Source organism: Callospermophilus lateralis, unplaced genomic scaffold, assembly GCF_048772815.1.
Source record: "Callospermophilus lateralis isolate mCalLat2 unplaced genomic scaffold, mCalLat2.hap1 Scaffold_161, whole genome shotgun sequence".
In the NCBI taxonomy this organism is placed as follows: Eukaryota; Metazoa; Chordata; class Mammalia; order Rodentia; family Sciuridae; genus Callospermophilus; species Callospermophilus lateralis.
The window spans coordinates 2,621,839-2,693,927 of record NW_027512709.1 but is presented as its reverse complement, the minus strand read 5'-3'; positions in this window follow the sequence as shown (position 1 = coordinate 2,693,927).

Here is a 72,089-nt window from a genome sequence, read left to right as displayed (position 1 = left end):
TTCTGTCCTGATACTGAATGATAGAGTAGTAAAAACACTGTTCTCTTTCTATAAACTTACAGCCACTCATCAGATGCAAAATTTAGAATTTTCATTTTTCTTCATAAACCTTAATGGTCTCCTTTTTATTTAAAAAATATTTTAACATTAGGTAAAACATTCTGATGGTTTCAAATTAAAATCTGCAACATGAGATATAGCTCTAGAATCTATTACTACTCCCTGCATTCTATTCTCATCCATGTATAAGCATCTTCCCATGTTTTATCTTCCTACTATTTTTTGTTCCTTTGTTTGTGAGATTTTTATTTGTGGTTGAGGGATTTGATTTTAGGAAGTCACACACACTAGGTAAGTGTTCTTCCACTGAACTGCATTTCAGCCCCTTTCATTTTATTTTTGGTCTGAGTTGGTCCTGCTAAGTTGCAGGATTTTAACAAGAATGGAAATTTTATTCAATCATTAACTGTAATAATAGAATTGTGGGAATGAGGCTGGCCTCAAACTTTTTATTCCTCCTGCCTTAGCCCCATGAGTATTAGAATTCAATATATAATATGTATAATAGGCATAAACACACACACACACACACACACACACACACACACACACACATATACTTATGTACTTAGTACACAGACATTTAAGATTTTAAAGTTCTCTTGATGAATTTTGAAGTTGTTTATCTCTGATGATAATTATTATTCTAAAAACTATTTTGATCAATATTGATACAGTAGGTAAATCTACTTTGTTATTCATATATACTGATTTATGTATAATATTTTGTAAGGATTAATCATATATGCAATCAATGCTTAATATATGCAATCAATGCTTAATATTTAATACTTTTATACACACACATACATATATAACTTTCTAGGATATAATATAGAATATAGGAGCATATTATAAAAATTTCACTTATTATACTAGGGGCTCAGACCCAGGATCCAATGAAGTAGAGAGGAACAAGTTAAATGATACTACAAAAAAGAAAATGCAGAGCATTTAACATGTCAGCTGGTTTGGTTTAGTCAACAAGCCAGTGACATAACTAAAATGGCACAAAAGGAGAACTATCCTGAGTTTGAGACTGAAGAAACACAATTTAAAAATTGTAATGTGTGGGCTCAATTTAGATCTTGATTCTAAGACCAACTATATAAATACACTGTTGAGGGAATTGAAAAAACTTTAACAAGAATGGCAATTTTATTCAAATCATTAACTGCAATAATAGAATTGTGGGAATGAGAAGCTATTCATTATTTCTAGATATCTGTCTTTAACATCAAGTGCATAGGAATGAAGGGATATGAAGTCCAGAATTGGTTTCAAAAATTTTTGGTAAAAATATCAAAGAATAAACTAAGGCACTTCATTAGTTACTTATGGCTACAGTAACAAATTGCTACAGACAGTGGTTTAAAACAGCATACATTAATTACCTTACTGTTTCATAAGTTAGAACTGTAATATGGGTCTTCATTGGCTAAAACAATGTGTAGGCAAGGTATCTTCACTCCTGGAGGCTCTAGAGAAAAAATACACTTCATTAAATTTCTGAATTCTAGAGGCTGCCCACTATCTTTGGCTCATGGTCTTCCTGCTTCTTCAAAGCAGAATTGTTACCCATCTCTGACCATTGTTCATAGTCATATTGCCCTCTAAATTGATTCTTCTTCCTCCTCCTGTTTTTATGAATCTTTGTGATTTCGATGGGAATTATTGTATTAACCAATTTTCCATCACTATATTAAATACCTGAGACAATCAACTTACAAAGAGAAAAGGTTTATTTTGGATCTCAGTTTTGGAGGTTCCAGTCCATGGTCAGTTGGCCCCCACTGCTTTGGGCCTGTGTCATGGAAGCAGGGTCACATGGTGAAGCAAAATCACCTACTTCATTACCAGGAAGTCAAAAGAGAGAACAGAGAAGATGTGCTGGGGGCATCTTCCAATCCCTTTGGGGGCGCACCCTCAAAGAACTAATTTCTACTAGAACGCAGCTTTCAAAGGTTTCACCATCTCCCAGTCCCACTTCTGAAGAGATAAAGCCTTTAACACATAGACCATTGGGAGACATACGATCCACACTGTAGAAGCACCCAATTACATGATCCAGGATTATCTATCTTGAGCTAAAATGATCAGTGTCTCACATAAATATCCATAAATTTGGGTGAGACTTGGATATTTTGGGATGTCACTAGCCTTCTTACTAAAAAAGAAGAAAATAAAGAAGTGAGAAAAGAAAGAAGGGAAGAAGGGAGGGAGAAAAGAAAAGTGGGAAGGAGGGAAGAAAGGAAAGAAAGAGGGAAGGAGAAAGAGGGAGGAAAGGAAGACATGAAGAAGAGAAGGAAGAATGGAAGGAAGAAAAGATAATAAAATCTGGATAAATTTGCAAACTTGGTGATGATATTTAAGATTTTACTTTTGTTAACCATTGAAAATTAAGAAAAACCTATAAACAGTGATGACTTAGATAAGAATAAATTGCACCTGTATTCACATATATGACTTCAATAGTATCACACACATCCTCTTTCCCACCATATATTTTTATGATGGAAATAATTCCTTCTGTCTCCATATGTCAGTAGGTTGGGGGTGTTACTGGGGATTGAACCCAGTTGCGCTTCACCACTCTACCTCATCCCCAGCCCTTTTAAATATTTTTATTTTGAGGCAGGGCTTCACTAAATTGCTCAGGGCCTTGCTAGTTTGCTGAGGCTGGCTATGAACTTGCAATCCTTCTGCCTCAACCTCCTGAGCCGCTGGGATTACAGGTATGCACCACTGTGCCCAGCTGTCAAATTTTTTTATCTGTAATTTTCTTACATTGATCATTTGTTTTATTTTTTTTTTAACTTAGGGTATGTAAGATGGAGAGCACCCACCAATATTTAGAAGGAAAACAAGATGTTCTGCAGTCTCTGGCTGGGCACAAATCACTGGCCACCACACAGCTTGTAGATTCAAACAGCAATTCTTTATTCCCGAACTCACACCGGACATCTACAAACACGCTCTGGGGGAATCCACGTTCTCTGCCCAAATCTACTCTCTGCCCAAATCCACACTCATATCTTTGCTGATGGTGTCACCAGTGATAGATTCCTCCACTTTGAACTGCTTACAGAACTTGCCTAGACTATGTAACTATCATTTGGTACAGCGAATTGTGGTAATGCTGGCATATCTTCGCTGATGGTGTCACCAGTGATCTTTGCTGATGGTGTCACCAATGATGCAATTTTTCGAAAGGAACTGTCAATTGACTTGGTGTCGTGGCATTTCTGTATCCTCCTCCCTTCTGCTAGTGATGGTCTAAATTTGGGAGCCAATGGCTATATGCTGGACCGGTAGTCAGTGACGGGTATGATCCAATTGCAGTGATATCAACCTAAGACAGGAGGCTGACGCCTAAAGGTCAGTTGCCTAAAGGTCAGTTTTCCAATGACAGGTAAGAACCATATGTTGAATTGGACAACCTACCAGGCATGGTCCTTAAGCCACATTAACCTCACTCCCCCACTGCCACCAAGGCCAAATTTGGGGGCCAACAGAGGTGAGGCAAAGAACCTCACCCCCCCACTGGTGCATAGACCTATCCACAAGTATGGCTGTATGCTGGACCGGTAGTCAGTGACGGGTATGATCCAGTTGCAGTGGTATCAACCTATGACAGGAGGCTGACGCCTAAAGGTCAGTTTTCCAATGACGGGTAAGAACCATATGTTGAACTAGACAACCTACCAGGCATGGTCCTTAAGCCACATTACTTGTTGTTTAATTAATCAGAAGGGGGGAGATGCTGGGAGCCATCAGCCAAGTAGGTATGACAATTTCCTTGCCAGCGTACCCCCATGTTTCTTTAGTGGAAGGACTCATGGAAATAGGACATTTTGCAGGACATTGCATGTAAGGTGACCTTGCTCAAGGACCAGGGCGGATCCGTGTTTAGGGTGTTCCCCCTTTAGAATAGGGCTGTTTAGCATAATAGGAGATTAGGGTGTTCCCCCTTTAGAATAGGGCGGTTTAGCATAATAGGAGATTAGGGTGTTCCCCCTTTAGAATAGGGCGGTTTAGCATAATAGGAGATTAGGGTGTTCCCCCTTTAGAATAGGGCATATCCTGCTGCCTGGTTTCCTCTTGAGTTCTGAGGGTCAGACAATATATTTGGGCAGAGTGTGGATTTGGGCAGAGAGTGGATTTGGGCAGAGAACGTGGATTCCCCCAGAACGTGTTTGTAGACGTCCGGTGTGAGTTCGGGAATAAAGAATTGCTGTTTGAATCTACAAGCTGTGTGGAGACTTGTGATTTGTGCCCAGCCAGAGACTGCGGCAAAGATGTAAATAGTTTGTTACTTACAGGTCTTTGAGTGAGGACACAGCATGCCTAGAGGCACACATCAGAGGGCGAGTGGACAGAGAAGAAGGCTCCATGAGCTAAGTTCTTATTGGGATTCAAGTTTTATTCAAACATGTTTCCCACCGTGAGTCTTATTTATTTATTTATTTATTTATTTATTTATTTATTTATTTATTTATTTATTTGTTTTAAAAAGAGAGAGAGAGAGAATTTTTAAATCTTTATTTACCAGTTTTCAGTGGACACAACATCTTTGTTTGTATGTGGTGCTGAGGATGGAACCCTGGCCCCATGCATGCCAGGCGAGCACGCTAGCTACCGCTTGAGCCACATCCCCAGACCCCACCGTGAGTTTTAATTGGTGAATTTAAAGCAAGTGGAAAAGAGTTCCAAGAGGTCACAGAGCGATTAAGAGGAGGTCGGAAGGGCATGTTCACACAGCCCGTGCAGGGAGTGTGGCCAGCAGAGCTGAGTAACTTGCATCCAGCTGTCCCACAGGAGGGTATTTTCTAACAGGAAGTTGACTTAAGCAGGTATCTGGATCACCCACACTGAAGAACTTAAATGAGATACAGAAGAGGAAAGTGGGTCAAGCATGACTGAGCCCTGCTGCTGGCATGAGTCCAACGTATATTTAAAATGAGTGACAATGCCACATAAAATTATCAGAATTCACTACAATTTTGAAAGGAGCATTACGTCCTACACTATATTTATGTACATGTACATGTGCTTGTCCTATCCGTAATGTACTCTGCTCAATGATATGGTAAATGTACTGGTTTTCTTGAACTGCTCTCAAAATTTACCACTGTGCTGCACACATAATTAGCCCCACACCAGGGGGGTCATTAACAAGAAATGTATGGCTCTAACAAGTCATATTTGCTGTACATATTTACTTTGAGGCACCCAGTGCGGCCTTTGCCTCAAAAAGTAGCTCATAGAAAATCCTTTACAATTGAATCTGGTTCAGACTTGACACCCCCTCCCCCCAGAATATGGGAGGAACATATGCTACATAGAATACCTAACATAAAAAAACTACCAGTTTTCCAAATGTACAAATTCAGTTTCATTGCTATCCAGTTTGGAGATAATTTAAAAAATTTTAGATTCAAGGCCATCGAAACACACTGATTATTCAAATTTACTATGACATTTCAGTTTCCTTGTCTTTCAGTGCCTCACCTGAGACTAAATATGGGAAGGCTTCATGGCCATCAATCTAATAAAAACATTTTGATTCACTTCTTCTCAGAAAAGGCAAACAAGCTAATATTCGATTGCTTGGCCTCATGGAAATTTTAATTTCATATACTTAGACGATATTATTTTAGGTGAAAAGAACTGCATTTTGTGCCAATATTTACTCAAGAGAGGTCTTAACTTTTCCTCTTTTATGGTACATGGTAGCTTCACTTCACACAGCTCTCCTTCGTTCTATTGTGTTAAAACAGCAAACTTGTCAAGAATGGAGACATTGCAGTGATAGTCACAGTGTATGGGAGACATTTTCTATGGGTTAAAGTAAGCAGTTGGATCTAAGTCAGGACATAGATGCTACAGCTGGTCTGGGAAAAAAATGGCAATTAAGAGGGAAAAAAAGAACAGAAAGAGAGAATCACAGACAGTCTTTTTTTAGGTGGCAACAACAGAACCAGACTGCTTGAAACTGGTAACTGACTCCAAATGTCACATTTTTCGCTGAATGCTAAATAATATTGCTATTTTATAACTGTTACTTGGTTATGCTGGTGGCCATATTAACTTATTTCATAACAAACTTGTTACATATATTTTTTGTAGCTATATGTGTTATATTTTTCCATGTTTCTTTGTCTCAACAATACTTAGGGGATTGAAGGAAAGCAATTTAAAAATAAAGGAACAATTCTTTTGAATGGTTTTCAGTCCAACAAAAGCTGACAGGTTCACTGTGATCTATTCAGGCACTCTGTCCCATTTAACATGCAGTACTCATGACCCCCCCAAAATATTTTAAATGAAATAAGGCAACAAGACCATTTCTGAAAGGTAGTTGCTTTTAATAAAAACAAAATGAAACAGACTACAATTCCCATTTTGAGACCATTGGGATCCAAGAATTGTGCATGGAACCTAGTGCATTGTAAAGATTCATAGATGTTACTTCCCATCTTTTGGAATTCCCTAGCTATTTGAGTTTGGCTAAGTCAGTTAATCATTCTGACCTCAGTTGTTTCATTGTTAAAAATTATGTTCTTTATGAAATTAGAAATAAAATTAAATATATGGAATCTATAATGCTAGGTGATGGATGGAACACAAACCTTAATAATCAAGACTAATGTCTTGAATAAACAGTTGAGAGAGCCACCTGCTTCATGATCTTGTGAGAGGCCCAGGGTCACAGTGTTCCTGTATGTAACCTGGGTCTGAAGTCTGTTCCAGTGTTTTTCCATAACATATGTTCTTCTTCTAGTTCAGATATTTCCTACGTTATCATCTACTGATTACCCAATAAATGCTAGGTGTGTAAGATTCTTCATCTCGTGACCTCATAATAATTCTGCACTTTCCTAATTAAAAAAATAGAAGTTCACAGATTTTTGGCAGAGTGCCCTGGTCATATCCTTAGTAAATGGAACCAAAATTAGAACCCAAGAATGTCTGACTTCAAACTGACTGTTCCTGATGTCACAGGTTTGAAGCCTGAGTATAGGGTCAGCAGCCCTGAGAGCCCAGCTAGAGTGACCTCTTCAGACTCACCTTGCCCAAACATCCTCCTTAGAGCATCCTGGAAATCCCCTCCTATAGACATCTCCACCCAAAACCTGCTGTGGGAGAGGGACCCTTGCCTTCTTTGACTGGCTCTTTCACCTGAATGTCCCACAAGTGTAATTGTGACTCCAGGTGGCCAGGCAGTATCATGATTATTTTCCCACTAGGAAACACACATAAGATGGTATTCCAGGCCCCGGGCGGTGCAAGACCATCACAAGTATCCTGTAATTTTAGCTGCCTAAGAATTATCTCTTCGAAATACCTTTTTCTAAAGCCTATATCCTTCACCAAATTATAGAAAGCTAGAATTATGAATAGACTTTGAGACCTAACACATTTTCCAGAAAGGAGTGTGTATGATGAGGTTTGCTCTTCCAACAAAATTTATTGTGTCCTACTAGGTGCCAAATGCTGGTCTTGTCCCAGAGTGTGCCAATATGAATAATAGATGCCCTTTGATTTCAGAAAGCTCACAGTTCAGTGGCAAAGACAGATACCAATATATGTTATGATACAAAACTGGCAACTTTATATGAGTGGTATCGGAAAATGGACTTTTTGTGACTGGAAATCTGAAGGCGAGACATTACTCAGGAGCATTGCTCCCTGACTCAGCGTTCTCCCTTCTTGAGGACATGCTACCCAGGGGCTGTTTGGTTTGTGAACCAGAAGAGCCTGCTCATAGCTAGATGGTGATGTCAGCCCAAGTATAGGATGACGACCATGTGGCAAGATGGCAGCTTCTTTCTGGAATACAACTCCCCGAGAGGATGTAGCATCAGGATATAGCTGTACAACCTGTGGGAAGTCAGCAACAAGGGAGAACTGTTTGAGAATATGCTGAATGGGTTCCTTTTCTGTGTATCCACTTCCGTTAAGTTCTGTATTTAGCCATTACCTAATACTTTGAGAAATTAATGGTGTGTGTGGTGGTAGGGCTCAACCCACGGATCCAGAGCCTTTCCTGTTGGGAATGAGGACAGAGGGCTATGGGGGATGTTCTTTGCATGACTTGATAGAATAAATAACATCTCATCCAGGCCTCGATGAAATAGTTTGTAGTTGTAGAAGTCGGAGGGGAGAATTCTAGGCAGTGGAACCAAAAGAGAGTGATAAAAAGGCCCAACACACCCATTGTGCCTGGGAGAGATTGTGTGGAATATAGGTTAGAATCAGATGATGAAGGCCAGAGAAGAAAATTGTACCAATAAGGAGCCAATGAATAGTTTTAGGCAGAAGAGAATGAGATGAGATTTGACTGTTAGAGGGATTGAAGGCAGCAATGCAGAGGATGGATTGGGGAGGAAGAGAATAGCATGGGAAGAAAACAGACAGGTCTAAGCTATGGCAGAGAGGGCAGGCTGGGTCAAAAACTCTGTCTGATCTGGAGGTCGAGGAAAGAGTTGAGAGTGATCCCATGGATTCTAGCTGGGCTGTCAGTCATTACGTTGGATGAAAAATGTAGGAGACTGAGTGGATTTGGGATTTGGCGGTGGAGGGTAATATGCAAATAATGTGAAGAATTTTGCAGGTGCTTAGTCTGAGGTGTTTATAGGATTTTGGATGAAGATAGAAACAAATGGAACTGTAGCCCACAGGATGGAGATTTGGCAGTCATTGGCTCACAGAGTGGCAGCTGAAACTTGGGAGCAAGGTCATCCATCAAGAAGACGAGAAGTAAAAAGAGAATAACTGAAGAGGGAACATCAAAGTTTAAAGTAATATAGAAGAAAAGCCAGCAGTGGAGATGTTGGTGTTGAACTCCAAGAGAAGTAGAGGACAATGCTCTCCTAGAAACTGAGAAAGAATTGATGTATTTAATAATAGTCATGGCTTGACATCTTAACTTCTGTTTCACACAGAGCAGAAAACTAAAGTAAAATCGGGAGAAAGAAACATATGTAATCATTACTTTTTTTTGGTACTGGGGATTGATCCCAGGGGTGCTTAACCATTTTGCCATATCCCCAGCCACCCCTGCCCTTTTAAATGTCTTATTTAGAGATAGGATCTTTCTGAGTTTCTTAGAGCCTCACTAAGTTGCTGAGGCTGACTTTGAACTTGTGATCCTCCTACCTCGGCCTCGTGAGCTGCTGGGATTACAGGCATGTGCCACTGCGCCCAGCTGTAAGTTACACTTTGGAGTTCTAGCTACATGTTCCGAAATTTCTCATGTTTTCTCAGGGAGTTCTTATATTAGTTTCAAGAATTAGGTGTTATTGTCCTCATTCTTGATAAAGAAATAAAAACTCAGAGAGGTAGTAAGTGTTTCCCCAACGAAGAAGAGAGGCTGATAGAGTGACAAAGGCCTTCTAAATCCATGTCCAGAGCTCTGTCTGTTGAGCCACCTCTTTGCTCCTAAAGTAAATCAAGAAATGACCAAGAAAATAAGTTTCAGAAAAGATAAGGAAGAAGCTTCCCTTAACTTTCTGCTCATTATTTATACTTTCTTGAGTGTTAATTAGCATGGATCAGAAATTAAAATTGCTCCCCAGCAATAAGTTTTTATTTCATGCTATGAAATCATTCCCTGTACATCTGTTTTGGTCTGTAACTCTTCCCATGTCTGAAAGATGGGGAAGGGAAGTCCATGTACCGGTTCACCTTTGATTTAGTTAAATTTCCATAGCTTGGCTTTGACGTTCCCATTTTTACAAACTAATAAAGAATAAATTCATTAGAGAAGAACTAGAAAGTATAAATAAAAATTTAAACATACAAAAGCAATCCATACTACCCCTACTAGGAGAGGATTAAAAATTCCAGATTTTTCTTTTAGGCACCGTAACATTTAAGATGAAGTCACTATATGCAGTTTTGTAAAGTTGTCAACCCTCTGGGTCAGTAAACTTAGATTTATATCTTTCTTTCTAATGACTGTAGACTTTTCCATTTTATGATTCTAAATATAGAATCATAAATATAGAATCATATGTTTTTTTTTTCTCACCCAGCATTTATTAGGTGTTCCTGAACTTTGTTTTATACAAAACGCCAAGTAGACTTTGTTTTGTCTTTTGCGATCCTGCATATTTGACCTTATTTGCCTTCCAAGTGGTAGCAGATTTGGATTCATGATTTCATAACTACCAACTACCTTAGTATTGAGCTGACCTGATAGAAATTGCTGGAATAGTCCAGAGAGAAGTAAATAGTTGTGTAATACTTATTTCCAGCACGATGCCCTACAGTGAAGCACCGGATAAGGAGTGATTAAAGTACAGATCAAAGTGTCTCTGAGTGAAAAGCATGGGTCATTGGTTTATTGCTTTTCATATAAAAGTGGAAATAAAAAGGAAAGAAACTCATGGATAAAGTGTAAATGAATTTGACTCACTAACCCTTGAGAAATTTGGGATTTGAGAACTGAATCTTAAACACCTTCAGAGACACATTGAGTTCAAAATTTAATAGATCAAACGAGGACATGGGAAGATAAAATCAAAAGCATCCTCAGGCCTCCCTGTGCAATGGATATCTCTTTTGAAAATTTCAGGGCATCCGTGGGAAAATTTGCAGGTCTGTTAGTAGCTGGAAATTACTTATTCTGAGCAAAAGAGAAGGATGAATCCAGGGTAATGATAATCACTGTTCTTACTTACATTTCTTAAGCACATTTAAGAGAGGTAGTCCTTGATGTGGGAGAAAGGAAGCAATGTAATAGAAGACCAATTAAATTAGTAACCAGGGGAGCTGGGTTGATCCTTTCTCTGACTTGTACGGGTCACGTATCCTCTTGGTATTTCAGTATCTTCATGTATAAATTGGAAATGATGCTAACCCTGGCTTGACCTACATTATGGACAAATGTTGAGAATCAAATGACATGATGCTATAAGGGGTTTGGAAAGACTTTGAGAGCTCTGCAGATGAGGCGGTTGTGAAAAATAACAATAACCTTCTTTTGTTTCCATTCAATCCAATAAATGCCAGGGTCTCTTGTTCACCAAATTCAATATTTAAACACCAGAAACTGTTTTCCATGCTGGAGCTCTGCAATTGAAGATCTGCCAGCCCAAATGGTAAATATCTCCAGATTTAGTTATTAGTTTAAAAAATGGATTTTCAGTGTTTTTTTAAAAATATAGTTTCATGTCTAGAAAATTTATAGCATCAAGGTATTTACAGTAAAACATAAGACCATTTCATTCAAAAATGGTCTCAAAAATGGAAAGAATGTAGTTAGCTAAAACATAAAAAAAAATCAGCAAGAAGTAAATGAACATTCTGCTCAGCTAGTCCAAAGACTAGATTATTTCCATAAACAAAGGCTACATATTTTAAAATAGGTGGAAAATATTTTAGAGGCGGTTGACATTTTTATGAACTAAACGTGTGTGAGTGTGTGTGACTGTGTGTGTATAATGCACATGTGTCTGTGTGTGAATAATGCACATGATTTCTTTAATATTTCTGTGTCATGTATATTAACCAAGAAGTTAAACACTTTTTCCAGCCCCTCCTCCTCTAGTTCAGCCTCTTCTTTTCCAAAGTAACTCCAGACCGGGTGACGTACCTTCATCAGGTGGTTTAGTTTGATAGGGGTCTTATTAATCTTTATGATGGTCATTTAATATATTTCTAAAATGTAAGGTATTATAAAATGCAAACAGCAGTTTACAATGACTAGTGACAGTTGGTGTCTTGGTCACTGAGGGCTGTTCCTTAAGAATGGTGAGATCACATGAACACGTACACTTGCATCAAAACTAAATTTTTTAAAAATCATCTTTCTTAAACTGTGGGAAATTACACTTAGAATTTAAAGGCACTTTCATTTCGTGAGCATCTAGGCTCATTTCCTCTTTCTTTTTGCACCAGGGGTTTGTACTATAGGTGACATAGGGTGCGACAGAGAATATAAAAGCCTTGATTCTGCCTTTGAGATCTCTGCATGGTACCTCACTCACTCAAAAGACTTAATGCCCTTCCCCAATGTGAGTAATTTTCTCTTTATTCATTGGTAGTATCTGTCCTAGATCAAAAAGTTCAAGGTATAACAAGGAAAGCTAGGCCTTGAATTCAGATATTTAGTTCCTCGATTTAAATCAGGGACGTCTCCCCATCTCCACCCAAGAAATTCAGCTTATAAAATTTCCAACAAGAATCAACAGATGAAGTTGGATCTGGAAAAGTACATTTATCATTTTTTAATAGTAGCTTTTATACAAGGATGACCTTTAATGTTTGTGTGTGTGTGTGTGTATATATATATATATATATATATATATATATATATATATATATATTACTTTGAAAACATCCATATTCCACATATCTAAAGAAAATTTAGAGAAGGAAAATATGTTTTGTATGTTACCTTAGCTTTGGGGGAGGTGTTTGAATCTTGAAGTAGTTTTCAGTGGCTTTTTCCCATCCTCCCACCCTAAATCAAGGTCATGATGACCTTTTTCCCCCCGGATCCTGATCCAGGAATGGGGGTAGATTTAATTGTCCCACATGAAGAGAGACTACTGACTCCATGTTGTTTTCAGAGTGGCACATCTTCCAAACCAGCCTTTCATGTCTTCTCTTAGTTATTGGCCCCTTTTCAGCATTCTTCCTTTTTAATCAGCTTTACTAAAATATATCTTCTTCATCAGTGATGAGGACCAGAAGGAAATAAGTGGATGTGAGGCTGGAAGACCTCATCCTGCTGCGTACATTAGCTATTGGAACTCTGCAGGTTGGTGTTCAGTTGCTTGATAAGAAGATTCACCCAGATCCTGTGGGATAGCAAGAACCATAACAGTCTTACAATGACTTGAGTTCATGGTAAACATCAACCACTTCCTAGGAAACATCAGTAACTATTAGTGTCTGAAAACACACATCGTTCTCAGTTTATTGAGTAGTCAGGTGGAGGGAATGAGAAGACGTTTCAAGTTCACTCTTCTCTTTCTCCAGATGTTTCTACTCATGCTGCTCATGGGCCTTTTACTTCCTGCCCCCTTTTGTTTCTTCCTTTCACCATCAGACCCCCAAGTTTAGCTTCTTTTTACCCAAAGTAACTCCAGACTAGCTAAGGTGACTTCATGAAGTGTGTTCACTTGACATGGGTCTCATCCATCTTTATGTGGGTCACTTAAGGTGTTCTCCATGAAGCACAGCCAATTTTAAGCAAAAAAAAAAAAATCATGGAGGAAAAATTATAAAGTAAAAAGAAGGAGGAGTAGGCACTAAAAACAAACATCTCAGTACCTTCCAGTGCCTGTTTTCACAATTTCTTTTCACTATTTTAGGAGCCATTAGAAGTTTCATCCATTCTTGATGCATGCTAACATTTTTTATTGGAAGGGACCAGGTACACTAGCTCATACTAAAGTGTAAATGAACAATGGATAGCTCCACTGGTCCTCTCCCCCAGCATTTGCATATGTCCAGAGCCATATGTTTGAACAGAAACATGTTGTTGCTTCTAGAAATGTTATGTTTCATCCACCAAGCAGATTTTATGTTCTTAGCACTCCAGTTCCATATGTAAGTTTCCTTAAGCAGATTGGCTCTCGGTCTGCTTGGAGTGCATTCTGATTTGTTGTATTTACTAGAATTATTGACAGAGTCTAAGGCAAATTTGAACTGGAGTTAATTATGGAAAGATCTATTGGTCTCAAGTTAGAAATAAAATATACAACCAGGGGTAATACTCACATACGTCTCTTCAGGACAGCTGCGGTTTTCTGTTTGCTTATGCCTTTCCTCCCATCTACCTACCTACATACATTCATATTTTAAATAATTCCCATTGTAATATTTATACCACATGGTGACCTACTTTTTCCTTAAGATTGTTATACATCCTCCAGGATTTCTTGCAAGTAAATTTTAATGAATGAATAACAACCTAGGCCAACGTATTTAGTTGTTTTTTTTGCCTGTGTCCCACACTGAATATATATGAATATATATATATATATATATATATATATATATATATATATATATATATATATATATATATATATATATTTATATTGTACTTGGTTTTATAATTTAGAATTTTCCCTCCATGATTTTGCTTAAAATTGGCTGTGCTTCATGGAGAACACCTTAAGTGACCCACATAAAGATGGATGAGACCCATGTCAAGTGAACACACTTCATGGAGTCACCTTAGCTAGTCTGAGTTACTTTGGGTAAGAAGAAGCTAAACTTGGGGGGTTTGACAGTGAAAGGAAGAAACAAAAGGGGGCAGGAGGTAACAGTCCCATGAACATGAATAGAAACATCTGGAGAAAGAGAAGAGTGAACTTGAGATGTCTTCTCATTCCCTCCAGCCCACTATTCCATAAAGTGAGAACAATGTGTGTTATTAGACACGAAGAGTTATTGATATTTACCCACAAAGTTGTTGATGTATACATGCACAGGTGTATATACAAAAAGAGAGGATTCTTGAGATAATTCTTACCTCACAAGGTGTGATGCACTTTGATTATTTTCTCTTCTGCTTTTTTTTTCCTATTTTATACTATTTTCTTTTGTGAAGAAAAAAAACCCTTCTGACTTTGACCCACCGTAATATTTTCACCTCTTATGAATAATAACTTGTGGCTTGGAGAATACTGTTCCATCTTTTCCTATACTGAAGTCCATCCCCTCTTGTTGGGCATTTGGGTTATTTCCAGCAGTTGTTTCTTCTTCCTTTCATCCCATTCCTGGCCTTCCCAGTGTGTTCCTGGCTCTTCTTTTTGTTATTACAGGACATAGTGCTACAAATGTTACACCAAATATCTCATTATTGTTTGTTTAAGTAATCCTAAGAATAGAATTACTAGGTTGAAGATTTTTTTTTCAAGTATGGGCCTTGTATTTGTGCAGTTGAGTAGAGAGTATTTCTTCCATGAGAGGGCTGAATGGCTAATCACAGAATGCAAGCACTTCATATGGGTGGGTAGGAGTCAGGTAGATTTTCAATACAGAAAGACCTATTTTTACAGACATCTACCAGATACTTCATAATTGCTGGCTGGGCAGGATAGTGTTATGTGAGAAGGATCAGAGTCAGAGCCCTCGGTGTCAATCTCAACTTTGACATTTGCTGGTTTTGCATCCTTGGGCAGCTCCATGAACCTCAACGATAGCTCCCTCCCTGGGCTGCTGTGAGTAGTAAATAAAGTAATAACCCACTGAAAAATGTTAGATATTGCTTTATTATTACTGCCTCTATCCTTAAGGCTAAGTCTGGACACCGCTCTCCTAAGGAAAATTCTCTTCCCCATGTAGTCCTTGGGGCAGCAGAGAAAAATTGAGCAAATCATAGCTCCTTTGCAGCTTTCTCCATGTTCACAGACTGGGAATGATTCCCAACTCCTCAGGCATTGGCTTATGCTGGTGGTCCTAAGGTCATGCTCTTTTGTTCCCCCCACTGGGATGCCAAGCTAAGAACTGAAAGAAGAATGAACTGAAGAAATAACTCATCAGAAAGCAAAAGAAAACTCATAAAGCCCCTCTAAGTAATATTGACCTTCTTTCTGAATGCATTGGAGGGACATGTGTGTATTTTTTTAAAAATATTTTGCATTTGTCCTAAAACTATCATTTTCTGGGAAAATGTAGCATTATTGTTGGGATTCTAATACATGTGGCCCATGTTTACCTAGGGTAATTTTGATTTACTTCACTGTTTTGAGTTATTGAGGGTTTCTGATGCAAGTTGACATCTATGGTCAATGGTGGAAAAGAAATTTTTGCTTCAGATCAGGAAACTCTCATTGTGAGGACAAATTAATGTTAAAAGTTCAAGTACAGTCAATATCTGATCTTTCCTGGGATTGACTAGTTTGTGGGTTAGCTAGCTTTTACTTTTTCCACATATTACATCTCACTTGTTATTTATTTATTTATCATTGGCTTTACTTTGTGTTTACAATGGAGAAGATGATTTTGTAAAAGAATTCACTGCAAACATTTGGAATTTCCTACCTGATTTTTCTGATAAAAATGGAAATTGTAGTGGATTAGTGACTATTATTTATAATAAGGCATCAGTGAATTTCAGTTATCTCATGAAGGGTAGAGATGAGGATTGAATGAAATAATAATTGTAAGGGTCCAAGTTTACCACCTGATAAAGAGATATTCTGATCCTTTGGTTGAAAAAAAAATATTACTGCAAACACAAATACCCTTATCTTCTGTTCTTTGTCCTTTTATCTTCTGGGGAACTAATATCTTCTAATTACTTTTTAAATCCCATTTTGATGCCTAAGAGTACAGCACCTCAAAATCAAGATTTCTAAACTTATTTTGTACCTTTTGGTACAACAATGACTCAAGAACTCTGGAGAAATTTTCCTGAGGAAACTTATTTCAAGGAGGTTCACTGAATTTTTAATATTTTTTTCCTAGTAGACGGACATAATGCCTTTATTTTTATTTTTTTGTGGTGCCAACAATTGAACTCAGTGCCTCACATGTGCCAGGCAAGTGCTCTGCTAATTGAGCCACAATGCCAGCTTGTGAAGTATTGTTTTTTGAAGTGAAAAATCAGTCTGTGGAAGAGCAAGGAAAACATGACACTCATATTGGATTATTGCATAACTGTTAAAAGAAAAGAAATAAATGTATATGTTCACTTGACCAGAGCTCTAACACACAATTTTAAATGAAAATCTCAAGTTTTCAAATTACAGAAATAGTAATTTACCCATATATTAATCTAATGAATAAGTTTTTATAATCATATTATTATGAGTAATAATATTGAACTAGCATACATGTATTTATATAAAGAATTAAAAGACTTTAAGGATAGGGCTGGGGATGTGGCTCAAGTGGTAGCGTGCCCATGCCTCGCATGCGTGCGGCCCGGGTTCGATTCTCAGCACTACGTACAAACAAAGATGTTGTGTCCGCCGATAACTAAAAAATAAATATTAAAAAATTCTCTCTCTCTCTCTCTCTCTCTCTCTCTCTCTCTCTCTCTCTCTCTCACACACTCCCTCTTTAAAAAAAAAGACTTTAAGGATATATGTTAAATTCATGATAGATGTTTCTTTGGTAAAAGAGGTGGGTAGAATAGAACTAGAATATGGAGAGGGGATCCAAGATGGCGGGCCAGAGGGAGGCAGCATTCTGTGTCCCTCCATGACCTGGGACTCAAGTAGTGAGACTATTGCTTCTCTGCAAGTGATATTCCTGCTCTCACACAGGAATTACAGCCACTGTGCCTATGCATGGCTCTAGGCCTCAGCATCAGAGTAGGTCTCCCAACTACTCGCCCATGCAGCACTACTGGGTGCCCAAGCAGGACCATCAGCATCAGCACTCATGCAGAGCTGTTGGCCACCCACCTGAGCAAAAATCCCAGATGCTGCTTCCACGCAGGACACACAGCAGCTACCCACATTCAGGAACTCTGGCCCCACTCCTGTGTGGACCTCCATCTACCAACGTGGGGCTACCCTTGTTGCCTCCATCTTGGGACTCTGCAGCAACAAAGATAGTCCCCTATGGGTGTTAGCCTGCCTTAATCTGGGAACTTCACACAGGCTCTGAAGACAGCCAAAACCACACACTGCATGCCACAGAGTTGTCTCTGAACACATCATCCACATCCAACACCATCACCTGGCTCCCTCCACCTGACCCAACACCCCACCACTGAAAGCAGACACCTCCATCTTGGGCCACCTTCATCACCATCTTTAGTGGGGCAATTCCCAATTTGGAATTCTGGCTGGCCAGGTACCCAGTTTTTAACTCCTGCCTTTCCCCAGTAGCCACTAACCCAGCACAGTGACACCCTGATTACCTTCACCATCCAGAGGGCAGAGATAGCAGCTAATAACAGACAATCCCATCTATTGAATGAGAAGGGAAGCAGGAAAGATACTGTTCTCCAACCAAAACAATCCTTGTTTCATGATTTTTTTCTTCTTCTCCTTCCCTATTCTCCCACACCTACATCCCCAACATATGCAAAACTAAGTACTTTGCATGAATTAGGATTTTGAGAACTGGGACACAAAAGGGATTACACAAAAATGGGATTATAGTTATGTTGTATATTCTTTTTTTCCCCTCCAATTTTTGCTATTTTAACATTTTTTATTTTTCTTAATATACATGTGTGTTTGTTTTATGTACTCTACTGCCCTCCCATTTGCCTGTCTACCCAAAATACTTCCTCTCTATTCTCCTGCTACTAACCTTCTTCTTTAGATTTCTCTTCCACACTTCCTAAGATATAATAACTCTATATCCTCACCTCCTACCCGCTCAGCATATCATCCTATACCTTACTCTTGGTTCTTTGTCCACCATCAGAAACTATAAACCCTTTTATAGTTTACTAATTATATTGTAAATAATAATTAAATTCACCATTGCTTTATATTGTGACCAAAGTGTAAACATCTTAATAGCAACTAATTGTTTTTAAGGTTGTATATTGTTTATGTTGGGATCTTTTAACATTGTCCTTACCCTCAAAGGAGAGGTAGTGGAACCCTACAGGGACTCTATAAGTCTACAGGGTAAAAACAGAATCCTTGGATCCACAGTGCTAGAAGGGAAGACATATAAGCAACATGAAAGACAAGGGAGAAAAGTGACCCAAACAAATCAAGACATCACATTATTAGAATCATTGGCCAGAGCAGCAGAAGAAATTGCAGAGAAGGAGGTCAAGATGTAGATAATTAAAATGTTCTGTGACTTAAAGGATGATGTAAGAGAGCAAATACAGGCAGCAAAAGATTGTTTCAACAAAGCTATGTAAACAAATATAGGAAGCAAAAGATGACTTCAATAGGGAGGTGACAGTTTAAAAAAAAAACAGAAATCCTTGAAATGAAAGAAACAATAAACCAATTTAAAAGTTCAATTGAATGCACCACCAACAGATTAGACCACTGTGAAGACAGGATATCAGACAATAAAGACAAAATATATTATCTTGAAAAGAATGTAGATCACACAGTGAAAATGCTAAGAAACCATGAGATGAATATTCAAGAAATATGGGAGAGCATAAAAAGACCAAATAAAAAAATTATTGAGATAGAGGAAGGCATAGAGTTCCAAACCAAAGGAATGACATTTTATTCAATGAAATAATGTCAGATAATTTTCCCAACACAAAGAATGAATGGGAAAACCAACTTTAAGAGGCTTACAGGATACCAAATGTACAAAATCACAACAGATTCACACCAAGGCACATTATAATGAAAATGCCTAATATACAGAATAAGGAGAGAATATTAAAAGCCACATGGGAAAGGAATCAGATTGCATATATGGGGAAACAAATTAGGATATATGCAGATTTTTCAAACCAGGCCCTGAAAGCTAGAAGATCCTAGATCAACATGTATCAAGCTCTGAAAGAAAATGGATGCCAACCAAGAATCTTGTATCCAGCAAAATTAAGCTTTAGATTTGATAATGAAATAAAAACATTCTATAGAACTAGAATGTGGATATTTCAATTATTTTCTGCATTATTATATTTCTTTTTAACAGAAGAATTGTAGTTCTGAAACAAACATTCAAATGAAAAGACAAATAGTCACAGTATCCTAGAAATTACTAACCCCCATTGAAAATGCCACTATTGCTGAAAATATCATCATTTTTCAGATTATCTAGGCTTGAAAATCTCAGAATGACTTTTAAAAAAAATGTTATTCTCTTTTCTATGTCAGCCTTTACTCTTGGTGTGTCACATCTTTTAAAATGTGTCCCAAATCTGTAAATTAATATTTCAATTCCTATATCATCACCCATAGCAGTCAGGGTCCCTACAAAAACGATGGCACACTTAAGTTGTGTAATTGAGGAAGGATAATAAAGGGATTTTTTTTAAAGAAGTACACCTTACCTTGTTATAAACTATAGTGATTGTGCTATGCAACAGGATCTCAAAAACTTATTCCTACTAGTAGAAGCTTTGTACCCTTTGATCCCCTCCACCCCCATCTCTATTAATCACCATCTTACCCTCTGCTTCTATGAGTTTGACTGTTTTGAATTGTACACACAATTAAGATGGTGCCAAATTTGTCTGTCTGTGTCTGGCTTATTTCACCCAGCATAATGACTTCCATGTAGTCACAAATAATTGTATTTCCTTTCGTTCTTAAAGCTGAATGATCCATCGTGTATGTGGGCCACATTTTCTTTATCCATTTATCCATCTGGTGGATTCTTAGGTGGTTTCCATATCTTGCCTTTTGCAGCCTGCCACAGTGAACATGGGTGTAGGGATCTCTTTGGTATACTCATTTCACTTCCTTTGGATGTTTACACAGAAGTGGGATTGCTGGATCGTAATGGTATTAATGGACTCTTAGCAAACATTTGAGCATTGAAAAAGCAGGGAGACATGGGAGACAGGGAGTAAGGCCATGTTGGGAGGGAGAAAGAGAGCTGTATATACGTAGAGAGACTTACTAGCAGAATTCTGTAGCTTAGTAGAGGATGCCCCGGGACCTGGGGAATGCACATCCTGGCCTCTCTTTTGTCCAATCCTCTGTCCATGCATTCTATTGGATGATACAACAAGAAGCCAAAAGCAGGTACAGAGCTGCACTTTCCATAGGTCAGGTGCTGGGGTACAGAGCAACACAAAGAGTGGAGAGTGGATCTGGAGGCCTTAATGGAAATACTGGCGCCCTCTCTCATCTTCTCATCACTGGAATGAAAAAATGTGTGAGGACAGTGGAGGATCTGGTTCTGTTTTTTCAGATTTTCCAAGCCTCAGGGGTTTATTCTTACATCCGCTGTTTCCAGTGATGTGATCTGGAGCAAAGTACTTAGCCTCTCTGTTCAATTTTCTTACCTGTAGAGTAGACATGATCATCGTGGTTTGTCTACGGATGAGATTACATTATTCTTGTTCAACCCCAGCACAGAACATAACATGTCATAAGCATATCCATTAAAAGTTAGAGTGTATTCTCTATCATGTTGAAAGTTATTCTTCAAGTCCAGGAAAACCAAGCCGCAGTTATCATGCTTTTCATTTATAGCACATGAATTAACAGTCATTAATTATTAATGTCTTATACAAGAGGTGAGATAGAGAGTCAAGGAGCATTGTAGGACTTGACATTCTCCACTTCTTTCAAGTTTGGCAAAAAAATTATCTTCTTTTTATAAAGTCTTCTTTGAGTTTTGCAGCCCCATAGACCTTCATCTTCACTCCTCTTAGAGACCAGACACTAGACTGTGTGATTATATATCACCTTGTATGAGGCTCCTGTTATAGAGACATATTACTCTTTACTCAACTAGGTCACGTACTTTCAGAGGACAGACAAAATTTTCTGAAAAATTCTTAGAATTGCATGTTAATCCATTTTTCCTTCTGTCCCTTCCTCCCTCCATTCCTCCCATTCTGCTTTCTTTCCTTCCTTGCTGTCTTCTTCTCCCCTACTTCCTTTCTTTACTGTATCAGTTAAGCCACATTAATTTATTGAGGATTTACCAGATCCTGTGCTGAGTGCACATGGATGGACAGCACGTGAACTCTAACCTCCTAGAGCAAAGGTCGGGCAGATAAACATGCTAACCATAATGGTAAGTACTCCATCAATGATGCTACACAATAGACAACATAGTGAGAACTATTAGAAAACCATAGTTTAAGTCCTCTTCTTATTTAGACTTGAGTGAGATGAACTTTGAAGAAGGAGCAAGACCTTATCAAGGAGGACTTTGATGAATGACTAGAAATTAAGAATTCACCCTCACTTCTTGCTATGGTGGGAGTGGGCCACATAGGCAAAGGGAAGGCTGGACTCTGCTATTACCACTGTAGGGTTTCCATAACCTGCAAAAGGTCAGTCTGGAGAATCTTACTTCAGTTAAGGGTTTCTTGAAGACATCTCCGCCCTGAGCTGTTTATCACAGCTTTCCAGATCAACACCTACAAGTATGAAGCTCTTTCTAACATAATTCATTGATGTTTCTGACAAGCACCTGGTCTTTCAGAATCAAGTTTGGAATGACAGCCTGGCACCAGTGAATGTCATTGCATAGATTTAATGACATTAAGATGCACAGACCAGAAATGATGATATGCAAGACACATCTTAAGTAAAACTCAATTTTCCAGAAAAACCCATATTTTTCCACTTCTTTTTTTTTTTGGTACTGGGGATTGAATTCAGGGGCACTTGACCACTGAGCCACATCCCCAGCCCTATTTTGTATTTTATTTAGAGACAGGGTCTCACTGAGTTGCTTAGCACCTCATTTTGGCTAAGGCTGGCTTTGAATTCATGATCCTCCTGCCTCAGCCTCCCAAGCTGCTGGGATTACTAGCTTGTGCCATCACACCTGGCCATATTTTCCACTTCTCTCTGAAAAAAAATCTGTATCAAAGTTCTAGGATTCAAAAAAGATGGGAGAGAGTCATGTGGTTGGTTATGTGTTGAACAGGACTGATATGGTTATTATAGGTAGAAAATAATTAGCCAATGAAGCAGTATCAAAGGAAATCAGAGAACAGGAGAAAACAGCAGTCGACACTTTCTGGAAAATATCCTGAGGCCTACTTGAAAAATGGCATGTAATACTCAGCATAAAACATGTCTGCAACCATGAATGGAGGAAGGGTGGATCCTGTGTTGTTGTCCATAATTTATAAAGTGGTTTCTTTCTGCCTATGAGTGATATCAGTCGTCAACATTTATGCACTGTCTGTGTGTTGACTCACACACGTAATGGCCTCTAGTTGATTATTGAGACAGTTCCACCTTAAGTAGCAGTTGGTTGAGAAATGACGACAAGTTATGAATATGAGCAACTCCTGAGAAGTTTGGCTGGGAGTGAAAGAAAAGACAGTAGAAGAAGATTAAAGTGTGTAAGATGCACTTTCTTTTACTTCTGACCTGTGCAACACAGGCACAGGTTGTTCACGTGACCCAAGAAGTATCTAACAGGTTCACTAAAGGATTTAATGTCCGTTTATTGGCTTCTAGGACAATATTGATATTCTCTCAAATCAGAAAAATGTGGACAGGAGGCTCCTGGTTAGACTTTTGAGAGAAGGCTGCAGAAGAGAGCTAGATTGTTCCTAGGAGCCTGGAAGAGCATTTGAACCTCAGTAACCCTCCGTTAACACACACAATAACAAAAACATTTGCAGGGCACTTACTACATGTTAGATGCTAATTGTACACCATCTTGTTTTATCTTTATAACAATCTTACAAAGTGTGTAATATTATGTTCCTTCTAAAGGTGAAAAAAATTTAAGCCCAGAGAAGTAAAGTAACTCCCCCCATATGATATCAGTACAGAATCTAGTCTTTGACTCCAAATCACAGATTAGCATCCCCTACCACCTCTTACAATTATCTTACTGGGGGAAGGGGTGGGGAAATGTATAATAAGGAGGTGTTTAAGGTCTTCGATTATCTGTTTTCATCTATCTCCTGATTGGGAAGCAGAAATTCTAGTCACTATTACCTGGATACTATATCAGGACAGATTCTCCTCTCTTCTTACATTGCCTCCAGACTCCTAGAGAATAGGCTCGATTTTCTTTTTGCCCAAGTCTGCAATGGCTGAAGTCTGCTTCATTGTCACAAATGGGTTAAAAAAATCTATTTTCTCGAATTCTAGTACATCAGATGTGAAGTGAATGCTACAAATCTGCTTAATGAGTCTTGAATGTGAACAGTGTATTGGCATATTTAAGACAAATTGCAATTGTCAGAAATTCCTTTGTGGTTTCCCCTCTAGCCTGTGAATGGAGGTAAGTTAACTCTGTTTTTCTGGCACTTTTAATCTCTAATATATAATTTTGTTTTCTTTTGGTTTGAAACCATGAAGGATAAATTATCTGCTCAATGCTCTTGGCACATAGAGGGGAAGCATCCCAAAGGTCTCAAAGTAAAAACTCTGTACCAACATATAGCTAGCATGATCATGCAACTTCCAAGGGTAAAGAATACTGTGCATTAAAATAATAATAATAATAAAAAATAAGGGCCCAGAAAGCTTTCCTAGGAGACAGGTTTCTTTGCTTTTGGGATTCATCAGTCATTGCCACACAAAGGGCATTTCTGGTGTTAGGAGATAGAGAATAACAAGGGGAATATTTTAAAGAATCTGCTCTGAAGTAGAAGACTGAAAAGCAAAGTTTAAGTGGAGCAGACAAATAATATTTCAGCCGGGCCATATTTTAATGTAGCATGTTGTGTGTTCATGTATGTCTGTTGCCTTGACATGTGTCTGTATGCTGGCCCATAATTTACCTTGTTAGAGGCATCAGCTGATTTAGGAGTGACAGGGCTTTTAAGTATTTAGGATATTTCCTAATTCTCTTGCTCCTCTGACCAGAGGACTCCAAGTGTGGCTTGGTAAGGGCCATCCCTCAGCACCTGCCATGAGGGACACTGTTGGGGGGTGGGGGGAGCCTCACCTTCCATCTGAAGCTCTCCCACTGAGTTATTCTAAAGTCCACTTCCTGGCAAACATCAGCATTAAAGATCAAAGTGGTGTGAGGCCATGTGAGAGAAAGGAAGTTTTGTAATCTGAACCCTGGGGCTAAGAGGAGTTATTCTTCCAGACTTTTTTTGGCAGAGGCATTGTTTTGAAAGGCAAGAGGCCAGCCAAGGGCTGAAAAATCATGGCCATTGTTTCTGAAAACAGCCGGGGTGTTGATCAGATAAAGCAAGGCCAGCAGGGTGCATTTTGAGTGAGCCCTGAGAATGCTTGGGAATGTGTCTGTCTTTGTGTATGCCACATCAGCCCCTGGGCCTTGGCTGTTGTCACTCTGATGGATAGCTGGAGCTAATGCTGTAGGTGCAAAGACAGCTGGAGGTGGGGAAGGGTGGCATTTTTGAGAGAATTCTGGTTTAATCTAGGGCTGTTTTTTCTGAAAACAGAGGTTTGGGTAGCCATAAAATAAATGTGGCACATTTTTCTTAGTAGTCAATTTTACTAGAAGATTTGGGGTGAAAACGGTCTTTCTTGAAGCTAAAAGGATCAACAAAGGCATTGTGAAATAGAAGGCAAAAACTGTGTGAACTTTAAATATAAATTCAGGTATTTTAAAAAAAGAATACATTTCTAGTAGATAGATTCCTGCTGCCTCCCCTATCCCCCCATCCCAGTGAACAGGTAAAAGCTGTAGTGTGCATTTATCAGCCCTGCATTGGACATTTTTGAGCAATTAGATATAATCCAGCATGAACCCAAAAGGGATTAAGGACATTTTGTTGATTAAAACAGAAGCTTTAAACTGAAACTTGAAGTTGAAAATTGTCAGTCCACAGGCTGAGTCTGACGCACAGGCCAGATTTAATCAACAGCACGTTTAGTGTGGTCTATGCTGTGTTAATTTTTTAAAAGTTAGTTGCTAATATTTGTAAATCAAATTCCTCCTAATAATCTAGTTTCTCTTTAAAAAAAAAAATGGTGGGGAAGGTTTGGCAGCAGGAAGCCCGGGATCTTGCATGGCAACACTTAGCTGGAGCTGCTTGGTTCACTGTGAGTGACAAGCCAGGCTGCTTCTCTCACTAGCTTAGCTGCCTAATCTCTGTAGACACTTCCTACCTGTGATCCCTCCCTCAGCTGAGATACCTCCAGAGTTTTTCCTGTGGTCTAATCTTTATAGCATTTACCCCTCTTTCTCATGTGGCCATGTGGCTTCCTGATGACCTTGGCTCTCATGGTAACCTAATATCTGGATTCTTTGTATTCTGAGGCCTAGTTCTTGGGTCTTGATCTAACAGTACACAGACAAGCTGCATGTATCTGACTGTGTGAAGACTCAGCCCAGACACTGGTGTTTGCTACTTTGGTATCAGAGACCTACAAAAAGCTGCCCATCTCTACTTTCACCCAGTGTTGGATGAGGTGAAGATAATCCTTTAAATATTATTCATTTTAGAACTTATTATGACAGAGGCAGGCAGCAATTTTGGTACTGGGGAGAAAGTGTAGAGAACTCGGTTGCTTGGCGGCTTTCGTGTTGGAGAAAGACTCTGATGGGGAATTAGGGGCCCTGAGTGGCCATCCTGACTGCACCTGCTGTACATTCTCAGGCTTGGGATTGAGTTGGTCATGCATGGCTTCTTCTCTGATGTGGCTCTTGTCTCCTGAGCCTTGACTACCTCACAAGCTTTCTGAGAAGCTCCAATGTAATAATGTCAATTAATTCTCTTAGAAGATCATAAGAACATTACAAATCTAAGATAACACGTTCCCATGAAAGGTGGGCTGTGCCTTTGCAATGTGAACAATAGAATCCCCAATACATTTATATGCTTAGCAGTGGTAGTTGCTGATGGTGAGGTAGTTTCCCCTTTTAAAGACTGAAAATTCTGTTACCACAAAAGATATCTGTATTGGCAAGTCGAGCCTTAAAATGATAAAAGAATATCTTGCTATCTTTTTGTTCAGTGAATACCAGAGTCACCTACTACCAGCTCCACTAAGAAATAATGGTTATATAAAAATGTGTTTGATTTTTATAGGCTCAGAGGTAACTGGGATCCAGTTTTATATTCATTATTTGCTAACACTATTTTCCTTTCATGTGCTATGGATTTGTGAGGGTCTTTTTTTTTCCATCCAGTCAGGAATATGAATTTGTTTTTTATTGATCTGCTTATGGCAGTTGGTATAACAGCATGTTTTAGCAGACGTTCTGCTAGTCATATCTCATTTTACCTTTTGTAAAAATTTTAGTGTTTCTTGTTGGTGGCAAAAGAAAAAAAAATCAGTGTTTCTCCTTGAACAATTCTGAACATGTCGTTTGATGTTTTCTGGCTTAGCTCTTAAATCTTGTATGGTGTGACTTTAAAAAGAGAGAGAGAGAGAGAGAGAGAGAGAGAGAGAGAGAGAGAGAGAGAGAGAGAGACATTAGAGATTCTATCATCAATCTCATTCTTCAGAGCATTCAAAAGAAAACTTTCAAAGGCACTAGGTTTTCTATAGCTGCTGAGATTTCTGGCATTTACATTCATAGACACGGGTTGGACAATAATCTTTTTCAACCAGAAAGCAGAACACTATTTGTTCCATTACTTATGGTATCCCATGGTCAGGATTTTTAAGCCATTGTAGAGTTTTAAATGTAGAGTTTAGGACCGTGGATACACTAGAGGCTGTATAAAATCTTACAGTTTTGATTCCATACCTATTTCATCGAGGAACCAAGAAAGTATTAAGACTTGCTTTTTAGACAGATTTAGCTCACATAAGTACTTTACATGGTGGGTGATACAGAATTAACCTAGACCCTGTTATACATAGAACCACCTAACTAATGATCAATACCTCATCACACACATGTGCACACACACACGTACACACCCCAACTGTCAGTTGGTTATGAGGTCCTGTGTTTCTTGAAGTGTGTTCTGTAGACCATTGGTTCTACGGATGCTTTCTCAAAGTAGGGTTCTGGGTTGAAATGAGCATTAACCCAGCTTGGAGTCAGCTCACAACTTGATCTCTCTTTGAATCTAGTTCCCTATCCTACAGGAGAACAGAGAAATCGTAGATAACAGGACCAAGAAGAGCAGTGCCATTATCTCCCTAGCTGTAGACAATATGTTGCTAACAGACTTTTGAGTTTAGTTTTCAACCTGATTGACATTTATTAGGAGCACAGGCTGGTACCCCTTAACTATGCCTAGGGCAACCACATAATCTATTATTTAAACTAACCACAATTTAGAGAGTGAAAAGGGGGGGGGGGGTGCTTTTGATCATTATGCTTGACAAAAGGCATAATTGGGACTGCGTTGGATAAAGTAGGGTATAGAGTCACCCCAAGTCTGATGAACCTCAGAGCCCAGCTTACATCATAACTTTTCCATAATGCCTTTCTGATTTTCCCAATTGGAAGCCATTTTTTTCACAACATGGAAATCTCTTTTATTAAATGTATAATGTTCTACTTTGTCTTAATAATTACTTAGGTACCTCCTGTATCCCCCCTATTAGGCTCCAAGTTCAGACTCATGATCTGCATTTATGCCTTCTGTCTCTCTGTCTATAGCACCCTTTCATATTAGCCTGTCATGGTGAGTACAAATGAATACTGTTGTTTGAGTGAATGGATGAATAAAAATCTCAGCACCAAAAGTCTGGTGCCCTTCTCAACTCTACTGCTTTTTCCCCCTTAACAAATGGTCTACCCTCAATGTGATCTCATAATCACACATCTTTCATAAACCTTATGTCCTACAGGCAATTTTCTCTCTTTCTTATTTATTTTCAATATCAGATCTGTTCAGGTGTCTATTGGATTTGTGTCTTCTTCATTCCCGTGGTCACAATTCAGGCCCAAGGCTTTACTCTGTTCTTCTTGGATGTACACTAGCTTCATAGCTCTTTGCCTTGTTTTGAATTTCTTCTCAATTCCCATTTTGAACCTATACCTGCCCACTTTACCTGCAGTGGAATTTCAATGTTTTTCCCCTATTTTAGAGCCAAGTAACCTTTGCAATAGCCCCTGTGTTGAAATTCAAACTCCTTGAACTGGCATCGAAGGCCACTTAATTAACAGAATATAATTTATAATTTATAAATTCAAACTTTTGAATTTTTTTCCTCTTTTTTAGAATTAATTGTCTTCATCTGATTCTCTTATGTGAAAAACCAAGTTCTTTAGGGTAGAGATATAGCTCAGTGGCAGAGCACTTACTACTTGCTAAGCATGTTTTAGGCTGTGAGTTTAATCACCAGTACAGCAAAGGGGGAAAAAAGAAGATGAAGGACCGAGGAAGAGGAGGAGGAGAAGGAGGAGGAGGAGGAGGAGGAGGAGGAGGAGGAGGAGGAGGAGGTGGAGGAGGAGATAATGAAGTTCAAAATCTGGTTCTTTCTTACTTTTCCAGCCATTTATTTCTTCTGCTGTTTTTTTCCCTTTATAGTCTATACTCCGTCTACCACTGAACTATGCAATTCCCAGATTGTTCCTTAAATATCCATACTTTTGCATGTGATATTCATTCTGCTTAGAGAACTTCTTTTTATTAATACTGCATATTCTAACTCATTCCTTTAGATTTATCATAATATTGCTTGCTATCTTTGCAATTTTTTTCATTATTCTTTCTTCAACCACTCTTAGCAATTTGCTCTCTGTGTTTGTAAAGTTCTGGTACTATATGTATCCCAGTGAATTATTGACTAGTCTGCTTCTCTTCCACATTGAGAATTTCTTGAGGCCAGGGACTTTTTTTTTTTGCACTCTTTTATTGGGCCTAAGAGTGATTAGTATATAATAAATTATTAACAAGTATTAATTAGTATATAATAAATTCTTAACAGATATCAATTTGGGCACACACTTATTGAAAACTTGCTATGTGTTAGGTATCACCTTGTTCAATCTAATTTAATTTAATCACCGTGATTGGCATCTGACAAAAAAATTCATAATATCTCTGTTCTACACAGAGGAAATGTACAGACTCAATAGTAACTTATCCAAGGAGTACAACTTTGGATGACAGAATCAGGGCCAGAAACCAAGCTATGAAATTGCAAAGTACTGCCTATGTTCATCAATATCTATCTCTAAATCTTGGCTTATTCATGGAAGAATTTGAAGGCATAGGCCCAAATTTACTTCCTGATTATTTCTTCCAGGATTATATCAGCCATATCTTATTCTATATCCACTCATTTGGCCACTTGTGTCATAAAGTTTATCAACTTAACATCAGTGACCTGACGTGCATGATTTTCGTGTTTGCATGATGTGTTTTGCACCTGGTGAACAGAGGTCTCTCTGTTTCTCAGTGCTATGTCCTGAGCTGCTTTTCTCCTTTGTCACATCCTTCTGCCTTGATATTCTGCCTCACTCAGGCCCAGGGAAATGGAGTTGGCCATCTATGGACTCAGACCTCTGACAGTGTGCTGGAAGAGAACTGACGTCACCAGAACGAGGCGGAGGAGATAACTACATTGAAACCGGCGGCGGCAGATTTAGCAGTCCAATTTCCTGAGAAATGCTGGAGGAATTGGCTGTCAGTCAAGTGAGACAGATGAGTCTACTCGGTCTTACCAGGCAGTATCAGTTACCCTGCATCTCTCCAGTGTTATAACACTCATCACATGGTTTTGTTGATATCTATTTCTGTATTTCTATGTTCCTCCAAATTGGTGATCATCCTGAGGGCAAAATGTGACATTTCATCCCTACATTTGTAGGGCAGTAAATGTTATCATATGTTTAGTGTACGATAATATGTGTCAAGTTCATAGTGATTCATTTTAATTTTACAATGCTAGTCATACAATGTGGTAGGCAGGTTAGGTTATCTTTGTCTAATAGATGTGGAAACTGATATCTGGCATGAACGATGGGCAGATCTGAATAAAAATAAATGTATATGGTCCAGTTGGCAAAAATCACACTTTGAGCTCCTCAAATCTACCCTTCATAGGAAGCAGACATATTGGCTATGTCTTTGTGAGATTCACAGAACACACAAAGAAGTTCATTAGGTAATCCTTTCCAGTCCCATACATTGTTTTCTACCTGGACTCCTGTGAAACTTGTGTTCTTGATCTCATCACATTTGCAATAATCACTCAGTGCCCCAAAACTATGTTTCAGCTCCCCTATTTGATGGGGCTCTTATTACTCAAGTGGTTGGTTTATGCCTAATCTATTTCTGAGTCTTTGTTATAGAATTAATCTTCTGTCTTCTATATACAGAGAATGGATACACGGAGCATGGACAGGCAATGCCTATTTCTTGAATGGATGAATTAAGACATATAATGTGCAAATTTTATTTCACTGACTTGTGGACACTTGAAGATTTGAGATTCTTTTTTTGAAACATGGCTTGTTTATGTTGAAAGCAGGGAAAGCTAGGATTGACATTTTAAAGAATAAAGGCACTCTCCTCATATGTTTGTCTCATCTCTAGGGATAAACCATATGCTTTTGCAAGGTATTAAGAACTTTAACAAGAGTTAAAAATCTAACCTTGTAAAATTTTAATAAGAGCAAGGTGATCATGTTTCCAATATACACAGCCATATTGCTAATTAAACCTGACAGTGGCTCCCTGGATCACACATTGTCTAAGTGCCAAAATCAGGAAGAAATTTAAGTGTTCATTTTCTCAATCTACTTCATCCTTTTGCCTTGGTTCTGGGAAAGCTTTTGTTTTATATCAGCATATATTCTTCTAGGGCTCTGTGTCTGGGAGAGTTTCATTGCATGCATCTTCCTCTGCACATTCTCTGTAGTAGAGGTGAATTATTTCCTCTAAGAAGACATCATTCCATCAGCTTCAATGACTATCAAGTGAAGGGACACTTTCAGGCCAGTTGGAGCCACAAGCTAGTACTTGCTAGCAGACATTTCTCTCTTTGGCAAATAATGTTTCTCAAAATACTTCTTCCTGTGTACCCTCCTCCTATAGTCTGCCCATTGGGTCAGGTGATCTAAAAAGACCCTTGGCTTTTATGCTTTTGCATGTTTTTGGACTTCACTGACAGAATAATTAAGAATAAGAAGCAGGGAGTTGTGAATTTGTCCAGGTTTATGGAAGAGGTGCCTTTCTTCCTATAATGACTTCCAAAGGCTATAGAGTGGGGTTAAATTTTACTACTCAAATTAGATTCACTTATAAAGTGCCATTTTAATTCTGCCATCTTCCACTCAGAAAACCCAGACCCTGCAGTTGCCGCATCACTTTTCTGCAGGCTCTGGGATTGGATCTTTTGTCCCTGAAGCTAGGCTTCTGAAGTGCCCTAGGCATTTCCAAGAAGAAGAAAAAAACTCTGTAGTTGTATTTATAGATGATTATTAGTTCTCCTTAAAATGGGGTGATTGATTAAATACTGAGAACACATTGGGCTCTTTGACAGACTTATTTCCCTGACTAGTAACACATAATAAAGTAAAAGCATCCTACTAGAGAGTCCTCTAGTTAACAGTGGGAGAACAATCTATCCCAGAAGATTTGGCAAATCTTAACTTAGATATACAGAAAACTTGAGAAATCAAGGAAATAAAATGCATCCAAAAGTCTATAACCCAGCAATATCTGAATCCTCAGATATCAAAGTAGATTAAATGCCAGGAAAGGATTTAAAAAGTGTTGATGGTTAAAATGAACAACAAACTAAAAGATATAATGAACTAAGAGAGATAATACAGGAGGTAAAAGATAATTTCAATAAAGACATAGATATCCTGAAAGGGAACTAAACAGATATCCTGGAACTAAATAAATCAATAAGTCAAATTAAAAATTCAGTGGAAAATATCACTAGTAGATCAAATAGGTATATAAAAAATTGTAGCATATATGTGTAATAAGAATTGTAATGCATTTCACTGTCATGCAATTCACTTTATTTTTTTAAAATCAATTAAAAAAAAAGAACATGCAGAAGACAAATTTTCACATCTTGAAGACAAGACATACAATCTTGAAAACTTAACAATAAAAATGATAAGAGACCATGACCAAAATATTCAAGAAATCCAGGACTACATGAAGAGACAAAATATAAGGATCATTGGCATTGAAAAAAAAAAAGTAAGACTAAAAACCAAGAACATGTATATCCTTTTCATTGAAATTAAATCAGAAAAATTTCCAGATCTTAGGATTGAGATGTATATTCAAATACAGGAGACATTCAGAACTCCAAATAGACAAGATCAAAAAAGGTAATCTCTATGACATCTACACCTTATAATTAAATGTCTAATATATGGAATAAGGGTAGTAGTATTTTTAGATGTTCAAGAGGAAAACAACTGGTCACATTTACAAGTAAGCCAATATGAATCACCATTGATATCTCAGACCAGATTTTTTAAAAGCCAGAAAGTCTTAGAATAATATATACCAAGCTATGAAAGATAATGTTTGCTAACCAAGATTGCTTTATCCAACAAAGCTATCCTTCAGAATTGAAGATAAAATAGAAACCTTCCCATATAAGCATAAGCTAAAATAATTCATGACTACTAAACCAGCACTACAGTAAATATTTAAAGAAATATTTTATGTAGAGGTAATGTAAGTCAAACTTCAGAGCCAGCAAATGAATGAATCTCACTAGAAGAGTAGCTTAGAAAAGGAGAGCCAAGTCTGAATAAAACATTAGAAATAAATCAAAATGTCAGGAAATAATAATCATCTGTTTCTACTGAATGTAATTAGTCTAAACACTCCATTTAAGAGACTGGCAGAAGGGATTAAAAAACAGGACCCAAAAATATGGTGTTCACAAGGGACTCACATAACAGGAAAACACATTCACAGACTGAAGATGAAAGGTTGGAAAAGATATACCATAAAATGGAGAATGAAAACAAGCCAGAGTAGCTATTCTCAGATCTGACAAAGGAGTCCACAAGCCAAAATCGATCAGAAGAGACAAGGAAAGTCATAGTGTTAAAGGGTTCTACCAACAGGAAGATGTATTAATTAAAAATGTTTGTACCCCAAATATTGTTGCACCTAATTACATAAAACCAAAATTACTTGACATAAAGTCCCAGATAGACTCTGATAAAATAATATTGAATGAGTTCAACACACCCCATCTCACTAATAGATAGGTCATAGATCATTCAGATATAAACTAAGTAAAGAGTTTTCAGATCTGAAAAATACTGTCAGTCAAATGAACCTAACAGACATGTATAGAATATTTCATCCATTGACAAATGAATTTACTATCTTCTCAGCTATACATGGAACCTTCTCCAAAATAGACCATATTTTAGGACACAAAACAAGTTTTAGGAAAAATATTGAAATAATTTCTTGCATTTTATCAAGCCATAAATAAATGAAATTATAACAGAAAATGTTTTAGCACATGGAGCTTGAATAATACACTTTGTGGGGGTGGGGGGGCAGTATTTGAATGCAGGGGTCCTTTACAACTAAGTTACATCCCAGATCTGTTCTATTTTTTATTTTGGGGACAGAGTCTTACTAAGTTGCTTAGGGACTCACTAAGATGCTGAGGCTGGTATTAAACATGTGATCATCCTGCCTCAGCTTCCGGGGTTTTTGAGATTACAGTTGTTACATCTTAAGGTCCTAGGAAAGCAAGAACAAACCAATTCCAAAAGGAAATAATTAAAATCAGAACCAGGAAATAATTAAAGAAGTCTGAAAAGAATTAAGATTAGAGGCAAATTTAATAAAATTGAGAATAAAAAAATATAAAGGATCAATGCAACAGAATTGGTTCTTTGAAAAGATAAACAAATCTTAGCCAACCAAATCCAAAGAAAAAGAGAAGTCCCAAACCAACATAATTAGAGATGAAACAGGAGATAACACCATAAACATTGCTGGAATCCAGAAGGTCTTTAGGAACTCATTTTGAAAACTTACATTCCAGTAAATTGAAAAATCTAGGGAATATTGACAGATTTATAGACACACATGACTTGCCCAAATTGAACCAATAGTATATGGAAATCTAAACAGATCAATATCAAGCAATGAGATTGAAGTGATAATTAAAAGCCTTCCAACAAAGAAAAGCCCAGGACAAGATGGATGCTCAGCAGAGTTTTATCAGACCTTTAAAGAAGAACTAATGTTGCAGATCCACCCACAGCAGCCTGTGCGGAACCCAGGCTCACAGTAGGCCTGGGTCTACCCCTTTACTGATGGGACAGACACCCACTGGGGCCCAGCCTCGGGCACAGGACTGCCTCTCACCACCAGCAGACTATTGCAGGAGCCCAGGCCCAGCCCAGATCTGCCCACACCAACTTGTAAAGGACCCAGGTCCAGGGTAGGTTCAAGTTCACCCCTCCCCCTCACCTGGGAATCTAAGTCTAACCCACTTCCATCTTGGAACATGGCAGTCATTGCCATAGCCTTCCCCATGCAGTAGACCCTAACTTTTTGACAACAGACAGGACCTAGAAGCAGCTGCATCTGAGAGCAGGCATCCCAAAGAGTGTGAGGCCCACCCTTTCAGCCCCATCTCTGTAAGACATTGCTTCCATCTTGGGGCACCTTAAATATTACTTCGAGTTACCTCAGCTATTGCCATCACCACATTTAGATGCAGTATCATACATTGAGGGACACCAGCAGGGTCCGGAAGCCCAACATCAAGGTGAGGTACAGACAATCTGCACAGGTACTACAAGAACACAGGGAAAAAACAATAATATCTCAGATCCATGCTTCAAGAAAGGAAGACACATAGACAACATGAAAACACAAGGGAGGAAAGTGCCCCAAACAAACCAGGACACTATAATAACAGAACCCATGGACAGCGAAGTTGATGAAATGTCAGAGAAGGAGTTAAGAAGGTTCATAAATAAGATGATCTGTGAATTAAAGAATGACCTAAATGAGCAAATACAGGCAAAGAGATAAGAGAGCAAATACAGGTAGCAAAAGATTACTTCAAGAAAGAGATACTCTCAAAAAACAAACAAAAAACTTTCACACAGAAATCCTTGAAATGAAGGATACAATAAACCAAATAAAAAACTCAATAGAAAGTGTCACCAAAAGACTAAAAAACTTGGAATAAAGAACGTCAAATAACGGAGTCAAAGTATACAATCTGGAAAATAAAGTTGATCACACAGTGAAGATAGTAAAAAACCATGAACATTCAAGAATTATGGGACAGCATCAAAAGGACAAATCTAAGAGTTATTGGGATAGAGGAAGGCACCGAGTTTCAAACCAAAGGAATGCACAATCTCCTTAATGAGATAATATCAGAAAACTTCCCAAGCATGAAGAACAAATTGGAAAACCAAATACAAGAGGTTTACAGGACACCAAATATACAAAATTACAACAGATCACACCAAGGCATGTTATAATGAAAATAAATGCCTAGCTACAGAATAAGGATAGAATCTTAAAAGCCTCAAGAGAGAGGAATCAAATCACATATAGGGGGAGACCAATTCGTATCTCAGCAGATTTTTCAAACCAGACTCTCAAAGCCAGGAGATCCTGGAACAACATATACCAAGCTCTGAAGAAAATGGATGCCAACCAAGAATCTTATATTCAGCAAAACTAAGCTTTAGATGTGATAATAAAATAAATACCTTCTATGATAAACAAAAGTTAAAAGAATTTATAACTAGAAAGCTGGCACTACAAAACATCCTCAGCAAAATATTTCAAAAAAAGGAAATGAAAAACAATGATGAAAATCAGCAGAGGGAGGTATTACACTGAAGGAAAATCTAATCAGAAGAGAAACCAAGTCACTTTAAATACCAAAAATAAACAAAAATTGCTGGGAACACAAATCATGTTTCAATAATAACCCTGAATGTTGATAGCCTAGGCTCACCAATCAAAAGACATAGACTAGCAGATTAGATAAACAAACAAACAAACAAACAGAAGAAAAACCAACAACATGCTTCCTCCAAGAGACTCATCTCATAGGAAAAGACATCCACAGACTGAAGGTGAAGGGTTAGGAAAAATCATACCATTCACATGGACTGTAGAAGCAAGCAGGGGTTTCCATCTTCATATCAAATAAAGTAGACTTCAAGCTAAAATCAATTAAAAAGGATAAAGAAGGACACTATATATTGCTCAAGGGAACCATATACCAACAAGTCTTAACACTTATAAATATATATATGCCCCAAACAATGGAGCATCTACGTTCATCCAACAAACTCTTCTTAAAGAGTCAAATAGACCACAACACAATATTTTTTTGTGACTTCAACACACCTCTTTCACTACTAGATAGATCTTCCAAACAAAAGAAACTGAACAAAGAAACTACAGAACTCAATAATACAATTAACAACTTAAACTTAACTAACATATATAGAATGTTTCATCCTTTGACTAGAGAATACACTTTCCTCTCAGCAGCACATGGATCCTTCTCTAAAATAGACCATATATTATGCCAAAAACAACTCTTAGCAAATATAAAAATGTAGAGATACTACCCTGCATTCTATCAGATCATAATGGAATGAAATTAGAAACCAATGATAAAATAAGAAATAAAAGCTAAATAATATGCTACTGAATGAACAATGAGTTGCAGAAGACATCAAGGAGGAGATTAAAAAATTTTTAGAGGTGAATGAGAACACAGATACAACATATCAATATCTCTTGGACATTATGAAGGCAGTTCTAAGAGGAAAGTTCATTTAATGGAGTTAATTCCTTAAAAAAAGAAAAAGTAAACAAATGACTTAACATTACATCTCAAAGCCCTAGAAAAAGAACAAATCAACAGCAAAAGGAGTAGAAGACAGGAAATAATTAAAATCAGAGCTGAAATTGATGAAATTGAAACAAAAGAAACAATTGAAAAAATTGACAGAACAAAAAGTTGGTTCTTTTGAAAAAATAAATAAAATTGACAGACCCTTAGTCATGCTAAGGAAGAGAAGGAGAGAGAAAACTCAAATCACTAACATACGTGATGAAAAAGGAAATATCATGACAGACACTAGAGAAATACAAAAGATAATTAGAAATTACTTTGAAAACTTATGCTCCAATAAAATAGAAGATATTGAAGGCATTGAAAAATTTCTAGAGTCATATAATTTGCCCAAATTGAATCAGGATGACATACACAATTTAAACAGATGAATTTTAAGTATAAAATAGAAAACGCCATCAAAAGTCTACCAACCAAGAAAAACCCAGGACTTGATGGACACACAGCCAAGTCTTACAAGACCTTTAAGGAAGAACTAATACCAATACTCTTCCATTTATTTCAGGAAATAGAAAAAGAGGCAGCACTTCCAAACTCATTCTACGAGGCCAATATCACCCTGATTTTAAAACCAGGCAAAGACACATCAAAGAAAGAAAACTTCAGATCAATATCTCTAATGAACACAGATGCAAAAATTCTCAATAAAATTTTGGCAAATTGAATACAAAAAACATATCAAATGAAAACTTCACTGATATTTCATCTCACTCCCATTAGGATGGCACCATCAAGAACACAGATAGTGGGGCTGGGGTTGTGGCTCAGTGACAGAGTGCTCACCTAGCACAGGCGAGACCCTGGGTTCAATCCTCAACACCACATAAAAATAAATAAATAAAATGAAGGTATATTTAAAAAAATACAGATAACCATAATTGCTGGTGAGGCTGTATGGAGAAAGGTAATTCATGCATTGGTGATGGGACTGCAAATTAGTGCAACCACTCTGGGAAGCAGTATGGATATTCTTCAAAAGACCCCAAATGAAAGTACCATATGAGACAGCTATCCTATCCCTCAGTATTTATTCAAAAGAACTAACATCCACATACTACAGTGATACATGCGTACATACCAGTGTTTAAGACTGTAATTCATAACAGGCAAATGATGGATCCAGACTAGGTGTTCCTAAGCAGGTGAATGGATAAAGAAAATGTGGTATATAGACATGATAGAGTTTTAGCCTATAAAGAAAGATGGAATTCATTTTCTGTTAAGTGGATGGAACTGTAGAACATTATGCTGAGGCAAATAAGCCAGACTCAAAAGGTCAGGGTTGAATGTTTGCTCTCCTAGGTAGAAGCTAAGAGGGAAATAAAGAATTTAAAAAGGGGAATCTCAGGGAAATAGAAGGGAGAATAGTGGAGGAGAGAAAGGAAATCAGGTGGGAAAGGGGAGGAATAGGAAAGGAGAGGAAATGTAGAATAAAAATCACTGAAGTATGTGCATGTATGACTATATCACAATGAACTCCACTTCTATGTATGACTATAATGCACCATTTAATAAATAAATTAATAGAAAGAAGAGCAGTAGAGCCAAGGGGAGCGATCAGGGGGAATTGAAAAAGAGCAAATTATGTTATGTGCATTTGCCAGTATGCCAAAATGAACTCCATAATTATGTAGAACCAAAATGCCCTATTAAAAAAAGAGAGAAAAAAAGAAAAAAAAAATGTTCCATTTCATTGTGGGTCCTTTTCTTTTAAATTACTTTTTTTTTGTAAATATGAGTCACATTTACCATCAAAAAATTCACCAAAGTGGGCTGGAGTTGTGGCTCAGTGGTAGCATACTAGTCCTGAATGTGTGAGGCACTGGGTTTGATCCTCAGCACCACATAAAAATAAAATAAATAAAATAAAGGTATTATGTCCATCTGCAACTAAAAAAATTTAAAAATATTAACTAAAGTATAAATTACAAATAAAAAGTAAAAAATTGTCCCAAATCTGACCTGAGAAAACCCATTATCTTTCGGCCAATACCATACAAAGTCCATTTCTGGAATACCTATGTGCCAAAGATGATGTTATACTTGTGTCTGGTTCTGTTTATGTTTTAGTTTTCTCCCAGGTCATAAATTCTTTGAGGGTAAGAGTAGTGTCTCAATAGCTTTGTGCAGTATCTAATAAGGCATTGAATACTTGAAACAAAGACGTCAGAGGTTACAAGTTCTACTGAAAACCCTAATTTTGGATGAAATATGCGCTCCTGGGAGCAGATTGTAAATGGAAGCTAACGATAGCAGAAGACTGGGGGAATTAGATGAAGTGACAAGGCCCATAGACTTTTCTTTGTTTGACAGTTATGCTGGGGCACAGTCTGTGGGTGCCCTGGTGATGAGCTCGAGTCCTCCGATGTCAGCTCACAAGCTCAAATGGAACATCTCACCCTGGGTACTGATTGATGGGAATCAGGATTCAGGATTCCCTGCCTTCAGATTCCAGTGATTTTTAGTAATGTGTGTCTTGGTGAAAGGACAGGGTATTAGCTCAAATGTCATGTTTAAAGGCAGGCTGTCCATGAGGTTCCAATTGTGTAGCCGCCAACAAAGTTGGAATTACAATATTAATAACAAGTCAGTTTATGATCTCTTAATCAAAAGTGAAGCATGCGAACAAAGCTGTGCCCTAAGAGATGGCCCAGGATTTCTGCCTTTTCAGTCTGGGCACATTTAGCCACAGGGCATGCTTTGATCCAACAGAAGGGCCTGCCACTGTCTCGGGTATCTAGACCCATGAGATATTTAGGTATTTTTCTAAATAAACTTCTTAGCCCTGTGCTTGGAGGAGGGACTCAAATATATAGAGCCCTGCTGGGCAGTGTGCAGGTCTGGCCATTCATCTGCTTGGGCACTTATAATAAGAGTTTAAATAGACAGATTTCATCATCTAAAATAGACTGACTTCAGTCAGCCTCTTTCCATTGCCTGAGAGATCCTCCTTTCCCGTCTTTCCCTTTTTTTTTTCCCTAAGTGAAATGATATCCATTCTCTCTCCAAACTCCCCAAACAAGATATAATCACTTTCTCTTTTTTTAAACTTTTATTCATTGAAAGTTCATAGAGATAATACTGTGCAATACCGGGCAATTGAATCGGTTATTTAATAATAAAGTAAATTTAAAATGTTTACAATAAACCTTTTCTATTAATCTCTTTCATTCATGTTCACATCAACCATCCTTATTTCTTAGAACTTGGGTTGTCAACAGAGTAAATCTGTTGAAAAAATTTATTTTAATTCTCTCAATTTTTGTTATTAAAAAATTTGTAACATTTTATGTTAAAATGATTTTTTTTTTGGTACTGGGAATTGAGTCCTGGGACTTGTTCATGCTAGTCAAATTCTAGCATCCCCAGCCTTTTTTATTTTTTATTTTGAGACAGGGTCTTACTAAGGGGCCCAGGTTGGCATTGAATTTGTGATTCTTCTGCCTCAGTTTCCTGAGTAGCTGATATTATATGCATATACTACTATTCTCAGACTGAAGATGATTTCACATATAAAAAAAGTAAAAGTGTTACAAAGAATCCTCACCAGATCTCTAAATGTTAATATTTTCCTAAATTTGCTTTGTCAATATTTATTTATGTGAAATTTTTTTCTACTTAGCTGCTGCCATGATTCCTTCAGGAAAACTTTAGGAAAAAAATACCTGTAATATCTACAATCACTGTGTTGAAGGCTTTTGCTACATGTTCAACAAATAAAAATATTGCTAACACTATTAGCAGTTAACATTCTTTACGTGCTATGAGCCACAGAATGTGCTTTACATACTGTATCAGAATTCTACTAGAGAAAGAGTCAGAGTGGATGTGTGTGTGTGTGTGTGTGTGTGTGTGTGTGTGTATTTTCTTCCTTAAACAACCTCAGTTCTGCTTTTATTATCTTTCAACTGACTGTGATATCGATGGTTACCAGGGAGGAGTTCTGTTCCTTCACAGGTTGGAGTATGACATTAGAGAAGCAAGTCGAGGCAAGCATATAGAGCAGGGTTTATTTTAAGGGGTAACAGACTTCTCCCAGGAGGGAGAAGGAGGCCACACCTGGTATCCTGGTATCCCGAGAAGTAAGGTGTTCTTCCTTTTTTATATGTCCTAGGCTTCCTCTGTTCTCCTGCTCTCTTCCCCTTATCTCTCTCCTTCCTGCTTATGTGACTAGGCCCAGGAAATGCTCCATGGGATGGCCAAGAGGTGGGAAAAAAGGTGGGCTGAAGGGGAAAGGGCAGGATGGAGCAGCCCAGGACACATTAATGAACAACCTTATAGCTCCCTCTAGAGAGGGACAATTCCTGGGACAGATGACCTTAGCAACAGGTTGGATGGGCACAGGTTATCTTGATAGAGTGGATGAAGAGTTCGGAAGGAATTAACACTTCAATCCCTCAGTGGGCAGCAGCCAACTTCTGGGACTCACTCATATTGGCCTCCCTAATCCTACCTGACTCGATTTATGTATCTATACTGACTTCCTATCTAATTCTGGCTTCAAATGGATCAGGTCACCTGGGTTAAAGAAATGATGCCTTGTTTGTAAGATAGCCAATTGTAGATGTTGACCACTTCTATGAAATACTTTTGCAGCAACAGCTAGAAGGGTTTGGGTTGCTAGGTGTTATAGTCTAGCCAAGTTGATGCATAAAACTGATGATCAAATATTATTCAATTTATTACTCAGAAGCCTGTGACAGAGGTGTTATTATCTGTATTTTTATATCTGTATTTGGCTATGATCAAATTGACGAGCAAGCGGTGGAAATACAATTTGAGCGCATATTATTTGGGCTCCAGAGCTCTTTCTCTAAGCTACTACACTACAGTGTTGTCTTGAGAATAAAATAATGGGTTCTCAGTTTCTTTGTAACATCTAAAAGAACTCAGATGTACAAAGCGAAGAACTGATGAATGAATTTGATTCGTTTAGACCTTATTTTGAATGTACTAGAATGTTGCTGGGCATTAAAAATATGACATGCATCTTCCTCAGGTAGTGAAGCAGGCAGGCAGATGTTTTTCCACTAAACAAGACAGAATAAACACAGCTTGGGGAAAGCAGTTACTCTGAGGTTTGGAATAAACCTGGATTTTGGTTCTAGCTTTGCTACTCCAGAGTGTTCTATCTTAGCCTGCTCTTCAAATGGCAAGCAACAGCTCTCCTCTCAACTTTAGTTTCTTTGTCAGCAAAATAGAAGGCAAAAAAAGGTTGATAACCAAGGTCATCCTTTCTAGAGGGATGACCTGATTGCTCTCTATTGATTATGGGCTGTCCGTGGGATAAATGCCTTATTGGGTTCTTGAAAAAACTGATGAGGTAATCATCATTACTCCCATTTTTCAGGTGAGCAAACAGAGATAAGAGAATTTAAAAATTTGCTCACAGTCACAAGTAGCAAGTGAGAGTCAGGATTTAAACCCAGGTAATGTGGCTTTTGAGTACAGATTCTTAATATATGTGTTATATCTCTCCAAAGTACATAGGGAAGGTCTTAATGAAATCTGAATGCATGACCCCTGGCTTACCAAGGCAGTATTACAATTCCTGAGCTACAAAGTGTTTGAAATAGCGATATAAAATTGTTTAGTAAAAATATGTAATTTATAATACATAGTTATTTCTGCCATAAACATAATATATATGTGTGTATGCATATATACACACATATATACACATCATGTTAAATTTATACTGATTTTTTGCCCTCCCTTTTTTGACATTATTTGGGCATTTAATGATAAGTAGGTGCCTATCAGAAATAAATAAAAACTTTCATTTTCACCAGTGTTTTAAGATTCTGCCTTGTATTTTGAAGTGTGGTAGACTTGTGTAATGAACTCAATTAAAAAAAAATAGTGAAAGTCTTATCATAGGTGCAGAAGTCTGAGTTTGGGAGAGAGGGGAGCTAAGCTTGGCCCCTCCTGAAGAAGAAATAGAAGGCTGCTGATGTGACTGTCGCAGGTTATAGTTCAGTAGACCCCCTGAGGCATCTTGCAAATTTAATGGTATAACACTTTGGTGTCCAGCTGTGGCCACTGTTAATAAAACCTGAACTTTGAGAACAAAGGGAATGGAATTTGCATGTGTATTTGTGCAAGGAACACCCAGGTGGTTATTTAAGAGTAAAACTGTCAGAACTGGAAGGAAAGGGTTGTGGTTTGTAGTATCCCCTAAACTATGGGTAAGAGTGATCCTCAACTTCTGGAAATACAGAACTGATGAACCACCATGCAAAGAAAAAACTACCAACTCCAATTTTAAATCAAATTAAAGCAAGCTTGTATTGTGTACACCAAGAAAGCTGGTCACTAGTGACTCTCTCTCCCAAACCCACGCTAGAGATCAGCATCCCAGCTCTCCAGGAACAAGGTATTATAGCACAAAAAGTTGCAAAGGGGGGTGTCTTGAGAAGGATTTTGACAAGCATAATACAAAGGCAGATAGTAGGCTAATGATCTACATGGCATGGTATTTCAAGGTAGAGAGTAAATTCAGATCCCAACATCAGAATTTATGAGGTGCCGCTGAAGTTTCAGAGAGGGTTGTTATCTGGTCAGGGGAAGCCAGGATTTATGAGGCACCACTAAGGTTTTAGAGAGGGTTGTTGTCTGGTCAAGGAGAGCCAGGGTGAGTTCAGAGCATGGGCAGGAATTCCAAACAAGCTTAGATATCTCAGTAATTCATAGTAAAACAGAAATTAACTTTTCATGATTTTTTGATGAGATGTCTGGGTTCATAAAGAACTTCTGGGAATAAATGCTCTGTGAAATCAATTGGAGTCTAATTTTTTTAGATGAGTAAACTAAAGTCCAGGGAACAGTGACTTTTCCAGAATTGCATTGGATTACTGGGTGTTATCATAGGCATGGGCTCCACACAGTGTTCCCTGAGTGCCCCCAATTTTGAAGGAGACAATATATGTGATTTGGGGGACAATACCATCATTTCATTAAATTCTCACTACTCTTCTAAGAAGTAGATTTTACTGTCTTTATTTTGAAAATAAGAGCACTGATGTTAGAGAAGTTTAATAGTTTGCTATCAGCAAACAGTAAGGCAAGATTTTGATCCTAGGAAATCTGCCGCCAGAGCCCCTATTCCCAAGTGCTGGGCTATGCTGCCAGGATAGCGCAAGAGCCTCTGCTCTCCCCTCCCTACTCTCATCCCTGAAAGTCGGTTATGTGCCCAGGGTCAGCAGCTCCAAACAGTCTCAAAATCGTTCTCATCATGTTGCTACAAGGACCCACTACCAGTCAATCTGGCCAAAGTGGTCATGTGACATAAGCCTTTTTATTATCCCTGGATTAGATGATCTCTAAGGACCCTTCCAGATCAAGGATTCTAGTGTGGTTTTAAGGATTGAAGAGAGGAATATTAATAAAACTGGCATACAGGGCACTTTAGCCTTCTGAGCTGGTGTCATGACTACCATTACTTCTTGGACTGAGTTTACACGCCTGTGGTTAGTGTGGGAAGGGATGAAAGGAGTGCAAATTGCTCATTAGGGATTACAAGGTAGCTCTAGTAGAACTGCTCTGGGGTCCAAATGGCAAAAAAATCACATGGAGGAGACATTCTCCATGTGTGTACAAGAAACCCATCCATACACAGCACTTTGGAAAAACATGGCTGCATTTTTGACAGACACCTTCGGCAGAGACTCCTTGAAGAGATTTAAGAGTACAAACACTGGATCTTCCCTTTGGGGGGTCCTGTTATTGACAGGCTGATGACTGTGAGCTATGTACTGGTAGCTTCCTCATCCATAGAAATGAGATAACCACAGTACACAGGGGTTTTGCACAGATTAAGTGTGTTAATATAGGCAAATGAAACTTAAAAAATAAAATAGCATCTAGTACATAATAATCTCCCTGTAAGTATTGATTACCTTATTGCATTTTATATCTTTTAAAATCTTTTGCTCTAATAGAGTGAAAAAGAGCACTAAAACATGAGTCATTTCTGTAACCAATGACACAAACAACTGATGTGAGTCTAGTTACCTGGTTTGTCAAACTAACTCTTGTTATATTGTTTGATATGTGAGATAGGATGGTGTGTTCAGCAGCTTGAACTATTCAGTATCCTGGCACACACCAGCTGTTATTTTTCTTTTCCTGGAATGACAGTACCCCTCTATGTGCATGGTTTGTTTTGGGGGTATCCACATATTTAACTCATATGCCTGTTTGAATTGCTTCTTGCAGTGCTACTTTGAGAAGGATTCAAAAATTCTTATTTGGCTTTAGCGGGAAACAGTGCCATATGCAATCAATAATGTGTGCCATAGGTAGATGCAAGGGGAAGGGATGCATGCTTGCCCACAGGGCTGGCTACATAATTTGTGTGGCCCAGTGCAGAATTAATTAAAATGTGAGAGCCACGCAGAAGCTCAGGCCCCAGTGCAGGACTACCTCCACACATCAAATAGAGGGCCTTATTGTGTCTTGAAAGATGTTGTCCAATAAGGTAGCTGTGAGCGACATGCAGCTATTGAGCACTTAAAATATGGCAAGTTTGAATAGAGAGGTTCTAACTATAAAACATGATAGATTTTGAAGATTTAGCATAAAATATAGGATGTAAAATTCCCATGAATATTTTTATATTGATTACCTGCCAAGATGGTAATACATTATGTGTTGCATAACAGCAGGAATAAGTACTGAGAAATGTGTTGTTGGGCAATCCTGTTGTTGTGTGAACGTGATGGAGCATACGTTACAAGGTGATATAATCTTGCAGGATCCCCATTATATATGAGGTCCCTTGGTGATCAAACTGTCACTATGATTTTCCTGTTTTGGAAAGAGTCAGCTTCTGGCCTCTGAAACCTCAAAACTGAGAGCATATTTATACCCTGGAGGGTTACCTCGAGGTTCTATGTCTTTTACCATGTCACAAAATGATTATCTTGAATTATATCTAAATGCTATGTATACAGTTTGGATTACCATGAAAAGAAAAATAGAAAAGAGGAAGGTTTAGGGCCTCATGAACATTCAAAGATACAAAAATACGTAAGTAAAAGAAAGAGAGGAAAGAAAGTATGAAAGACGATGGCTACTGAATCTTGTCTTGTTGGAGACAGCTTTATGATAAAAATGAAAGATTCATCAGACCAATGGGCTTACATCTCAAGAAGGCCCATGTAACCCATTCTGAACTGAAAGCCACCTTTTGCTTGCTACTTCTGGGTGTGAAAAATATTGCCGAGTCCCCAGTGCCTACAACTTTGGATGTTATTACCAATAATCCTAAAAATGATGAATGTATAAATGCAGATTCAATAGCAGTTTCAGACAAGTAACCTCCTATAATCATTGAAGACTACAAATCATTCAGGAAAACTTTCATTTCGACTAATATTTCTAAGTGCTTCCATACATCTTTACACATATCTGCAATTATCCATAGAACTTCTCTTTTTTTATTAAGTTGTAAAAAAAAAAACATTGAAGTGGCCCAGCTTTACAAAACAAACAAAAGGCCACTAGGTAGCACATCACCATATTTTGAATGTATTCGGTTCAAGTACATTATTAAAATTAACTTTATCTTTTTCTTTTTGCCTTTTAAAGAGTGGACACTAGACAATTTGAAATTACTAATATAGATCACATTATATTCCCATCAGATGTCTCTGTACTAGAGACTGATTGTGGAGACTGAATATTAGGGGTGAAGCCATCTTTTAAGAACACCTTCCACTGACTGAGCAAGATAATAGAGCTCTTTGAATCCCTTGCTCATCATAATCTTTAAGATTTAATTTTGGGCTGGGGATGTGGCTCAAGTGGTAGCGCGCTCGCCTGGCATGCGTGCGGCCCGGGTTCGATTCTCAGCACCACATACAAACAAAGATGTTGTGTCCGCCGATAACTAAAAAAAATAAATATTAAAAAATTCTCTCTCTCTCTCCTCTCTCACTCTCTCTTTAAAAAAAAAAAAAAGATTTAATTTTGGTGACCACAGGAGGGAACTTTGGATTTTTACTTACCAATGTAAGGAAGTGTTTTAAGCTGGTAATTCGTTTGCATCTCAGATGAACCTAATTCTCCTTGACTGGAAGTTGAGAGGTTTTCTCTTCTTCCACATAGTGTTAGCATCTTAAATAAGAACATCAGCATTAGAATAAAGATTTGAGTCTCCGGTTCCTCATCTAGCTGTGTGACCTCAGGCAAACGATTTTGATTCTGCCTTTTGGAGTCTTAGTTTCTTTTACTAAAAAATAAGGGATTTAAGATATGTAGAGCTGGATGCCTCTATCTTCTGGTTGTATTCTTCATTCATCTCTACTCTGTTCTATGTTCTGTGAGAAAAATCTATTCACCAAGTCAATGGACATCTTTGGCCCTTATTTCAGGTTGAGTTTGGACAGTGAGGATGGATGCTCCATGGTGTGGTATATAAGCCTTAGTGGCCCAAATATAGTGCCATGCCTTATGGTCAGGTCTGGGAAACTAGAATAAAGATAGGAGTGGTCTGACTTACAAACACACCAAATAACCTGTTGGAAGAACTGCTGAAGATCTAATGCCCTAAGAAAAAATGCTTCCAAAAGAGACAGAAGCATGGTTCTGGTAAACTGGAGATTGAATCTGCTTCTGGCCATTTGGAAATCTTTGTGTTGCTGACCTATTATACAGACAAGGGGTCACTTTACTCAGGGGCAGATCCTGATTGACAGGGGGAAATGGGTTATTGCTATACAGTGGGTACAAAGAGGATGATGTCTGGAACTTACTGTGGGCCTGCGGCACTCTGCCCAACTGTCCTAGGTGGTGGGCAACTACAGTAATGCAATAATGACAAAACTGCCCAAGAATTGAGATCCTTCAGAAATAAAGACTAGGGTTACCTTATCAGTAAAGAATGCTGTCCAGTGGAGAAGCAGGTCAAGGGTATGGGGAGCATGGAATAGTGGTGGAGGAAGGCTGGCTGCTATGCTTATCACTTTAGACCTTATATTACCCCTCCTTCCTTTTTATTCTTCTCATATTTGTGAGAACATGGTAGTCACTTGTTTTAGATGTCATTTGGGAAGAGGAATCAATTGACATCATCTCATCTGGATCTGGCATTTTTTCAAGTGAAGAAAAGATAAAAATAGATGGAGGGGGTTGGTGTTAGAGGAGGAGGGGACTGTGTTTCTTTTCCAGATATGTTTTCACCCCTTCCTACCTCTGTGGTCATGAGGCTGAAGTGTTGCCTCCCTGGGATCCCTGGACCTCCTGTTCCAATTGTGTTCAGCCAGTAGAGGGGAGGGAGAGAAAGGGAAGCAGTAATCAGAGGCCTGGTGCTCAGTGGGTTCCCAGTGTCTACGCTCCTGGGTTTCTCCCTATTGTATCACAAGGGTTGGCTCCTTCACTTCATGGGAGGCCATAGCTCCTGCTGCCATTTTCTACCTTCTCTGAGTTCCTGAGTGTTGATACTCACCTCGGCTACTTCTGCAGTCCTTGGGAGATTTTAAACTCTGCTGGGATCCTGACTGATGTGCCTTCCTTGCTGAGTTGTTGGAAGAATTAAAGATAATGAATGCAAATCACTCAGTACAATGGCAAGCGCTTGGTGGGCACTCAAAATGATCTATTTTTTTCCCTCTGAAATCCTCTTAAATTAGAAATTCAAATGATTGCTTAAAGAATTAGCACTACATTAGGAAATAAATGAGATGATATATGAAATATGCTTTATTAAGTGCACATCACTCTATAAATGCAACATATGGATACATTAGGCTCCCTGAACCTTAAATGTGTTATATTTTAAAATCATCCTGCCTTAGTCAGATGCAATTAAGTTTTTCTAAGAAACGGAGGAGGATAGAAACTTTAACTGCAGATTTCCATGAAAATCTCATTGAATTAAACACTTTGTACATCGTCTTCAGGTTCTAGGTCTTTGGTTTTAGTTTCCCATTCCCATTTCCTCTTCTTTCTAGGCCAGTGAAGCATGGCGTCGAGATGAACAGACAGAGAGGTAATTGCTTCTCTGTCTCATTGTAGCCCAAAGAAGCAAAAAGCAGTGAAAAACAGCGTCTGAAACGTGGCAGAAACTATTAGGTCTGTAAGGTCGCTTTCCCCAGTACTTCTGACATGGAGTGGGGAATTGTGAGGCCGGGCACATAGGAGCTGATTTTCCTTCTGCTGTAGAACTTGATATATCCAACTCAGAGCTACTGGGAAGACTTGTGGGGGAGGGCAGAGAGCTGTACCAGGGTTCAGCTACCTTTTCATTTCCACATGGCAAATAACCATTAGGTGCCTCTTCCTCTGTGCTTCCTTTTGGACACTGGTTTAATGATGCCCACCACTTTTTGTTGTGTCCCATGTTGTTTTGTCTTTCTTCCAGATGAAATTGTTTGAAGAAAAGATCTGAGCAAAGAAACTTAGCACTTGCTCATTAAAAATCTGTGGCAGAGTCTCAGAACCACAGAGAGTCCAGAGCACAGTGGTTAAAGATATGCATTTCATCACCTGGATTCTGTCTCTGAGTCCCTGACTTCATGAAGCATATGATGACTTTGTCCACAAAAGCAAGTTTTCTGATTGAGTGATAACATACATGGAAAAGAATCTAGAATAGTGACTGGTCTGTGGCAAGGCCTCAGTTTGTGTTCATTTCCTTCTTTAATAAAGCATTAAAAGGCAGATTTTTCTTTTCCCAGGACACTACCTATAACTAGAACATCTTTCCTTACAGAAAGAATTTCAGTGGTAAGGCAACAGGTGATGATAATAATAAACCACAATCTATAAGTTTGCTTTTATTAACATTATACCTTGTGTGGTGCTCATAGCAGCTTCATGAAGAAGGCAGAATGGGTTCTGTTATTATTATTATTATCCTGACATTGCACTTAATGAAACCAAGAAGGTTCTGCACAGTTAAGTGTCTGACTTTCCCAAAGTCTTGTGGCTAGACTCCTTGATGCTACCTTTGCCCCAATCCTTGGTGCCTTTGATAGCAAGCACAGTGAGAATAGCTACTGGTTTCCATTTCCTGGGCTTGGGCCAAGAGGTCTTTCTTTCTGGGAGCCTGGTGATACATATTGGTGACTAGAATTCAAGGGCTGCCTGGTACCATGAGGGACGCCAAGACTGTTAAGGCTGAGGCCCAGGAGGATGACAGTTAGATGGCCTTACAGGAGAAGTAAATACAGAGCAGGGTCTGATTGTAACTGTACCAACCAGTGGGACAGAATCCATGGGAGGGCAGGGTGTGAAATTGCTGTGGTATCATCACTACAGGGTCAGGAGTGCATTCAGGGTCCTCCTCTGACTTCTCCACAGAGAGATGGAAATAGACATTCCTCAGGGTACTCCAGTATCTTGGGAACTTGAGAATGGACGGACCTCAGAGGTCATCCTACCATGGCTTGCGTTTGACAGATGAGTAATTTCTAAGTTCATACAGCCAGTAGTTGGTGCACAAGAGCTTTACTTCTTCCACAGATGCTTCTAAAGCATTTACTATAGGCACTGGTCCAAGGAACTCAAAAATGACTAAGTTATTCCTCCTAGAAACTCTAGGAAGGAGATCCTATAAGTTCATAGTCCCTTACTTGCAATGCTGAATTTCCAAAGATTCTGAAAAAAATATAATCTAAAGAAACTTTGAAGCAAACTCATTTGATGGCAAAACCTGATCTGAAGTGACATGAGTCTATTTATTATGATCTTTATCTAGCCCACATAGTGTTTGTGATCATACATTTTGCTTCAAAACATATTAATGTGTTTGATTATGAGATCTTGCCCAAGACTCTGCAGGAAGTGTTAACAGAATAGTTAATGTAATATCACACCTTTTAAAAGTCCAAAAGTTATGATTTTTAAGAAACCCGAGGCCCTGATGATTTTGGGAACCTGTATCACTATCATCTCATTTTATAGGCAAAAGAACACTGAGGCAGAGAGATTATAAAACTTGTACAAGTGTGCACAGTGACATTTCTGGGATTCAAAACCAGAAATCCTGGCTGAACCGTCAGTATTTTTACCAGCCTGTGTCCTGACAAGCACCATACAGTGCTCTTCTGTATGAGCAAACACGGGATTAAATGACTGCCATACACTGCTCCATCTAGATACTCTGTGTACACATGGGATCATGGGAGTTCAGAAACCCCTTAGTCTCTATCCTAACCCCACCTCTTTTGCTCTGTCACTCTCTCTGCCTCTACCAATTTGTTTACTATTGAGCAGCCAGGAGGATTTTTTACAATGTGAATCTGATGCATCTCAGGCCTTCTCTACCAAAATCTTCTTTAGTGCCTTCCTACTGCTTTGGAAGAATCCCAGTCCTCTATTTGGCATGGTTTGACGATGTCTTCCTTCCAGCCTCAGCTCATGGCCCAGCCCCCCATTCTTTCTGGGCTCTAGGAACCTGCACTTTGAATATAGCTTGGTGTTTTTGGCTGCAAAGCCATTGCACACGGTCTTTCCTTTTCTAGGAAGACTCTTCTTATCTAGTACTCCACTCCTACCATGCCCTGATGTCCTGTGACTTACTTACCAGAGCTTGGTTCAAAAGTATTTCCACAGAGATGTCTTTTAAATTCATAAAACAATGATAATTTATGTCTTATATTTATTTGAGTATTACACAAATGCCTGTCTTCCCTCCATACTAGAATTCAGTGAAGGAGTTGCTTCCATTTTTGCTCACTGATTTGATTCTATAGCCACAGCGGCTGCCACCCAGTAAGAGGTAAGTTTGTTGAATAAAACAAATGAGTGACTTTGGGGCAGATAACAACGTTACTTCTTTATTTTGCTGAAATATTGTAGAGCTTGAAGAGTTCTGTGTGGTTAGTCTTACCCAAACTATTTCCACCATCTTCTTCAGTATCATGGAGTTGCCCTTTGAAGTGTCTAAAAGAAGATGGTGGAGGACTTATGGGTTCCTTGCCAGAATGGCCATTTCCAAGGGCCTGATTTCCTGCAGGAAATAGAAGGGGCAGTTGAAGTGAGCAACTGTGTAGAGAAAGTACACTGCTTTCTAGGAACCTCAGATGGCAAACCATGTTATGTTGGGTGCTCCGGTAAAGGCAATGTGACTCTCCTACCGAGTGGCATTGTCTGACCCTCTTAGTGTCTTGTTGAATTTGACAGGCTGGAGTTCTTTGGAGGATGCAGTGCTGCTTTTCCATTTGATTTTAACACGAGTATATTTGTGGGATGTTTTAGTCAGCTTTCTTGACTTAAAGATCTGACAAGAACAATTTTAGAGAAGGAAAAGTTTATTTGGGAGCTCACAGTACAGAGTTCTCAGTCTACATAGAGCAGGCTCCATTCCTCAGGGCTCAAGGTGAGGCAGAACAATATGGCAGGAGAGTGTGGTGGAGGGATGTGGCTCACGTGATATCAGAAAGCAGAGAGAGATCTCTTCTGGCCAGATACAAAACATATACACCAAAGGCATGCCCCCAATGACTGACCCCCTCCAGCCACACCCTACCTTCCTTTAGTTACCATGCAGTTAATCCCATCAGGGGTTAGTTTACTGGGTTAAGGCTCTCATGGCCCAATCATTTCTCCTCTAAACCTTCTTGTATTGTCTCACACTTGAGCTTTTCGGGGACACCTCATATTCAAACCATAACATAGAATTTTTCTAGAGGCCTTTAGAAATGGCTCATAAAAGTGCAGTATATACTCAGAGAAACCAGTCTTTCCAATATGTTGTCCTAAATACCCTCTTTACAGCTCCCTCTCTAGTAAAAAGAAAAGCATTTTTATTTACCTATTTTGTCAAGTGCAGTCATATATTATTAGGGAGTAATTGCTAGAGTAATCTTACCTCCTTGGTTTCCAAAAAGCCTCCCAGATTTACATCTCATAAATTGAAAATGAAATGTGGAATTAAAGCTAATAACTAAACCTGACTGCCTGGTAAAGGGGCACTGGGTCAATGGTTAGAATTACTGAGTGTTTTTTGCTTAAATCTTTTTTGAATATGTGTTGAAAACTTATCTTCTACTAGAGTGTCTTTTGAGGAACCATGTTTGACCCAATTTGTTTCTAACAATCCCATTTTCTTCAGATTTGTATTTTCTTTTGTATAATTAGAGATACTAAGTTGCCATGTTATCTCTAGGAACTCATCTCCTATGTGATTCCTCAATCCCTCCTTTTCCTTGGCCTTGGGTTCCCTTTAACCTACCCAATCTCCCTCCCCATCCTGGAAGGATCCACCTGTTCCCCTTGGTTTCTTGACCCTCGACACCTTCTTTATCATGTCCCTCCTTGGCCATTTCAATTGTCCCTTCTGGATGTGGGTTTTCCATACCCAGTTACCCAGAATGTCCACTTCTTCCTCCAACTTCATTTTGTACCATGATCCAAGATAATCCTGCAGCACAAAGCATTTTCTGAACTTATTTCAAGAGCACTTGTTATATATATATGACCCTTTATAATGGATGTAGGTGTGGGGCAGTCTGGCAGAAGGCATGTGTTTGCACACCTGCTCATGAACAGTGTAACCTGGTGTTTGTGAATAAAAGTTCTGGTGACATCCTGGATTTGAATCTTGGCTTGAGCATCTCCTATCTCTGTGGTCTTGTGTTACATTTAATTTCTTGATGCCTCAGTATCCTCCTCTATAAAGATGGGGACAATTATTTTATACGATATGGGGGAAATTTAGTGAACTATTTTATACAAAGTGCTTACAACAGAGAAAACACCCCATTATACTTATTAATAGATCTAGTCTCTAATCCTTACTCTGCCACTCAAACCCTTGAATTTATTGTTTCATAAAGTGATACAAACAGAGAAAAGAGTACAGAATTTGAAGCCAGAGGGTTCAAGGAATTCATTTTGTGGGGCTAGGGATTGAACCCAGGGTGTCCAGTTTGTTGGGAAGGTGCTCTCCCACTGAGCCACACCCCAGCCCAGCCCAGCCAAAAGGTTCCAACCCCACCATTTATTGTTGTGTAATTTGAGACAAGTTAATCAGCTTCTCCATGTTGATATCTTTGAAGTTATCTGTCCTCAGCAGTTAGTCACATGCGGGTCTACCTGCTACTCACCTGCAACTTCCCTCCTCACCCCACTCCTCACCCCACTGGGCCACTTTATCTTCTACTTTATTGGTCACAGATTCCTCCCTCCTCCTCCATGATGACCCTGTGTAGTTCAGTAAGTGCTCTTCACACACACTGTGTAATTTGTTCCCATGACACCCGTGTGGAGCATAGGGCGACAGTCTCATTGATGTTTTAGAGTTGTGGAAATGGAGAGCTGGAGAGGTGACCACAGTGGCCCAAGTTAGCACAGTTGTAAATTGTGAAGGCAGGACTTGAACTTGCTTCTCTGCACTCTTTCTTCTGTTTTGCACAAATCTACAAGTTTGGCCTTTGTCATACCTCTGTGCGTCACTGGCCTTGGATCCTCCTGTGGTTTCCATCAGATCTAAACCTCTCATTGTGAGACACTGTCCTCCCCTGACTCATGCTGGCTGCAGTGAGTGACAGCCAGGGGTGGCAAAACTGCACCAATAACCAACCTCCAGCCCCTGCAGTTTATCTCCCTGCCACCATTTTTGTCTGGGTTGGCTTACAAGACTCCACCCTTTGTCCACCTGGCAAACCCACTCTCAAGTGAAGGCTTTTAGTTCCCTCCCTTCCTCAGGGAAGCTGGTGGTGCGACTCTGATTGCTCCCTCGCTACTCTGCACATTCCTCTATTGGCTCTCATTTGGACTTATTTTATTTTTTAATAACTTTTGCTGAGTATGGAAGCTATTCATGCTTGTTATAACAAATTATGGAACACATGATAAGAGGGAAACCAAAAGCACTCCTAATTCCACTATCCAGAGATAAACATGGTTAATAACTTAGTATTTAAACTTCTGGTTTATTTTATACCAAATGAATTGACTTGGCTTCTGAGTTTTGATGGCAGGGGCTCCAATAGAGAAAGTTCAGATAATCCTTTTATAACGGGAATGATTGAATTTATAGCTTGGGACAGATGTGAATTTTGGGGAGGTCAGAAGGCAGACTATGGTATACAGAATAATGCACCCCAAAGACGTCTATATCAAAATCCCCCAGACCTGTCAAGGTGTTAGGTTACATGGCAAAGGAAAGTTAATATTGCAGATGAAATTAAGATTACTACTCAGCCCACCAAATAAAACGGGTATCCTGGATTATAAGAACAAGCCCAGTATATGGACAAGAGTCCTTAAAAGTGTAAGAGGAAACTGAAAAAAATAAAGAGATGATTGCATGAGGAAGAGTTGGTCTGATGTTGCTAGCTTTGAAGACAGAGGAGGAGGGTAAGAACCCCGGGATGTGGAGATCCGGAGAGGTGAAATAATGGATTCTCCCTTAGAGCCTGCAGGAAGGAATCCATTCTTGCCAACCCCTTGGGATAACCCAGCAAGGCCTATTCCAGCACTCTGAGATGCAGAACCTCCAATATAGGTAAATAATCAGAGCTATCATGAGGAGTCAGCTCATTAACACAGGAAAATAATTCAGTAGAGTATCTAGAATTTAGTAAACACTTCATAAAATTGAGCTAACATTGTTTTTCTAATTTTGTCTGTACTTTTTTTTCTCCTTTTCATATTTTTTCCATTTCTTTTTATGTCGATGCCACACACCATGACACTTTTCAGTCATTCCCAATTCTTTGTTGCTGTATGCAGTCTGCAGGTTAGCAGGAGGGCATCAGCAACACACTGGGCGAAGAAAGGGCCATCATTCCACTGCAGTATCTGTTTCACCCTCAGGTCCTGAGAAGAGGTGGCTACGGAAGCCTCCCAGTGTATTGGTTAATGCTGTTCCTAAGGCAATGGGATCAGGAAGATCTGAGGGTATGCCAGTTGTGTGGTCTTGAGGATTTTTCTGAGTCTCAATTTTCTTCCGAGTGAAATTTGGATAATTAAAATATCTATATAGCAGTTGTGCAGATGAAATAACATTATGCATACAATCCTTAATGTGATGCCTCGAACAAAGCAAAAGCTCAGTACTTGCTAAGTAGTATCATTATTGTCACTGCTATTGTTGCTCTAGTTGCTTATTTATCAGTTTCTCTGGGATTCTGGGTCAAGAAGGTTGGGTATAGAGATGACAGGCCTTCAGTGCATTATCTGTGTTGGGCATGATGTATCTTATAAATAATACATGACGCCAGGAAGAGGCATGTTCTTGATGCTAAGAGACTGTGACAAATAAATGGAGGGCAGAGGGCAAAGATTCTTTAAAATCAGGCACAAAAACATATACCTGAATAAAACATTGAACTGTTTGCTACGGCATTTTGGACAGATTTCAAACAGATGCTAGAGCTCCAATAAAAGAAATGTTATTTGACAAGGTGGTGGATCATCATGAGATTGTTTGCTACAGTCAACAAATTTTTCAGTTTCTACTAATTTTCAGTTTTCTTTGATTATTACTGGACCCCGCATTGAAATTTTAAAACATTGCTTTTTTTTTCATTTATGTGATACATTCTTTAAAATGAAGCTGTGCTATTTCAGGGGAAGGTGTGATTGCTTTGAAAACTAATCTAGGGATGTGTGTTGAAATTATGCTCATATACAGTCTTTTTATCACTACTGGTCCGTGTTCATTTATTTTAAAGTTATTTATCTTACAGAGCATCAACTAAACAAATGGTATTGCTCAAAAGGTCATGCTTGAGTTTTCTCTGATGTGATTCATTTTATCAGTCTTTATTATTTCTCAGACACTCCTCTTTTGAGTGTGTTACTATTCATTGTTTTGGAAATTGATTTGGTAGAGACTAATCTCGTGAAGGATGGCCATTTTTAACCTGCAGAATAGGGACTGTAGGGCTTCCAAATTACTTCAGAGACAGTGATTATGATGTAGCTTTTACTTTTTGTTGGAAGGATTTCATAGCTGTTATTTTTCCCCTAAGCTTATGCATATTTCAAATTTCCCAGGCCCAGAAAGGTGAAATCATTAACTGACACAGATTGTGTGGGGGCAGTGACAGTCGTTCAATATTTTAGTATGTGTCTTGGGAGTTGTTTGTCCTCCATTCTCTCTTCTGTATGAAATAGGATTAATTTCCTTCTAGCTCTGAAATCCTATGGATGTCTCTACTCTTTCTCCAATTTCCAAGGTTATGTCACCGAGGCCAGAGGAGGGTAATGGAGGCTTTTCAGAGGAAGAAAAGATTCCGGGATTCTAGCCTAACTTTGAAACTGACTGTATTGCAAATTTGTGCATTCCTCTGGGCTTTTATGCTCCTTGTTTTCTCATTTTTCAAATAATAATTTTTCAGCCTGTCTCTCAGCAGTACAGCAAGAAGCAGATTTTATGTGCAAAAACAGAAGACTACAGGTGCCAATGAAATAATGAATTATTAAGCAGTGTTTTCAAATCAGCATCTAGATTAAGAATTTTGCATTTGAAGGGGAGCACGTTTGCTTCCCCAGTAGTTTGGTGTTAAAGTAGTGTCCCTGCAAGTATCCAGGAGCTGCACTTTCTCTGAGAAGCATCTGATAGGAGGAGGAACAAGCTTGTGTGTCCAGACCAGAGAGCTAGCTCTGACTCACAGGTCATTTCCAGGAAGAGGAGGATACTTACCACCCTTTTGCTGTGGTCTGAATGTTTGTGTCCACCCCCAAATTCAGAGGTTCAAGTTCTAGCCCCTACGATGATGATGTTAGCAAGTAGGGTCTTTGGGAGGTGAATGGGTTGTGGGGGTCCCCTCATGAATGGGGACCCCCAGAGGGCTGCCCTTGGAGAGCACAGCAAAGAAGAACCATCTATAAACCAGGAAACCAAATTTTCTGGTGCTTTTATCTTGGACTTCTCATTCTTCAGAAATAAGAGAGAATACATTTCTATCATTTGAAGCCAACCAGTTAGTGGAATTTTGATAGGGCAGCCCTGGGAAACAAATACAGGTTGCTATGCAGATGACTGAGACAGATCAAAAACATTTTCTAAATTAAAGTGCCACATGGTGGTTAGTTGGTTCTCTTTTGTTCTATGTCACTCATTATACTAAGTTCAGTATTGAACTCACTTTTGGGCCATTTTACTAGTTATACTGCAGGAATAGAAGGAAGGAAAATGAAGCCATAAGGCCAGGTCTCTTCCCAGTGGGAGCCAGTCTCCATTCCTCTCATTCAATTAGCGTAAAGAGGAAGCCAGCATGGTGGCATATGCCTGTAATCCCAGTGACTCAGGAGGCTGAGGCAGCAGGATCGTAAGTTCAAAGCCAGCCTTAGCCACTTGGCAAGGCCTTAAGGAATTAATGATGCCCTATCTCAAAATTTTTTAAAAAGCATAAAATAAAAGGGATGCAGATATGGCTCCGTGGTTAAGCACCCTTGGATTCAATCACTGGCGCTGCCTCCCCCCACCCCCCAAAAAAGGTAGAGAAGACAGAGAAGAACATGTAAGCAGTGGTCTTTGATTGCCCGACTTATGCCATCACTAGCAGATATAGCCTACTTTCCTGGCATCCTTGAGGACTCTCAGTGAGAATGTGAGGGAAGAAAAGACTGGGGTGCTTGCTCTTTCATAGGTATTTACACGGTACATCTATTTAAAAAGATCACAACTTTAACCCATGCTTCCCTTATTCTGAGAACATTCCTATGGACTTATGGATAGGAGTGGAAATGTAGTAGTATCTCATTTGGGACTATTTGCCCTTTAAAACTCCTGAATCACACACGTGGTTGAGCAAGGATGGCCGGACAGCTGTGTCCTTGTGCATCTTCAGCAAGAACCCTTGCTTCTTGCTGCTGCTCCCGAGGCCTAGCTGTAGAAGAAGCCTCGGGAATATGCACAGCTTTGGTCCTACACAGAGCCCCCGTGCACAGGAGGGCTGTGAAGATAGGGGATGGAGCAGAAAGATAGAGGAATTGGGGTAATGTGTACAGTTACCATACAGAGGTGTTTGGGTCGACCTGGGATGGACAGGTGGTTTCCAGTTGTTTTAACAGTTTTCTTCTACTTCCTTCCTTCCCCAAATCTTCTGTTGCCTTAGAATATGGTAAATTTATCTCTTTCCAAACTATCTGAGTTCTGTTATTGAAAGTAGGTGATCATTAATATCCACAAAATAAAATCGTCAAACTTAGAAAGTGAGCAGGTAGTTTTATCTCAATAACCGGAGGAATTAGTATTTCCTGTGTCTCAAAGACAATACTTATTTCCCCAAAGATGAATAATTAGGAATAAATGGTGTCACGCCCTGAAATGGGCGATTTTATATATATCATCACATTTTCATAGCTCTGAAATTCTATCCCTCACCCCCCACTTTCCAGACAAGGACACTCATGCCCAGAGAGCCACTGTTCAAGAGCTGAGGGAAAGATGACCAATCTTAGTGGTTTAGAAACAATATATCGCTTTGGTTCTATTTTTTGCCGGGTTCTAAATGGATCACTTCTCAACGTTTCCTTCTAAGCAATCTTTAATTGTGGAGGTTACGAGTGTCACCCACCCAATGTTCTGGCTTCCACTCCTGCTGTGGAGTGGGAGGGCACTGCTCACCTCCTCAAACATGACGGAGTCAGCCGCCTACAGGTGGAAGCTTTCACAGCTGTTCACGATTTGCCTTGCTCCATTTTCTTCCAGCATCTCAATGAGTGACACTGTTAGCTTGAGTCCTAGAAGTAGGATGGCACAGAGTGACCCCCTCTGCCAGCCTGCAATGTCTATGCAGTGTGAGAAACACATCTTCCCTCTCATGCAACGAGATGTTCCTAAGAATAGCAGCAGGACTTATGCTCTTCTGACCCGCTCCGATTGTGCAATATGAGTTTCATGTTTCAGCTCTTTTCTCCTAATTTTCAGACTTATAACGGTTAGACTACAAACTTCTGTACAGGAATGATGTGGCCTTCTTACTCTATGATTTTTTTAAAGTATTATTTAGTTGTAGATGGACACAATATCTTTATTTATTTATTTTTATGGGGTGTGAGGATCAAACCCAGTTCCTCACCGATGCAAGGCAGGCATTTTACCAATGATACAGTCCCAGTCCCTCACTCTATGGTTTTATCCAGTGCCCACCTAGAAGCGTTGGCTAATATAGAAATTCAAATGATACAGACTCATAAGCAAAGTCATTTAATAAATGCTTAGTGAGTTTTTGTGATGTACAGGACATTCTGGGGGACGCGTATAAATTAGGCAGGTGACCTGCCTCAGGGAACTTACAGTCTAGCAAGGATGGGCTGTATTTATATATTAAATATGTGACAATAAAAGGTACACAGTTCATTTAGTTATTAAAACATATTTGTTTAGGTCCATGACTCCTAAATTGGCCAAGTGCTAGGGATTTAGCAGAGCTAAAGAAATATGGTAATTTCCTCATGGAATTAGGCCTAAAAAGAAAGTTAAATTAATCATACAAATATGTGTGAAATTATAACTGGCAAAAGAACTACAAAAATAAAGAAGAGCTACATGATCTTATCAGGGTTTATAACATATGTATTTATTTCTGGGGTATAATGAAGATCTCATAGCAACTTTGAAGAAATGCTTTCAGCTTGATAATCAGGCAGACCCTGGTTTAAAGTCTGATTCTGTTCCTTTGAAGTCTGATTCTGCTACCTTTCTCAAGTCATTTAACTTCCAAAGAAGATACTAATGCTTCTTTCACAGGACATTTGTGAGATTAACAGAAGCTTTTGTCCATTACAGTGCCTTACATATAGGATGTGTTCAATGACATTTAGTTAGTGATCTTCTTTCCTCAAGTGATTGGTTCCCTATGGTGAGTGCAGAGTGGGTCTGTCTGGAGAGCTAGGAAAGGCTTCATGGAATAAATGGCATTTTGGCTCAGACTGGAGGAATGGAAAACATTTCAATAAAAGGAGTTGTGATTATGTGATTAAATCATCATAATAAGACACGGGCAGCATTACTTGGTAGCTAAGATCACAGGGTTCAGAATGAGATCAGCTCCAGTCCAAATCCAGGATCCATCATTATTAGTCCTGAGAACCTGGGCAAGGTACATCTTTTCTCTGTATAAAAGTTACCCCACTCATAAAGGATGATATTAGAGCTTATTCTCGTGAGATTATGATAAGTATTAAATGATAAAGGTACATAAAGTGTTTAGCACAGATCCTAGAAACTAAGGGAATGCTCAATATAACTAGAAACCAACGTTTACTTTTACCAGCAGGGAAAACATAATTTCTGGGTTGCTTTTTGTACTGCTTTAGATTCAAACTCCTAATGCTTTGTCTTACTGCAAAGGGCTTACGTCATTGAGTCCAGCCTGAGATGTACTGTTTCCTTATGGTATTAATACCCACCAATTAATGGTGACAAGTCACTACACATTTAGTACCTAATGATCTGCATCTCCTCAGTAGGGGTGGAGAGGCATGGCAAAGGAACTGTGTGAGTTCAACTTATCTGACTTCCTTCTTTCTGGTTGGCTATGACCTCCCCACTGGGCTGCCCAAGAGGGTTGACTCCATTTAAAAAAATGCATTTAGAAATGTTAACATCTGGGAAGCTCTGGGCTCTAAACTCTCCTTAGAACCACAGATGCAAAGAATGTCAGAGTCTGTCTCTATTGAACTTGGAATCTCAAGTCCTTATCTTAAAAATGGTGAACAGAAGGGTTGAGAAGGCTAATGAGATGACGAAGGTCACAGTGCTGGGGATATAGCAAGGAAGACATTGGAAAAGGCCCCTGCTCTTATGGAGCTAATGATGTGGTGAGGGAGACAGATAAAATGTACAAAAAAAAAAAGAATGAATAATTCCAAAGGTGAACAGGGTACATTGATGAACACAGTGAGATTGGGGGATATTTTATAAAGTGGTCAGGAGAGTTTTCATGAAAGAGGTGGCATTGAAGGTAGACTTGGAATATCTAAAAGTACCAGCAAAAATCTAAGGCAGCAGTATTCCAGATGGAAGAAATTCAATGTCAAAGTTTGAAAGGGAGGAATATGCCAAATGTGTTTATAGTGGAGTATGGCAGAAGCCCAGTGACCCAGGGTGACATCGGTTTGAGATGAGGTCAGAGAGAGGTGGGCAAGGCAAACTGTATAAGGTTCAGGCCACTTTCTGAAGTTCAAATTGGAATGTAAGGACAAAGCTAAGCAAGCCTACTGGGAAGTTTCAAGTGCCGGAGTGACAAAACTTGATTAATGATTTAAAAGATCATTCTGCCTTTTCACATAGAATAGAAGCAGGGAGACCAGTTAGGAGTTTAAACTTCGGTTAAGAGTCTATTTCAGTAGTCTGGTTGAGAGATGGTGATAGAGTGGAGGAGAGGAAACAAAATGGACAAAGTGAATCTCTATCTTGGAGATAGAAGTGATAGGGTGTCAGCCAAGTGCAGTGGTACATACCTGTAATCCCCTCTACTTGAGAGACCGAGGCAGGAGGATCACAAGTTCAAGGCCAGCCTTGGTACCTTGGTGAGACCCTGTGCCAATATAAGTATAAGAAGCACTGGGATGTAACTCCTGGTAAAGCACCCTGGGTTTCATCCCTAAGACCCAGAGAGACACGGGGAAGAGAGGAATTGGCAGGATATTGGGAGAGAGAGACTAAAGGGAATGAATAATCAAGGGAAAACCCCTGAATTTTCCCTTGAGCAGCTGAATTTACCAAGTGCCATTTACTGAGATGAAGAAAACTGGGAAAAGAGAAGATATGGGGACATAAGATTAAGAATATAATATTAGGTAAAATGAGGTGCCAATGTGACATCTGCTGTTGTCAGGTGCTCGGCTACACAAGCCTTGAGGGTTTTGATACCTACTCACTGGTTATAATACCAAGCAGTAGAACTTGATGCTGCCACATCCCTACCCAATGCCCTCGCAGAAACTGCTAGTAGATGATGAAACTCTGTCTCCTGGAGCTTGGGTGTGGCTTTAGTATCTTGTTAGAGTGGTCCAGGCAACCACATCGGCACACCTTTGGAACCGGTGTTCAGGAGACCTGTTTGCCTTTCCCAGTGTGTTATATCACCATCTTTTCTTCCACAACATGTCAGCTAACTGTTGCTTATAACAAAATATAGAGTGAACTACAATACATTTTTACAATACTCTATGCTCTTTCAAGGCTCTGCCAAGATCAAGGTGGGGGAAAGTTACCATGTGATTTGATCCCTCCCCAAACAAGTTTACAGCTTCACTAGCGTATCACAAGAAAGTGCAAGACAGTGATTTAATATCCAAATTCGTGATTTAAATAGTATATTTAGAAGGGGATAGGATCACCATGGGTTAAAGAATTCTGGAAGTACTGTGAGGATATGAAGATTGCTCTGTCCTTGAGGAAGAACAGGATTTGCATGGAAAGGGTGGGAGCATCCACTGGGATAAGCAGTCCGACGAGAGAATGTAAAGTGGGGAGTGGGAAATAGATAGGAAAGAGGGAAATCCTTCATAAAGATTTAAATGGTGGCCATCGTCTTATTCTTACAAGCCTCTAAATTGGCGGTTGGCTTAGATGATACCCTGCAGCACCAGGTTGTTTTGTTACTAAAGAGCACGAGTTTCTATCTTTTTTGATTCCACTATCAATTTCTTTGCCATCTGCTGCCTAAACCAATGCTGTGCATTTTAAGTTTTTGTGGCAACAGCATGCCAAATTTGGTAATAGATTTTGTTAGCTGGCTGATCTGGCAGATAACCTCCCCCAAACTACCAGTGGCTGAATACAATAAAAGTTGATTTTTTTTAAATAATCTAATGATTTGATATCTGACATTCTCAGTCAGATTAGCTCTCCTGAATGACTTTCCTCCCAGGAGTGATTGAGGGCCTCCGGCTTTTTCCATGAGTCTTATGTTTTTCATATGTGGCTTTTAAGACTGTCCCAGGGCTGGGTCCATTTTACTCAACCAGAGGAGCAAAGAGCCGGAGGAATTGTGGGAAGGTGTGTGTGGGCTCCACCAATGGAAAACTCCCTTCCACCATCTCCCACTGGTGAAAACCCAGTGTCACACCCAGATCTTAATGCACGGGAGGCTGGGGCACATAACCCAGATGTGTGACCTGGAGGAAGAAATGAGTTAGGTGACCATGTCTCTCACTAGGTGACACTTGTCATGAGATTCTTAGCATGGGAGCCCCCGAGCCTGAAGTTCATTCGGCTTAGCACTTGGGCCGGGAGTCCCTCCTTCACAGCCCCTCACCTCACCCAGCTCCTCGAGAGCGGAGCTATGTCTGGAAGCAGATCCCTCCCTCTTCCTTACCAAGTTCATTTAACTTTCAGTCCTGCAGCTCTGACTCTGAACTCGTTCTCTGTCTTCATTTCACCCTTGTCCAGATTCCTATTTGAACATAGATCTTACCCCTACACTTTAGACTTGACCTCTGATATCCATCCCCAAAGACACTCTGCCTCAAGTTCACTGGGTTTCATTGGGACTACCACATCTGGATGCTTGTGGCTTTGGGTGTGACAATTTGTCTTAGTCCTCAAATCTGTGAAGCTGAGCTTGCAGTATTGCAAAGTAGCCTTGGTATGTAATAGGATTTGAGGTATCTGGAAATTACAATGATTTGGTCTGATCTTTTAGGAAAGAACAGTGTTTATATGGAGTTGTTAGCTGGATTTGAGTTAGTCATTTTATCCTCATAGTACTGCTACAGAATAGGCATTATTATTCTTATTTATCAGTCAGGATATAACCAGAGAAAGAATCAGTAAGATGGGTAGATGCACACATATATTGTAAGGAATTGGCTTATACAAGTGGAGGCTGCTAAGCAATTCCTAAGTCTTTAAGGTGGACTGTCAGGAAGGGGAATCTAATTTTAGGGCATGAGTTGAAGGCACAGGAAGAGTTTTTTCTTTAGGGAAATTTCATTTCTATTTTTAAGGACTTTCAACAGACTCAGTCAGGCCCACCTAGATTATCTAGAATAATTGATTTAAAGTCAACTGACCATGGACTTTAACCAGATCTACAAAATACCTTCACAGCAATACCTAGAATAGTGTTTGATTGAATAAGTGAGGACAGCAGCTAGTAAGGGGACACATGAAACTTCCCATCACAAGGCATTTTACCAGTGTGTGGAAATAAAAGCTAAGGGTAATTAGTTGCAAGATTGGTTGTTGGGCTTTATTTATTAAGCTAAAATATTTCCTTAAGTATTTTTTTAAGTCCTTAAATTTCATGTATTATCCACAGCATAATCTAAAGAAAATATTTGGACTGACTTACCAAGAATGATCTAAGTGATCCACTATTCAAAACCTCATAATGAAGAAGAAAGTCATTTATTGCAAGCAGAGGATGAGAATGACTTATTTCATTGTCTAAGAGTCTCATCATGAATAATTTTCAATATGGTTAAGGTCTTGATATGAAGTCAGCCTGTGATAGCAGCATTTGCTTCTTTAATTCTTGGTGGAGGATTGCAAGAGACACAAATCCTTAATATTTAATTCTAGCCCCAAGGCTGAACAAGTTATTGGTTTAATTATAGAAAGCTGAACTTTCATCTTTCCTTAATTGAGCATGGGTGATTTGTACCTGTGATCACTAGCCAAAATGTCATAAAATAACTTACAAAGTCTCAGACTCTCGAACTGTAGAAAAACACCAGTTATTTTCCAGGCCAGTGAAGTCAACATTTTAGGCACAAGTTTCACTTTATTGGTAATTATCGTCAGTGCTTTATGGCCAACATGGTTTGGAAAGCCTCACTAGCAGTGCCATTTCCCTTTTGGTGACAGGCTGTACATTCAAAAAGAAAAGGCCAATGAGGTGACAGATGCTGGCTTTGTGGGCCCATGGTTTGAATGACAATCAAAGATCAAGCGATCATTATTTTTCTCAGCAAGGAGAGGAGACAGGGCTTAAAATCCTGAACTTTATGTCAGCCTTTGGATGCAAAGGAGTTAAGAGTATTTTTATTTCTTTCTCTTCAATCACACTCTAGGAAGACAAGGCCATTATTACAGGTTATGTGTAACCACTGAACTCATGGTCTTTAATGAGAAGGCACCCCGGAGGTCCAAATGACTATTGTGTCTGTGTCCGCTGTAAATTTTGATGGTGGAAAACAGCATTGCCACTGATTTATTGCAGTCTTGGAGATAGTTAGCACCCCTTGTGCCCAGTAACAGTTATGATCTAGTCTTGAAGGAATGGGCTTGATTGCAGGAATAGTCGGTGTAACCTTGAGGGCAAAACTGATAGGGTGGTCAATTTTTTTATCCTTTTCTGCAGAAATTACCTTTTTGTTTAAAGGATAGTTTACAAATTTAGAGTTGAAAGAAGCACACTGTTGGAATAGGATGTGTTTCCCCAGAGGTACACAAAGAGTGCCTTAATGCTCTGTTTCTCAACCCAAATTATACAGCAGACAGCTCAAGAGTACACATTTTTTACTACAGGTGAATAAAATATGGGATAGAGGAAGAAGGGAGAGGAGCCAGGGAGAGGGCTTGGCAGCTGTTGGATCCATAAAGAACAGGGAAAGGGCAGGTGCAGACCCACGGCGACCCAGTACCTGAGGGGAGAAAGAAGTGGTTTGTGGTTTCCTGTTGGTAGAATCTGAACAAAGTGAGGAACTTGCTCAGAGAAGAATTGGAGACATGGTGGTAAAAATGTACCAGGAGGCCTATGAACAGTAGTTTGGAAAACAGGAGTTTCTCCATCAGAAACCTAATAGAAAACAGAAGGCATGCCTAACTGAAATTTCTTCTCTCTCTCTCTCTCTCTCTCTCTCTCTCTCTCTCTCTCTCTCTGTGTGTGTGTGTGTGTGTGTGTGTGTCTCTCTCTCTCTCTCTTTTTTTGTACCAGGAATTGAACACAGGGCTCTTTACCATTGAGCCACATCTCCAGCCCTTTTTATTTTTTACTTAGAGACAGAATCTCGCTGAGTTGCTTAGGGCCTCACTAAGTTGCTGAGGCTGGCTTTGAACTCATGATCTTTCTGCCTCAGCCTCCCGAGCTGCTGGGATTTCAGGTGTGTACCACCGCACCTGCTATAACTGAAAATTTTAAGTGAAGGGAATGAAAGCATAACTTAGAGATGGATTGGACTAGGTTGAGGCACCCAGAGAGAGATAATGGGGTGCCAAGGATCAGCACTGGTAGAGACTCATGATGCTGCTTAGGCCTGAAGAGCAAGGGGTGAGCCTGGGGACCTGGTGTCCATGCTGTCCCAGGAGACTTGTCACTGTGCAAGGAGCTCTAGACCAGAGTTGAACTTGTGAGGATTCAGCCATTATCAGCTCTACGGTGCTGAGACTGGGAGAGCTCCCGGGGACAGACGTCCCAATCCCTGTTTCTTCCCACCTTCTGGTCTTTCTGTTGTTGTCGTCCTATTAGCTCCTCCAACCTGAGGTCAGAGGAAAGGGGGCTTGTGTGTCGCCAAAAAAGGGCGGAAGCTGATTTGGGGGAAACAACCAAAAGCATTTGCAGTACAGGTGGCCGGCTGGGAGGGGATGGGACACAGGATGCTCAACTCGCTTGGGTAGCCTACTTGCTGAAGCTCAAGACAGCTCAAGAGTACACATTCTTTACTACAGGTGAATAAAATATGGGGTAGAGGAAGAAGGGAGAGGAGCCAGGGAGAGGGCTGGGCAGCTGTTGGATCCACAAAGAACAGGCAAAGGGCTGTTCTTTATGGTTCCACTGGATCCATTCCAAGTTTTCTGAGAAACCTCCATGCTGAAGGATTTTAAGCAAATACTCTGTTCCTTTTTAGTTTCTATTTTGCCTCTTGCCAAATAAAAGGGAATAATAACTTGTCCATTTCCTGGGGTTGTTGAAAGAAGATCAGATGACTTAGTGGGTTTACTTTGTTTCATTAATTTATATTTGTGTGGCATTTTATAGTTTGTAAGTCCTTCCTCATGTCTCTTATTTCACTTGCTTCTCGAAACTAGCAAATAAGGTAACGAGATAGGTTTTATTACTCCCCTTTTACAGCTAGGATGGCTGAGTTGAGGAAGATTGTTTCCCCAAACTCACAAGGATAATACTTCTTTTGACTCAAAGTTGACTATAATCTCTCCTACCACACTTGGAATGTTTCTTAATTCAGCATTTTAGGTAGTTTTGATGGACTCCATGTTCTTTGTAAAGGCATAAAACTTCCAGATGAGGAGCCTGAGATAGCACCACTCAAGTGGTCTAAAAGAGCCATGTCAGTGATTCAGGTCCTTTTTTTTTAATCAGAGCAGACTTTGGGGAAGAAAATACAGAGAGGAAAGAGGCCCTGGCTTCTAGTTTCCATAAGTGACCATGTTCCTTCTATCTTAGCAAAAAAGGCAAAAGAAGAAGGCAGTTTGTGTGTAGCCAGCATCATGCTGGAGATGCCTACCCTGATTGCCCTTGTCTAGTAAGAGGTCTTCCTAACCTGGGAATGGCACTTGCCTGTGAATATGCTACTGACCAGCCACTTTCCTTCCCCACCCTGGTGTCAGGCCCATAAATATTCCAGGCATCTGAGACAACTCAGGTATATGTCGCATTAGAGAGAGATTTTACCAACTGCTGCTGTTGTGTGGTAATTTCCACGCAGTCTGCTTCTCCCTGACCAGGATCTGTGGGTGCAAGCTTGCCCAGGGTGTGGCCTGAAAGGAAATAAGAAGTTAGTCCCCTGGTGTGTTCAGATAAGGAACAGTTGCATTGGCTGAACCTGAGTGCCCAGGGAGGCACTCACTCTTTGACCATTTATGTCAACTGCAGATCACAAGGACATTCCACTGTGGGGTTAATCTTGTGAAATGTGAATAAATGATCCAGACCATAGCTCTGCCTCCCCTCAAACATTTCTGGTTACAAGGAACTCAGTGCCCTCTTTACTCTATAAAGAGGTCAATAAAAACATCTCTCTTCCCAAACTGAAATTGGAATAGATCGCTTCTCTGATTCTAGTTATCAAACTCCCAGGAACATGGGATTAGGTTTATTCGACAATAGCATTGCACACTGTTAAATTATATTAAGCATATTACCTACTAAAACCAGTTTCCAGTGTGTAATTTTTACATGACTTACTGCTGCTAAATCAAATCTTAGTTTCTATAGGTTTTAGGTTCAATCTTCTATTTATGTGTCTGGTAAACTTCATTTTACCAAGACTGTTTTTATACTGTCATGACAAATTAATTAATTAATTTATGTATTTACTTATTTTTTGGTACTAGGGATTAAACCCAGTGGCACTGAACCACTGAGCCATATCCCCAGCCATTTTTTGTATTTTATTTAGAGACAGTGTCTCACTGAGTTGCATAAGGCCTCATGAAGTTCCTAAGGCTGGTTTTTAAAGAAAAAAAAATTTATTTGTTCTTTTTAGTTATACATGACAGTAGAATGTATCTTGGCATAATCATACATATGTGGAGTATAACTTCCCATTTTTGTGGTTGTATGTGGAGTTACACTGCTCATGTATTCATATATGAACACAGGAAAGTTATGTCCAGTTCATTCTACTGTCTTTCCTATTGCCATCCTCCATGCCTTACCCCCAGTCCCCCTTTCCAATCTAGTGAACCTTCACAGCCCACTGCCTGTAGGCCTATTATAAGTCAGCATCTGAATATCAGAGAGAACATTGGGACTTTGGTGTTTGGGGGATTGGCTTATTTCACTTAGCATGATAGTCTCCAGTTCCATCCATTTACTGGCAAATGCCATAATTAATTTCTTTTTATGGCTGAGTAATATTCCATTGTGTACATATACCACAATTATTATTTCATCTGTTGAAGGTCACCTAGGTTTGTTCTATAGCTTAGCTATTGTGAATTGAGTTGCTATAAACATTGATGTGGCCGTGTCACTACAGTATACTGATTCTAAGTCCTTTGGGTATATACTGAGGAGTGGGCATAACTGGATCACATGGTGGTTCCACTCCAAGTTTTCTGAGAAACTTCCATGCTGCTTTCCAGAGTGGTTGTACCAATTTGCAGCCCCACCAGCAATGTATGAGTGAACCATTTTCTCCACATCTTCACCAACATTTATTGTTATTTATATTCTTTTTTTAAAAAATATTTTTTAGTTGTAAATGAACACATATCTTTATTTATTTATTTTTATGTAATGCTGAGGATTGAACCCAGTGCCTCACACATGTGAGGCAAGAGCTCTACCACTGAGCTACAGCCCCAGCCCCATGTGTTCTTGATAATTGCTATTCTGCTGAAAGTGAGATGCAATCTCAGTGTAGTTTTGATTTGCATTGCTCCAATTGCTAGAACGTCAAACATTTTTTTCATATATTTGTTGAACATTTTATTTCTTCTTCTGTGAAGTGCCTGTTCAGTTCTTTGCCCATTTATTGATTGGGTTAGTTGTTTTATGGTGTTAAGCATTTTTGAATATCCTGAGACTAATGCTCTATCTGAGGTGAAGGTGGCAAAAATTTTCTCCCATTTAGTAGGCTCTTTGTTCATGTTCTTGATTGTTTTCTTTGCTGTGAAGAGGTTTTTAGTTTGATGCCATCCCATTTATTGACTCTTGATTTCACGTTTTGTACTTTAGGAGTCTTGTGGAGGAAGTCGATTCCTGAGCCAACATGATGGAGATTTAGACTTTCTTTTTGTTCTAGTAGGTGCAGGGCCTCTGGTCTAATGCCTAGGTCCTTGGCCCACTTTGAGTGGAGTTTTGTGCAGGGTGAGAGAGAGACAGTAGTTCATTTTCATTCTACTACATATGGATTTCCACTTTTCCCAGCATCATTTGTTGAAGAGGCTATCTTTTCTCCAGTGTACATTTAGGGCGCCTTTGTCTAGTATGAGATAATGGTATTTATGTGTGTTTGTTTCTGTGCCTTCTGTTCAGTTCCATTGATCTTCATATGTGCTTTGGTGCCAATACCATATTGTTTTTGTTTCTATAGCTTTGTTATTTAAGATCTGGTATTGGGATGCCTCCTGCCATACTTCTCTCACTAGGGATTGCTTTGGCTATTCTGGGCCTTGTATTTTTCCAAATGAATTACATAATTTTTTTTTTCTATTTATATGAAGAATGTCATTGGAATTTTTATAGGAATTGCATTAAATCTGTATACTGCTTTTGGTAATATGGCCATTTTGACAATATTAATTCTGCCTATCCAAGAACAGCTCATAGTATGTTTTAAAATGAATGAGTTTTGGTAGCGAAGGGCCTGAAAAAGTGGATTAAATAGAGTCCATGAATCGATTAATTCTGAGTAACATAACTTGAACCATTGATTTTATTTATTTTCCTCCAAATTTACTGGGGTATAATTGACAAAATCTATATACTTAAGGTGTACACTCTGATATTTTTGATGTATCGATAGTGAAATGATTATCACAAGCTAATAACATATCCATCAGCTTGGATAGTTATCTTTTGGGTGGTGAGAATACTTACCATCTATTTTATCAATAAATTTTTAAGTACATAATACTTTATTGTTAGCTATAATCATCAGGACCAATTATTTTTAGGATTTTGACTTTCTTACCTTTTTAATTCATGTAAATTTAATTTTTATAAATTTCTTATGCATGCTTAAAAAATCATAGAGCCATTTTTAGACTAGGGATTATGAGATATATTAGATGAAATGTATTTCCTACATTATTTCAACTCTTTATCCTAATTTTTTCATTTGAAGTCATAGGAGTTAAAGGATGTGCTTCAATGTTTTCCATTCCTATTGTATTTAGGTGAATGTCTCTTTTTTAACAAAATTTAAGTACATTTATAATATGCTGCTTGTTTCATAGATGTTCAAGTTTCTGTCTTAATTGTGGATTATTAAGTT